Below are 72,089 nucleotides of genomic sequence, written 5' to 3' on the forward strand. Positions count from 1 at the left end.
CAGCAAGGGCTCCAGCCACACTGCCCAAGACTCAGAAGGTAAAGGTAAAGGTGGGGAATGGGAGAATGAAGAACCGTCCACTGTAGGAGATCAGGTTCGAGATCATCTAAGGAACCTGAAGGTGCACAAGTCCACATGGGACCTGATGAGATGCATCTGTGAGTCCTGAGGGCACTGGTAGATGAAGTGGCTAAGTCATTATCCATCATAGTTGAGAAGTTATGGCAGTGTGGTGAAGTTCCCACTGACTGGTAAAGGAGAAACATAACCCCCATTTTTAAAAAAGAAAAAAAGAAGATCCAGGGAACTGCAAGCCAGACAGTCTCACTTCTGTCCCAGGCAAGATCATGGAGCAGATCATCCTGGAAACTATGCTGGGGCACATGGAAAATAAGGAGGTGATTGGTGACAGCAAACATGGCTTCACTAAGGGCAAATACTGCCTGATGAATTTGGTGGCCTTCTATGACATGGTTACAGTGCTGGTGGACAAGGGAAGAGCCACTGACATCATCTACCTGGACTTGTGTAAAGCATTTGACACTGTCCTGCACGACATCCTTGTCTCTAAATTGGAAAGACATGGATTTGATGGATGGACTACTTGGTGGATAAGGAACTGTCTGGATGGTCTCACTGAAAGAGTTGCAGTCAATGGCTCAATGTCCAAGTGGAAACCAGTGATGAGTGGCATTCTTCAGGGGTCAGTGTTGTGACCAGTGCTGTTTGTTGGCAACATGGACAGTGGGATTGAGTTCACCCTCAGGTGACAATGACACCAAGCTGTGTGGTGCAGTTGACATGCTGGAGGGAAGGGACGTCATCCAGAGGGACCTGGACAGGCTTGAGAGGTGGGTCTCTGCAAACATCATGAAATTCAACAAGGCCAAGTGCAAGGTCCTACACATGGGTCGGGGCAATCCCAAGCAGAAATACAGGCTAGACAATGAGTGGATTGAGAGCAGCCCTGTGGAGGATGACTTGGGGGTATTCGTGGATGGAAAACTGACTATGAGCCAGCAATGTGCACTTGCAGCCCAGAAAGACAACTTCCATCCTGGGCTGCATCAAGAGAAGTGTGGCCAGCAGGTTGAGGGAAGTGATTCTGCCCCTCTACTCTGTTCTCGTGGAGTACTGCATTCAGCTGTGGGGTCCCCAATATAAGGAGGACATGGACCTGTTGAAGCAGGTCCAGAGGAGGGCCATGAAGATGGTCAGGGGGCTGGAGCACCTCCCCTATGAGGACAAGCTGAGGGAGTTGGGGTTGTTGAGCCTGGAGAAGAGAAGGTTCTAGGGAGGTCTTATAGCAGCCTTCCAGTACTTAAAGGGGGCTACAGGAAAGATGGGGAAGGACTCTTTATCAGGTAGTGTAGTGATACGACAAGTGGTAATGGTTTTAAACTGAAAGAGGGAAGATTTAGATAAGATATAAGGAAGTTGTTCACTGTGAGGGTGGTGAGGCACTGGATCAGGTTGCCCAGAGAAGCTGTGGATGCCCCCTCCCTGGAAGTGTTCAAGGCCAGGTTGGACGGGGCTTTGAGCAACCTGGTCTAGTGGAAGGTGTCCCTGCCCATGACAGGGGGGTTGGATCTAGATGATCTTTAAGGTCCCTTCCATCACAAACCATTCTATGATTCTATATAAGTATATATTCAAACCTTAGTAAGTCAAACTTTCACCACTAACAAATACAGACAGAATTACCTGTGCCTTAGACAGCAGCTGCATTTTACTGGAAGCAATTACTACCAGAGGGATCATGCCAAAGTTGTCATCTTATACAGAAGGGATCCTCTCTGGTCATTTCTGTGAAAGTTAAACATCCCAAGGGACAAGATTCAGACCCACTAAAACAAGAGCTTTATTGCAGTACTTAAAACATAGGCACCAGTCTGTACAAAAGCATACAGGATCCCTGTGATGCCTGAACGATATTCCCCAATGCTTTGACATGGAGACTGCTACCTAAGGACATCCAGAAGAAAAATGGCAGCATCTGAACTCCCTGGAGCCCAAGTCAGGTCCATACGAATTTTCATCTACCTGGGACTTGGGTTATCCCATGCATCAGAACTGATTCAGAACCATGACCGGTGATATAGAAAGGGCAACTGCTGCCTTTTTTGCATCATGATCACAGCATTCACCCAGGCATGAAATGGAAGCGCTGGCTTCAAATTCTGCTAACCTGAGGAGATTCAAAGCCATACCACTTATCTCCCAACACACCTTCCTAGTGACTATGCTATTATTGGCTGATGCATTTTCTGTTTCTTTTTTTAAATGATCAGCCAGATCTTGGCCATGAAGCTGAGGTTCGCTCCACCAGAAGGCTAAAAAAGCAATACAAACTGTAACTTCTGCTGCATAGAGGCTATGATGCCCACAAGAAAAGGACAAACTGCTTCCTTAAATTTTGGGGTTTGTTTTGGTTTTGCCTTTTTTTTTTTTTTTTTTTTAACCTAGCAACTTGTCTTCTAGAAAACGCATGCATAATCCTGGAATCCAAATCTTTCAAAAACTTTCCCTTCTGGCTGAGCTGCCTAACCAAGAGTTTTCTAGGGGCTTCTAGAGAAGCAAAATGCCCAAGACACCCGTGTGAATGTAGGACTGTGAAGTACAGTCACCAGAGTTAGTGAGGATCAATCAAGTAGAATTGCAGCACTCCTGAGTGGTCCTCCACACCCCAGTGCTACATATCCTCCATCCACCTGCCTCTAGGACCTCAAGCAGGCCTGAAGCTTCTCCAAAGACCTGTGCTGAGCACAGCCACTGTGGATTTTGCTTTGAGGTTTTTCTGTTTAGCCTATACTGCTAAAGTTACAGGTGTTGTAACTGCTGAAAAGAAATTACTTTTCTCCACTGCTAGATCAAACTAGATACAAGGAAGGAAGTTTTGCAGTTTGAAAAAAGAACAGATGTCACCCTAGATGCAAGCTTTGACTAGAGAAAATGCACTGAACTTCAGCCCCTGCTAGCATATACCAAAAAGGAGGTTATAGATGTGCAGCCAGCATGAATGACAGTTCAAAAGAATATCATCAAATGGTAGCATTTATTATTACATCACATCCTTAATGGGGTGATATATAACCCTATGGAGACACATAAATACTTTTGTGTACAGTCTAAAGCCACTAGAAGCCACAGGACAATTAAGCTCTGAAAAATTAAACCCAATGCTAGGTATCAAAATCTGAAAATATTGGTTCCACCTGATCAGGTATTTGGCATCACTGGAAACTGGCAGAGAGCAAGCATATATTCTTGTCATTGTTTCAAGAGCAGTTCTCTAGGACTGATACATTCTTAATTTTCTCACTCCTAGCAGCACAGATAAAAGTTCTTGGAACTGGCAAAATTCAAAAATTTGCTCCAGTGCCTGTTTCACTCTTTATTAATATTGACATATTCTGGATAAATGCCTTTCCAAGGATTTAAGACTTCAAATTTGGTGAGTTTATAAATGAGATCAAGAAATCCACAGATAAAAACAAATCCCCTAAAATCTTGCTAAATATACTATGGGATTCCCTAAAGGTTTACTTGAGAAGAAGAGATTATTTTTCTTCACCAAGAGCCAAAACAACAGAAAGAATAACACTGGGAACTCTGAAAAACAGATTAAAAAGAAGTAAAAAAAGATCTTTGGGGGGTTAGCATTACAAATGATAATTCTAGCATGTTAAACAAATTGATATTTAAATTGCATAATGTAAGTCATCTCAGAGCAGGTTTCTTGACAAAAAAATTACTCTGTAGAATGATGGGGTAAGTCAAGGAAATAACAAGTAACTGCATATTCAGATTCTAAGAAAAAGTTAGGATTAGTAATAGAAATGAAATAATAGATGAGTCCACGTCATGAAAAAAATAGTCTTCAGATGCAATATCAGAATCCATTTTTGGCATGTGTTCATTATGATCAGGAATACTTTTTTTAAAAATTAAAAAAAATTGGCTCTAATTTTTTGTCTCTAATTTATGATTAGGGCATGCATTCTGAGATCTCTACTGGAAAAGTTATTCTAAACTAAAATTTATTGTCTTTGTAAAAAATTCTGTTGATTATTACCACATTTTTTATGTATAATGTTTACAAGTTTAAATATACTTCAATAATAATAAGAAAACTGATAATAGAGATCCCCATCTATCAGACCCTATAGGACTTAAAACTAACTTCAGTAGAATTTGCCTAAGGCTTTAATGAGGTTTGAAGTCCTGTAATGGGAAAGGTTGACTGTCCCGTTGTGTGTCTTCCTTTTGCTTAAAAATAAAAACCAGTTTTACTGACTTACTATTAGTAAGCTCTTAATTGTATTTTGATGAAAGGCCAGTTACAAGAGCATAAGAAATTGTATTACTACCTGTCTGCCCCAACTCAAACACTCTCTTTATACAAAGAGATGCAAGCAGAACTCAGATTGACAGTGCATTTCAAGATACCAGTGTAAACATTTCATAAGAAAACACTCTCTAAATGTTATTTAGATTCATGTGTGCAAAAATGCAATGAGACTGAAATAAACTCTAGGCAGGAATATTAAAAAAAGAAAAAGATGACTGAGTACAAAGTACTTTCACGGATTTCAAGGTTGAATTCCTTAGCAGTAGTCCCAGCATAGTCCAAATCAAACAAACATTGCCCTTTTACCATTATAAGCTTCAGATCAATCATTTCCATGAGAAGCTCCAGCCTTAGATCACACAAATAGCAGACACTGACATCTACTCACACCTGACACTGGCAGAGGTAGATTTTTTACCTCTGGTACTAAAGTTTGGCTCTTGCGTAACACTCCAGAGAAGGGTAGGCAGGATGGGATTTGGAAGAGGAGAATTCCTAATCTCAGCATACAACAAGTTAAATTGGGAAGGGTCCCAGTTTCTTTCTAAATCATAATTAATTTTTCACTCTCCCTCTCTGCCTGTCTCTGACCCAGCATTAATACGAGACCTTTCACATCATAATAGCACATGTTTTACAACTGTTGATCTGAAAGAAACACACATGAGGCTCATCAACGCTTTTAGTCTTCTCTCTCCTCTCCCACCATCCCACCTGTAATCAATCCTGTAACTGATCCTGAAAGTAACTGATCCAGAAGGATTTTTGGGAGCTCTCTACCCTTTACTAAAACCTGCCCTTGATCACATCAGTGGGATATGGCCACAACCATCACCATCTCCCCTGTCATTGTATATGAACATGAGCACTGCAGTCACACTGACAATGCTTGAACAGGCCACAATGTCACAGCACTAGGAGCCATACAGATGTATAGCTGTATCCTACCCCCAAATCAGTCTGACCCCAAAGCTAGCCCATCTTTCTGTTGTGGATTAACCCCAGTCAGCAGCTAAACGCCACACAGCCACTTGCTCACTCCTCCCCTCTCCTTGGCGGGACAGGGAGGAGAATCAGAAAAAAAAAGTAAAACTCATGGGTTGAGATAGGAACAATTTAATAATGGAAATAAAATAAAATATTATAATAATAAAAATAATTGTAATGAAAAGGAAGATAACAAAAAGGAAAAATAAAACTCATGGAAGACAAGTGATGCACAGTGCAATTGCTCACCACCTGCTGACTGATGCCCAGCCAGTCCCCAAGCAGTGACCAACCCCACCCGACCAACTCCCCCCAGTTTATATACTAAGCATGACATTCTATGGTATGGAATACCCTTTTGTCTAGTATGGGTCAGCTGTCCCAGCCATGCTCCCTCACAGCTTCTTGTGCACCTCCTCATTGGCAGAACATGGGAAACTGAAAAGTCCTTGACATAGGATAAGACTACTTAGCAACAACTGAGACATGATTGTGTTATCAACATTATTCTCAAACTAAATCCAAAACACAGCACTGTACCAGCTACTACAAAGAAAATTAACTCTATCCCAGCCAAAACCAGGACACTTTCACTTGCTATATTGCTTCGAGGAATAAGCATGACATTATCTTTAAAATTTTGGTTGGCCGAAACCTAGAACATGTCAGCGAAAAGAAATCAGCTTTCCTTTAGGCCGTCAATTCATGACAGCAAAGCATGACAACCAGCAATCCATGTAGGAACGCAACTGTGGGTTCATAAGGCGCATTCAGCTTGCCTGCCATAGCATCAAAGTCCAAGACAGCAGTGAGGAGCTCAGATCTCCTATTGAACACATGCCAATACTTGACTTTCTCAACAGTCACAAAGATGTCGGGGTCTCACTTAATCATCAGAAGATCTAATTTAGGTACCTATTACATGTCATCTGAATATGGTCCCAGTCATCAAAACAACAAAGCATTACAAAACACACTGAAGTATTCTTTCAGGTTTTCCCTGCAGCTTCCCTGGAAAAAAGATGTTAAGTAAATGAACAAAAGCAATGTGAAGCAATCTGCCTCTGAGGAAAAACACTCCACTCCAGTGAGCAGCAGACATGGCCCACAGCAAGAGGTGCTGCTACAGTATGACCTACTGACCCACAGCGAATGCTGTGAACAGAAAGAGCTTGTCAGGGCCAGCCTGCTCATTGAAAATACTTTCTTCCAAAACAGTTGCTTGTCTTTTTACAACAGATAAAATAAAAAAGTCATAACACTTATTATTAAAAAAAAAAAAAAAAAAAGAAAAAAGAGGCTGATTTATATATTTGCAGAAACATATAATTCTTAATGTTATTCAACACGTGTATGAGACTTACACAAGTCCAAATATTCCTCCTATCTTTATGCTGTGGTGAGCTTTTGATTTCTCTTATGTTTAACAGACAGTTTAGGTTACTTTTGCAAAGACAGTCTATCTGTGGAGGAAGGCAGCAGATGATATGAATCCTATGCAAACCTTGCCTTCCATGAAAGATGTGGACAGACAATGAACTGGTCTCTGTGATTGTTAGATGTGAGACAGGGAAATGGTGCAGGTAATACTCAAGGGAGATAACAATATATTTTGTTCTTTATTCCAGCATCTGCTACAGGGTCCTCTTTCTGTGGTTTGAACACAGTCTTTCCTCTCATTTTTCACCAAACTCTCTCAGTGACATTATTCAGCTGAAACTTCTCATGTGCTTTACATATCAGATTTTAAGACATCAAAGCTCCCATCAAGACAGGGAATAAAATCAGCCTAGGAATCAATGGATTATTACTCATGGCGATTCATTTAAGACAACACAGTTATGTTAAATAACTATTTTAAAATGCTATAATTCAATTTTATTTCAATTGCTTCTTGTTGAACTTGTAACCTTTCACTCCACTGTCTCCCTCTTAGGACTTCTCTTACTGAAGTGACTTGGATCCCTGCCATAACATACAGACATTGCAAGCAAGGTGTAGAAAAAGCAGGACAGAAAAGTTGTGTGACAGAAGAATTTGGCAACATTTTCAAGGAGAAATGGAATAATTACCAACTTAGCATTTGAGTTTCTAGAAGCTTTTTTTACCCCCCTCCTTCTCAGATCTTGGATCATATGCAAAAAACCAAAAGTAATCTTGATTTAAATAGTACTGTTTATATGGAATAATAGACTTGTCAAACTCAGGAATTAAGTTCACTGGCATACGTGAAAACTAATATAACCTCTATCCACACTTGATTTGCTGCTTTCTAGCTGGTGCTGTGTTAGTCATAATTGTTACTTAAACATTACAGAAATCAAGGGCAGGCGTACCAGAGGACCTCAGAATTGTATTATGTGGGTCTAACTTCTATATCTAATGATAATTAGTTTTAAGGCAGACCTTTCCTCCCTTAGCTTCCTAGTAATATCTTCCATTAGGATTCAATAAGGAAGACAGGGAAAGGAAAGCCCGTTGCATCGAGCTAAATTCTTACTCATATCTCTAGATGTTTGTTCTTTTTTCCCTGCCTTTGATTTCCAATAGCATCAACTTAAGAAATATCAAGGAATTAAAATGCACAGAGATATGAGAAAGGTTCTTCACAGAGGTATAAGTATCCAGAGGGGGAAAAATATTATACATAAATCAGTATCTCCATGCACAAAGAAAATGAGAATTTCCCAGCCTTTTCATCAGTTCACACATAACAATCTGGTGAGAGATGGGAACGTACTCCATGCGCAGAACTATTGAACCATTATAGACCTAACATGGAGTAGGAAAGGAATGAAAGGAAAAGTAGCACTCTGTAGTTGCTTCAGTGAGAATGTTTTGATGTAAAATGGAAAAGAAAATTTTTCTTTCAGCACCTAGTGTCTCTGAGCACAGAGACAGAGGTCTGATTTGAAAGAATCCACTTTACATAACAATATTTTTATGTTATTTTTAAGTGGGTAAGACTGACTCAGCCTTCCCTGTCTCACTAAGTCCTCACCACACCTCACTTGCCTGGCAAATATAAATAAATAATGTTATTTTTGAAAGATTGAAGGAAGCCAGAGAAAGAAATTATGCAACTTGATAACTTTAAACCACAGAGCAAAATTTAAACAGCTAAACAACGTTAGATCATAGAGTGCAGAGTAGTGAAGGTCTTTGACTTTAGCACAACCAGCAACACGATTAATTTAGAGAAACCCAGTGAGCTGAAAGACACCCACATGAGTGAAAATTACAGATTGAGAACACATACAAAGGAGAAGGGGTGTCAAAGAAGAAAATATTACGGAATAGTGTTCACTATTGAGTATTTATAATCTCACTTTACCTAGAATAATCCCAGCTGCACATGATGCCAGCTACATAAAAGGCTCAAAGTGACAGCCAGTTGGATCATTGCACAGCTTCCAGATATCTTAGATACATCCCTGGCTCAAAATATGCATGAAGCAGCGATTTAATAGCTGATTGTTACTTTAGACTCAGAAGTCCCAACAGGCTCATTTCCTTTCAGCTCTTCAGCCATTCCATTTAGCTACATATTGACGTATCCCTCAGCCGAGAGGAACGATTCTGATCATCTGTTCTGATCTCCTGGATAAGACAAGCCCATCATACCAGCTCAGCTGGGAGCTGAACTGCATGTGCTGAATTCTTCATGGAGACAAATCTTCCAAAAGCCTAGTATTCTCCCATTAACTAAAGCATCTCTGGACTGTGTGGTGTTGTTCTGCAATCTGAATTCCACCGAATTCATCTAAATACTGTTACTAAACTCTCTTAAGGAGACTACACAGAAAGTTTACAAACATGCTGATCTTTATCCCTCTAGCACCCCTGAATTATAAAAACTGCTCAAAGACGCACCTTCTGTCATTCCAGAGGTGAAAACCCTGTGTCCCAAAGTAGCAGTCTGATTCAACAGAAGAAAGACTATGCAAAAGGAAAAAAAAAAAAAAAAAAACCAACCAAAACCCCAACCAAGCAAAAAAAACCCCAACCAAAGCCATTGATCGGATATACTGTGGGCTCTAACTGGGCTCAGTGAGTGCTCTTCAGCCCAATAGACTGTGAAGATAAGAGAACAAGGTTTTCATTTAGACATTTTTCATCTTACTGTTGACACATATGATAAAGCCACTCTTGACTGCAACTGTCATGCTAGGAAAGGTAGATCCATAAGACCTGAGAATTCATTTTTCAGTGCAGTATCTAAGAATCTGAATTGCAGAAGTTTGCACAGAGAATTAGGAAAAAATTTGAGCTCTACCACTGGAAACTGGGAAAAATAATACATCCTTACCACAGATGTTATTATTACTTAGCAATTAATGGATAGAAAACAAAAATTTTGGGCACAGGTTACTTAATGCAATCCATTTTTTCTTCTGAATACTTCAGTCCAGCTCCTTCATATTCTTAGGCACAAAACATCCTTGCAGATCGCATGAACAGCCAGAATAATATTTTCCAGACGTAAAATTAATGGCATTGGTCATGTTTTGGTGTAATGGGTAGGGCTGAGACAGACAAAATGCCAGTACCTCTTAGAGCAGCTTCTTTTCTAAATTAATTCCCAGGACTTCCTAGGATGCTTGATGCACCGAGAGGGCTATAAAGGTAATTCATCCTTTCCAACTGCTGCTAACTCCAAGGCCTGCTGCTCAGCAGGATGGCATTTATTTTTCATCAAACAGGAAACAACATTTTCAGTTATTGTTTTGCCTACCACAGGACCACTTAGGGCCTGATCCTGTGAAGTGGTGATTAATGTCTGCAACATGAGAGACTAACCCCAAAACAACCAAGAAGTAGCTCCATTTGTCATATTAGAACTTGAATTTTCAATTGTGATCTTGCAGGTCTTTTACCAGGCAGATAGTCCATTTTGATGACTAAAATGCATAAAACTTCCTTGCATCACTGAGCAGGGATACTAATTCAGCCCCAGACTCTGCTGCCAAAGTCTCATCAGGCATTTATTCTAACAACCAAAAGCTATCTGTACTACTTCATAGACAATTTGGACCAGCAAATATATACTTCTCATTAAAGAAATTTAAGAAGAGTGACTGGATAATAAGACAGATTTTTTTTCTCATTCCTTAGTTTCTTGCCCATCAGAGGTGGTTTTTTCACCATATTCGTAGTTTTCCAATCACTGATCTGTCCAATACATTTGGAAAATTTTTTTGTTATCTTTTTTCTTCTTGAAAAGGTCACTTCAGCTGAATTTCACTATAAGAATTTTAATTGCTTACAAAATTGTTTTCTTCATGCAATTATTTCTTACCTTTCACTGCCCTTCTCAAATTGTTCAACTCCAGTAACAGGTTATATTTTCCCATAGCCTGGAAGAACATACACCACAAAACTTACTGACTCTGTTTGCCTTCTGCATTCACCTTGAACTGGTGTCCCACACCAACTGAAAGAAAACTGGACCTTCCCTCTATGCCTACACAAATCTTTATTAACAACTGCACTTCAAATAACTCACATCTTCACATTTCATAGACTATTTATACTTCTTTGCCTACAGGTGAATGACATGGTCAGTTTATAGAGCTCAGTAGTTAATCTGCCTTGCAGCACCACAGGCTGAGGAAAGGCTATTAATGCCCATGCTTTTGCATGAGTAGTTATATAGACATTAAGCTCCCTAAATGGACACAGCATTGCAGACAAAAGCATATATTATAAGATGCTATTGCAGAAAGACTTACAAGAACAGACTTCCTCCCCAGAGACCCAGGAAGCAGATGGAGAAGACAGTAAGCGCAAGAAGGGCAACCAGCTCTAAGAGGTAAAGGGAGAAAACTATAAATAGCTGTTTTGAGGGTGCTTCCAGGTGCTACCACTGAATTTATAGGGCTAGCACTAGAAATGCCATGCCAAAGGAATGCTTCTGTGAAAGAGTAATTTTATATTTATAAGTTAGTATGAACTAAAAATAAGGAAGAAATGGTTGTCAGAGGAGAGAAGATTGCAGAAATATCTGAATGTCATTACACATCTTAAAAAAGTGATAGGTAGTACTGATTCTCAGAGTTTACAAAGGTGAACATGAGGTACAGCAGTAAATTCTGTAGGTTGCTTTGGTTATGATTACCTCCACTATGTTCTTATTTTTTTCTATTATTTTTATTATGGCTATGTTTAGACACTTGAATATGACTTACACTTCTGGGAAGGTCCTGTGGCAAAATCAATGTCACTACTTCTGCCTCCTGCTTTTTATGGGAAACCTTTTTCTGTAGGCATGTTCTGAGAATATCTATCAGGAGGGGGAACTGATCATCTGTAGTTGGGCAGGGACTCTCGTGTCTATTAGTATAGTTCCTTAGACTACATATCCCCAACAAATTCCAACATGTAGAGAACATGCTGAAACCACAGACCTTTGAAATGTCTGTGTCCCTACAGCGAGGTCATAACCGAGTTCTAGTTTTGAATACCTGTAATTTGGACTCATGGTGGCATTCCTGTTGGGGATCTGTCTCAAAAACCTTTCTGGGAGAGAGGGTTTTTTCAAAGCAGGCATAGGCCTCTTATTCTCACAACCCTCTTGCTTTTGCTTAGGAATGCAAAGACAGTGATCTGCAATCACAAGAGCAGAGAAGAAAAAGGCACTTCTGGCCCAGACCCATTCCCACTCAAGTTCTGTCATGGGACATCCTCTGGGTATCTGGCTGAAGCAGTCTAATGCAATGAAAAAGGTTATTGGCTTTATGTTTTAATTTAGCCTTCTCATATATCTTCTATGCAGCAACAAAAGAGCCTTTTCAATTTTTAAATCAGGTAGAAAATCACCATCTTGACTCCAGTGTAAAGGATGAAATATCAAAAATATCAGTATCCTCCTAAGTAATTTTTAATGAATTGAGTTCTTTGTCCAACAACTAATGAACTTGTCCGTTTGGCAGAGTAATACAAACTAATCTGTTCTTATTTTTGGATTAATTTCAAAAACTGTCTTTCTGCATTTGAGAGCTTTCTCTTATCCCTCTATGTGCAATTTTTCTTTCTTAAAATAAACTTTAAACCCTATTTTTACCTTCCTTTCTAATTTCCGCTTGGGGGAAGATTTCTTACTCTAAAAGGCCTAGAGCTAAACTGAGAAATCCTTGCCAATGTGTAGTTTCATTTGAATTTACCTTGCAGAAATATAAATGCTGTATTACTTGTCCTAGCTTGAAGTACACAGGCTCTGAGGTACTCAGTCAATGGGTTCTACTCTGATACATGTACTTTTTATCAGCTGGACCATGCCACCCTTTTAACCTTCAGTAGAAGAAAGACATTGATGTTGTAACATTCTTCCAAAAATTATCTAGTGTGTACCCTTGGTTCATACAGGTCTTTAATCTGGAAAGCTTGGGCTCCCTTTTTGCATTATATATAACAGCTCAGATAATAAACACAAATAAATATATATTTTATGTGTTAAATTATATGAGTCATAGAAGTCTCAAAAAAAGACAAAATATATTTCAAGTCTGTCTACTCTCACGAACCTTCTTATTTTTCCTGTCACATCACAGTTCATGACAAATTCCTTTGTCTCCTTTTCATGATATGCAGCTATTTCTGTTTCTGTTCACCCAGTGCCAGACTCTGATCTCAGTAACATTGGTGTAATTCCAGTGTAACTCCAGAGTGGCCTCCAGTGTCTGGATGAAAGTCTTATACTCTTGGTTCGATCCAGATAAAACAGTAGTAATGCTTGCTGGCAGAAGGCAGCATTTCTGGGGATTTGACAAGGACTGTGACCAGACTTCAGACTGAGGGCAAACACGTATATCCATCTGTTGTCAAGAAATCTGCAGTCCCAGGGTCTGTTGGGTTTGGCTGCAGAGGGTCTGCTGTCGGTCCCCTGGGCAGGGTTCACGGGGTACGTTCTCAGGATCCTGCGCTCCAGCTTTCATTCCCACTGCTATCTATTGCTGTGGGACCAGCCCCAATCCCAGTGCACCATGTGAGAGCTCTCTGGGTCAGCAGCTTCTTCCTCTTTGGCATAGGCCCTGTCCTACCCTTAGGCAATCATCTCTTCCAGACAGTGCTTTGCTGTGGATTGAAGAGGTGGACTGTGCCCTGCAGAAGACGTGGACTTTTTCAGGATGTTGCAAGACATCATAGCATAGATGTACAAACTCCCATTCAAGCTATTTAATATCTTAGTCACACCCATGAAGACTACAGAAAGTGTGAGAACCTTTTTTAAAAAAGTGTAACAAATTATAGTATTACATACATTAAACAACACGTACATTAACTCCAAACTATATCTTCATGAGCTTTCTTACTCACTGACGGCACCATCCCATCAGTGTCTATGGAGGCCAAGAGAAACAAAAACAGTTGTGCTCTGACTAAGCATCCCACTCTTCAAGGAAGGAGCTACTGCTGGAGAAGACCATCTCTATTTTTTTTCTATGAAAAACTGGAACCTTTAACAAAAGCTAGTGGACCATGCCTGAATCTGAGTCGATGTTGGCAGGCTGGGACAAATAATAAAAATCCATTCTGTTCTGTCCTGTCTTTTCAATCTCATACAACACTTCCACTGTAGCAAAAAGCTATTTTCTATACCTAAAAGACCAGTGATGTTTTTCCTAGTTGACACATCCACAAACATGCAGATATGTTTCATTTATTGTGGCCTTTCTTCTTCTGGTATTTCCCCTACTATACTGTTTGTGTTCCACAAAAGTCTTTTAAAACATCTTCCTTTACCAACTTATTTGCTAAGACTCACTTCTACTCAAGTTCTGGATCATAGCCTATCAAACTAAGAATTATATTATCTTGACTCTTAAACTCTAGTACTTGCTTTTTGCTGTACTGTTACTGCTCTTCTAATGGTTTTCATAATGAATACAAAAGAATTATTTCCATAATATTCTGTTTTATTTCTTTAGTTAGCATGTTAAGCGGTACTCAGTAAAACACAATATGGTGCTCTAGTTTCCAGTCTGAAGGATAAAACTGTTTCCATTTGAGTTCGGCTGTATACACCAGTCCTGCCTCCAGGGTCCTCACACAATTTTCATTTCCACCTAGATCCTTAACATCTCCCTGAGTTTTAACTGAAGTCTGTATCAAACTGAAATTTTTCCATTATGTTTGTTGACCAGACGCTGAATGAACTCCTAACTAGTGAAGAAATCTGAGCTACTTATGTTACTAGTATGTCTATGCCAAATAAAATCAATATTAGAATAATTATATTACCATAACCCAAGAATTTCCTGAATCTGTGGACTAGTGGAATTCCCAGGCCACTCCATGCAAGTTATCCACATGACTGTCATTTCTACTTTTTGCATGCCACCATAGTGAACAGCAATAGCTGACAAAAACTGGCTGCTCTGGCAAACCTCAGAGGATGGAATTTCTTACCATGCTCAGTGGTCCCATTACTCACTTGGGAATTGTACCCCTTGCATGTTTCAGTTCTGCTCCAAAACACCACTTCGTGAATCAAAGGTCTGACACAAGCCTATTCTGACAAGTCTGAAAGGGAATGGAAAACTTCACAGGAATGCCCCAAGCTCCTGGCCAGGGTCTGAATTCAATATATGGGCCAGGGATTGGCCTGTAACCTTCATGCTAGGAACCATCTGCTCACATGCCAAACAAAAGTTGCAGGACTATGACAGCAGCAAATTCAAAATATTGTCAAGCTTGAAGATAGTCAAACTATATGTGCCCTCCTGCTTGCACTGATTACTGCTTGAATATCTATCACATTACAGAAGGTGATCAAAAGATATCCAGTGCAACAGTTGCTATGCCCACCGCCCTTAAAAAGTGTGATGGACTCTTAAAACCAGAATGACACACATGGCTTGTTACTGGATCCCTTGCTGTTTCTCTGCAAACAGACATCAGTCTGGGAAAATGTCTCCCACTTCTGATGGCTTTGAAGCTCTTAAACTCTTTGTATGGATACAGGTCTGTCTGCTTCAGCTGGCTGCATTAGGCTCTTGCAATGTGCTCTGTACCTTAAATCACACCACAAGCCTGACTGTGGTCAGTGGATGACAGTCCAGTTCAGCTTGCAGTGGAAGTCACTGGTGATACTAGTGTTTAGCATCTGCTTTTATTGTCCAGAGGCAACATAAACGGCAATTTTGTTGTCTAAATGCTGGATGGCTTGGACTCTGGTTACATCTTCCTCTGAGGTGCCACCACTGCACTGGTTAATGTGGCCACAGGAGCTGAAGTCCCCACAGTTTAAAATAAAAGTGGCTTGTTGTCAAGATGTAATGGCCCTTTGGTTTTGCAATTTATTCCACTTGTTTGAACTATAGTATCTTGTATCTGTTCACTTTCAAGACAAATTTAATTTACAGGAATAGCAAATGCAAGGCACAGGTTGCTATTTATTCCTCACAAATGAGGTACTGTTTAGCTGGTTTTATTTCTATAGGAGGCATACGTGAAGACTTCTGGTTTACTTGTCCTGTACCATGTTTTCACAGTAGTGTACTTGCAAAAACCAAAAAAGATAAGCACTTTTAAAATGCTTGTAGAAGTTAAACATCAATATAATAAATTGCAGCATGGTGTCTGCACACACATACTGCAGACGGGAGCACAGAGCACAGCTCCTAGTGCTGTTCATCTGCACCCTGCAGTACGGCCACACACCCACCCTCGCCCTGCCCGTCTCCCCTGTGCCTCTTCTCCCAGAGCCTGAACAGGCGGAGACAGCTTCTCTCCTCTGGCATAAACACACCTTCAGACTCCTGGAGAAGTCTGACAAGGGCTGATTCAAGTAGTGTAGGGCAAAGAAGGATAACATACCCACGCAGTTGCTGCAATCTGGTAGCCTGACTCCTGATCTGCACCGTTCTTCCAATTATTACCCAACAGGATCAAATGCTTAGTGCATCCATTACACCCTCGCCTTTTTCTCTGTCCCAGTTCAGGAAATCATCTCTATTTAGCACAACATTAGTATGCAAACTCAAGTGCCACTAGAGCTGTCTAAGTAAGGCTGGAGGTGGATAGGTAGGTACCAAACTAGCTGAGGGGAGGTGTCATGATGATACACTAGAGCTGGGTACTTAAATTCAATATGAAATGGGGGGCCAAAGTATCCTGAGAATTGAAAATGGACCTTGGAGACAGCAAATAAAAAAGTCCAACTTTACTCTAAATTAACAAAATGCTTGATGGCAGGTTAGCAAAAGAGGAACCAGCTGTGAAGCAGAAATTATGATACTGATTAGCATGAATCGTTTCCTCATGTAAACAAGTACAATTTATTTAGGGGCCATGCAGTCCCAAGATAAACCTATGAAAAATGTCAGAGGACTAAATTAATCTCATCTCCTTTTAGCTACCTAAAAGTTATATTTCTAGTCTCAGCTGTACAGTGAAGCTTTCTGTAGCCAAGGGGGAGACACACAGAAACCTTCAGCTCTATGTCCTCCCCCCTGCTCTCACCTGCCCACCTAGAAAGGATTGGATTGCCTCTGTAGACACCTATTTCTTTTCATCAGTTAGAGAAGGCACAGGGGCCCCTGGATGCCAAACTTTCAGGCTGACCCGGTTTGGCCTGGTGAACCATGGTGTAAGGGGTAAATTATGTAGGGGTGCAAAGCGCTGTGTTGCTAGGAGCAGGCAGTCCTGGCTGTGCCTGCAGCCCACTAGCCCTGGCCTGGGGGATCAGCCCAGCTCCTCCCAGACAGCCCAGACAGCCAAAAGCAAGGGGACACCCCCCGAACCCCTGGGCTAGCAGATTTTTACAAAGCAGGGAACAACTTCAAGCACTGCTGAGCAGCCGCAACCAAAGTGACTCCAAAAGTACAACTGAATTGGAAAGATCATTTTTACCCGCAGCCACCAGCATTGTAGCAGGAGCACATTTCCAGTTATAACACGCTCTCTTGATGCCTGCACACATTCGGAATATTTTTCCCCACAGTGCAGTTTGATCATCACTTTACCCCCATAAAAGTTAAGCAGCCACAATCCCTTCCCAGTCAGTGTAACACCCAAGGTAACTTCAGCCTACCTCAGCATTCACAGGCAATGAGACACAAATTCTCTTCTGCTTCACTTTCCACCCTAAACCAGATAAACTATAGTAAGAGAGATGGCAGATTATCATTAAATAGTCCACTGTTTTGCCACTGAAGTGAGTAATAAGGGTAGCCTTGCCTGAAGGCTCTCTGACTTTGCACATTTTAATCAAGAATAGAGGTCAATGATGAAAAATTAAAGTTCTCATTTTTCCAGAGCATGTAATTTATCTTATAATTTAATCAAGACTAACATGTTACTTTTTATTACATAGCATGTCATTTGTCATAAAGGGCCAAATTTCTATTAGGGTTTGAGTGACTGAAGACTGTCAGGCCCTCAGTAGATTTTCAAAACTATTTAATGATTTTGAAAACGCCATCAAATATGTTAAAGCCTGTACACATCTTTCAAAATCAGGCCCAAACCTCCTAAAACAAAATTCAAGGGTAAAGTTAGTTCCACAGTATCAAATCATCAAAGAAGCAAATGTGATATGCATGAATTAAAGGAAAGGACAGAAAACCAGGGCTGCAGCCAAAACAGAAACCAACAAGTGTGTATAAAGAAAGGAAAGCAAATGCATCCCTTTGTCAGACAAAATCACACAGTTGCTTTCATTCCCTGTAATTACCTTTGTCGATCCAGCCCTTCCTGGCTGCTCCCACACAGACAACCAGAGGTCCTGCACTCTCTTCTTACACCACTTTCAGACGAAAAGGGACTGGAAAACTGCTGTGTCTGGGTTTCTAAGACTCTTAGGTAGGTGTCTTCAATGAAGTTGTGCCACTGGCACATCACATCCTACACATCATTACTCAGTGCACAGTTTTGGACTCACACCAGTCAGGAAACCCAGGGTCAGAATTACACCTTAATTCTCAAAGTAGTTATATTGCAGCTAATTGAAAGATAATTCACAGACTTCAAGGAGAAAACTGAAAATCCTGGGAGGTAGCACACTGCAGTGCCTGTTAATGTTTGAGGGGCTTGAGTTTTTTTCCCCAAGACTAATTTTACTGTAGTAGCAATGAGTAGTACCATGAGGCGCTGCACGTAATGGCAAGGCTTTGGCAGCATTCCCATCATGTTTCTTGCTCTCAAATACATGCTGCTGTCATGGCCTCACTGGTCCTTGTGCTTCCCAATGAAGTTGGCAAGGGAACCCACATTGCAGGCTCACAGCTGGCAAGAAGAGTCCTTCAGCAAAACAAGTAACATGCCATCTGCATCCCTGCTCATACTCGAATTCCCTGTGGACACATAAGACTACAAATGAAGCACAAAAGTACACAGGCACCCAGTGGGAAGGCAGCATAATTGGAAGGGAGACTGCATTTCTACATTTATGTTCTTGCTTCCAAACAAGCAGTAAACTGACTCTGGGATCCCTTGCAAAGACTGTATGAAGCAGAAGGAATCAGGAAAGTCTGCAAGAGCAGCTAGGCTGTACTAACATTCATGAGATAAGAAGCAACACTGGGAAAGAGGCTACCAGAAAGCAGTTTAAGCATCAACAAGCCTTTTGTCAGAGATTTGTCTAGTAGACTCACATCTCCCAAGATACATGGTGACAACTCTTCAACTCCAGAGCCTGTCTGTGCAAAAATAAAAAGGTTTATGCTTTGGCTGCTGTGCTGGAAGTTTACATAAACAACTGTTTCCATCAGATGACTGCTTATTTTGATTCTCACAGAATCACAGAATCATCTAGGTTGGAAAAGATCTTGAAGATCATCTAGTCCAATGATTAACCTAACACTGACAGTTCCCAACTACACCATATCCCTAAGCTCTATGTCGACCCTACTCTTAAACACCTCCAGGGATGGGGACTCCACCACCTCCTTGGGCAGCCCATTCCAACGCTTAACAACTCGTTCTGTAAAGAAATACTTCCTAATATCCAGTCTAAATCTTCCCTGGTGCAACTTGAGGCCATTACCTCTTGTCCTATCACTTGTTACTTCATTAAAGAGACTCATCCCCAGCTCTCTGCAACCTCCTTTCAGGTAGTTGTAGAGTGCGATGAGGTCTCCCCTCAGCCTCCTCTTCTCCAGACTAAACAACCCCAGTTCCTTCAGCCGCTCCTCGTACAACATGTGCTCCAGACCCTTCACTAGCTTCGTTGCCCTTCTCTAGACACGCTCAAGGAATTCAATGTCCTTTTTGTAGTGAGGGGCCCAAAACTAGACACAGTAATCGAGGTGCGGCCTCACCAGTGCTGAGTACAGGGGTAAGATCACTTCCCTGTCCCTGCTGGCCATGCTATTTCTGATGCAAGCCAGGATGCCATTGGCCTTCTTGGCCACCTGGGCACACTGCTGGCTCATGTTCAGCTGGCTGTCAATCAACACCCCCAGGTCCCTCTCTGACTGGCAGCTCTCCAGCCACTCCTCCCCAAGCCTGTAGCCGAAGTGCAGCACCCGGCATTTGGCCTTATTGAAACTGATACTGTTGGCCTTAGCCCATCACTCCAGCCTGTCCAGATCTCTCTGCAGAGCCTCCCTACCCTCGAGCAGATCAACACTCCCACCCAACTTGGTGTCATCTGCAAACTTACTGAGGGTGCACTCGATCCCCTCATCTAGATCATCAATAAAAATGTTAAACAGGAGTGGCCCCAAAACCGAGCCCTGGGGGACACCACTTGTGACCGGCCACCAACCGGATTTAACTCCGTTCACCACAACTCTTTGGGCCCAGCCATCCAGCCAGTTTTTTACCCAGCGAAGCGTGTGCGCATCCAAGCCATGAGCAGCCAGTTTTGCCAGGAGAATGTTGTGGGAAACAGTGTCAAAGGCCTTACTGAAGTCAAGGTAGACAACATCCACAGCCTTTCCCTCATACAATAAGCAGGTTGCCCTGTTGTAGAAGGAGATCAGATTTGTCAAGCAGGACCTGCCTTTCATAAACCCATGCTGAGTGGTCCTGATCATCTGGTTGTCCCGCATGTGTTGTATGATGGTACTCAGGATGAGCTGCTCCATCAGCTTTCTGGGCACCGAAGTCAAGCTGACAGGCCTGTAATTTCCCAGATCATCCTTCCGACCCTTCTTATATATGGGTGTCACATTGGCCAGTTTCCAATCTGTCGGGACCTCCCCAGTCAGCCAGGACTGCTGGTAAATGATGGAAAGCGGCTTGGTGAGCACCCCAGCCAGCTTCTTCAGGACCCTCGGGTGTATCCCATCTGGTCCCATAGACTTGTGTATGTCTATATGATGCAGTAGGTCACTGACTATCTCCTCCTGGATTGTGGGGGGGTCGTTCTCCCAGTCTCTGTCTTCTGGCTGAGGAGGCTGGATTCCCTCAGTACAACTGGTCTTGTTATTAAAGACTGAGGCAAAGAAGGCATTAAGCACCTCAGCCTTTTCCTCATCACTCGTTGTCATGTTTCCTCCTGCATCTAGCAGGGGATGGAGGCTCTCCCTGGTCTTTCTTTTGCTGTTGACATACTTATAGAAACATTTCTTGTTGTCCTTGATTGCTGAAGCCAGATTATTTTCTAGCTGGACTTTAGACATCCTGATTTCCTCCCTGCATAGCCTCACAGTATCTTTGTAATCATTGTGAGTGGCTAGCCCCTTCTTCCAAAAGCTGTAATCTCTCCTTTTCTCCCTGAGTTGCAGCCAAAGCTCCCTGTTTAGCCAGGGTGGTCTTCTCTGGTGCTGACTTCTCTTACAGCACCTGGGGACAGCCTGCTTCTGTGCCATTAAGGCTTCCTTCCTAAGGAGTGTCCAGCCTTCCTGGACCCCTATACCCTTCAGGACCGTCTCCCAAGGGATCCTATTAAGCAGTTGCCTAAACAAGTCAAAGTCAGCCCTTTGGAAGTCCAGGATGTCAGTTCTGTTGCCCCCTCTCCTGGCCTCCCTAACAATAGAGAACTCTATTATTTCATGATCGCTGTGCCCTAGTCGGTCTCCAACCGCCACATCATCCACCAGTCCTTCTCTGTTCACAAAGAGGAGGTCCAGCAGGGCACCTTCTCTGGTCAGTTCACTCACCAGCTGCATTAGGAATTTATCTCCCACATAGTCCAGGAATCTCCGGGACTGGTCCCACTCTGCTGTGTTGTATTTCCAGCAGATGTCTGGGAAGTTAAGTTCTCCCACAAGAACAAGGACAATTGATTGTGAGATTTCTCCTAAGTACCTATAGAATATTTCACCCACCTCTCTGTCCTGGTTGGGTGGCCTATAGCAGACTCCTACTACAACATCTGCCCTGTTGGCCTTCCCCCCAATTCTAACGCAGAGACGCTCCACCCTGTTGTCTCTATACTTGTGTTTGAAGCAATCATAACAGTCCCTAACATACAGCGTCACCCCACCACCTGTCCTTCCTTGTCTATCCCTCCTAAAGGGCTTAGTAGTCCATTTCCCCGCCATCAACAATTATTTTGCTGATGGCCACAGGTCTTCTGAGCCCTTCCTTCCTCCCCCTTCTGAAGGGGTGCCGTCTCCTCTGCTCTGAGCCCCAAGAAAAGGGAATGAGACAACATGAATTCCACTGGCCTGTTGCACTGGGAGAAGTCCCTCAGAGGGTCACCAAGGCCCCTGGGGCCTGGAAGTGGGGTTTCTTCAACCTGAGGTAGAGCAGCAGCAGATCAAGAAGAGATGCCAGAGAGACAGTTGTTCCTCTGGAGAAGCAAAAGATTGCAGATCTGCCCGGAAGAAGTGTTAGCCTTAAAAAATGAAAAAAATATTAAATACTGCATGTTAATGAAGACAGACTTTATTACTTTTTTCTATTACTCTTTTTTGGTCTACTTAACTCAACCTAACACATCCTTTTCAAGTAATCATCACTTAAATAAACGAGCTTATATTAATTTGATATTTGCTTAATAATTAATCAGAACCATATCTACAAAAATCTTGATATTTCTATAAAAGTTCATTTTACCAACTCAGTTGAATTGCATGTTTGGATGTTATGTATGGCTACCTTAACCAACACCTATCTAAACTACCTTAGTTATCTAAATTGACACATATTCCTTTCATTAATAGATGAAAAAACCTCTGTAAGCGAACACAAGCTATCAAAGACATCCAAGTGCCTTTCTGCTTCTGTCACTCTAAGAAGTTTAAACCCAGCCAGGGACCTTGTAAATCATGCGAATAACCAAATTCGTGTTTCAAAAAAATTAGTATTCAGGTTTTAGTAAAGCAACTTCTATTTATTTGTGAAAATACAAAAGCCTTGTGAGTTGGTCTTTAAAAGTTTCGACCCAAGAAACACTAATACACATGAAAGCCATTTTTTTTGTTAACTAGCAATCTCTCTCCTTCAGTGTGAGGACTTGTGTGAAGTCTGGGTGACTACTAGTGTGGTTACACTGTGACGGATAGTATAACCACATGTACCAGCGTGCATAGTTGAGAGATGCTCTCAGCTCTGCAGGGGGAAAGGCAGGACCCACGTGGGGTTTTTTTTTGAGATTTGGGACTGGAGATCACCCTGTCATTATTTTTTCCTAAAATATAATCCAATTTGCATGACCTGGAGAAAAGATCTTTACTGTTTTTACGAGGCCAAGCAGAAAAAGAAGTCAGAAGTGGAGAGTAAGCAGCATTTTAATCTGGAGAATGGGAGAGCTGTGGGCACAGAGCAGGAAGACCACACAAGGCAGTGTAGAATGAATGTACAAATGTTTGCATCCATCCACTGCCTCCATCAGGCAGTGCCAATGCGGCTGAGGCGTGGTACGCCCAGGGTATGGCAACTTCCCAATGCTCTCAGCATTGTGCATTTTTCCTCAGCTGCGAGGAGCCAGGACTGTTCGACACCAAGGAACATCTGCCACTTCCCAGTCTGCTTCTCCACATCCTCTTTACCAAAAGGGCCAAGATATTCTTTGTGGGCCGGGTGTGACACCCAAGCTGTGACTAAGTGCCTTGGTCTTAAGTCTGACAGGATCTGCTACCTCCAACTCATACAATTTCACCTCAGAAGACTGGAGGAGAAAACAAGTCAAGAAATGTTGGGGTTTTTTTTCCCCAGGAACGCTGTGAAGTTTATTAAGTGCATGATGGGCTTTTTTTACATCTCACTGCAGCTACTTCACAGGCCTTACAGCAAAGCAAGCCAGACGTTAGCAGATAAGGCATCAGGAGAATCACTAGACATGATGGTGCCAGAAATTTCAGGTTCATGTTTCGAATCAAGGGTCCTGTTGGTACAAAGGTTTCTGAAAAAAAAAAAAAAACCAAAACCAAAACCAAAACAACCACCACCAAAACTTGTGTATTTACAGAGATAAGGGTGCAACAAAACACTGCTTAAATAAAATACTCTTCCCACCCCAAGTCTCTCACCCAACAGACTTCCTAAGAGCTCACCTAACAAAGCAGTTTCTGAAATGTCTCTAGAAGGGCATGTGCCATCTTTCTACTTCTTTTTTAGTTAGACTGTTCAACACATCCACTGTTCCCTGAGCTGGCTAGTGTGGGGATGTACTTCCCTGACCTTCTAGGGACAAGTTAGATAGGACTCCCACTATTTGGACTTCCAGGCTGACAGCCACAGCCTTTAGTGAAGGTTTCACTACACAAAGCTGGACTGCTGACTTGGATCCATGGCAGGCTGCATAATGAAACAGCAAATCACCTGCACTGTGTCTCCAGAAATTTTGCATAAACAGAAACAGTCTTCTCTCTTCGTCTTCTTCCAATACATTGATGACTTTTCTGTGAGCGTGTAACCAGATCTGCGTGAAATGATTGGTAATAGCATCCTGAAGTAATGGGGGGAAAAACAACTTTTATTCTCTTGCATAAAATGTCAAAACATGGATCAGACTGGCTGAACATCCAGAAATTCTTTCCATCCTATCACTGGATTTGCCAGCCATTCTAGGATGTCTTTTTCAAAAAATGAAGACAACTTACAAAATTGTCTAGCTTGAGTAAAGACAGATACTGTTTCCAATAGGAGGGGTGAGTTTATTTTGGAGTTTTAGATTATCTGTTTTTAAAGTCTTATATTTAGGGATTGCTTTTAATTCCAAAATAGTCAAAGATGCTTTATATCACAGCAAAAGGTCCCTAAAAAGTGTCTTCTTTGTTTGTTTAAATGAGAGATTATCTTTTTCTTAGCCTTTAATATAATCCTTTTGGAGTCCATTAGATCGTCCAATTTGCTGATCATGTAAAATTCCAAAATATTTAAAAAGAGGCCAGCAACAACACAAGGATTAATAAACAAAATATGACTGGCCAGCTTTATGGGTAAAGCAAAGTGCCCATTTGGGTATTTCTTTTTCTTATGTAGGTAAAAGGAGGGGGGGGGGGAAATTGATTATCCTTGCAGAGGGCAACTGGTGAAATTGTAACTTTCATGGTAAATGGCTCCTTAGCCATGAAACTGAGAGGGAGAAAAATAAGTGATGTAAAATTTTCAAAGATTTACCAAAACCTCTCTGTTCCACATTTATTTTAATGTGTGTGTGTGTGTGTGTGTGTGTGAATCTGAATGAACACTGATAGGTATGGTTACTCACCAAATTTGATGTTGTATACAGCAGCTACAGATGGTGGTGACAAAATTCTGTCAGGAGCTTTCTCCACTCTGTATCCACACTCAGCAAAACCTCAAGAAAAAACAAAAGAACATTTGGAGAGTCTGCTGTGTGTGCTTAGCAAACTTGAAGCTTGAACAATTGGAGATGTGGCCAATGAGAATAAAAGCTGCTGTATATATATACATGCTGCATATACATGTTGCACTGAATGAGCAAAAAATATTTGCCATCTGGAGAAGTAATAAATGGAAACTGTTTGTGTGCTGAAACAGCCATAAAATAGGAAATCTGACATTATTTTTCCTACCTTTGGCAGTGGATTTTGTCAATGTGTCCTTTGTTGGGAATGTGTTTTAGTGTCAGGAAGACACCCAACCTTTGAAGCCCTCAACTTCTTAAAGTTATTGCTTCTCAGATGAAGGCAGATCACATCTGAGAGCATCTTTTCTGCTGAATGCAACCAAATAGCCCAGCTTGAACCCAGAGGAAAACTGCACTGCTCCTAAGGAGTCACCAAGCCCTCAGACTATTTCCGCCACTTAAAACAAGCCTGCCCTTCCAGTTAACTGTTCCCATCACCTTTTAAAACTTACCAAGATCATGTCAATGCTTAAACCCATCAGTCATCACCACACAGTGTGTCTTATTCAGCAGCACCTCTGGACAGGGTCCTTCACTGCTTAGCTTAGGAGGTGACACGTGGTTTGACTCAGCCTGAGCTGCCGCCAGTTTAGTGGAGGTGCAGTTCCTGTGGTGGCAGTGCACACACTCCTGTTTTGCCCTTGTGAGAGACTGAATCTCTGCATCTAGCAGCTTAGGAACTGAACTGCTTTTGGCCTGAGACTCCTGCTTCTGGGGGCAACACCCCACTTCATGCTGGGCTGCACCAACCAACCTCTGAAACCTGCCAAACTTCAAAGCTGTGGGGAGCCAAGGCTGGACCAGCCAAGCAGCCTGGCAAGTTGGAGGAAACATCACTTCCTTGTCAGCCTAGCTAGAGGCTTCAGGCAAGGACAGATGGCAAGTTACTGCCGTGGGACAAGAGGAGCTGGAGAAGGAGAAAATCCCATGACAGGAGCACAGAAGAGGCCAAATATCAAGAATATCATGCTTTTATATTTACTGGAGAAGGAAGATGTCTAATACAAAATAAGGGTATTTACTTTTGCTAGGTTACTCTTTGTGGGTTTTTAACAAAATTTTTCTATAACAAGAAGGTTAATGCATATAGTGTACATAGTATATAGTATATCATATAGGCCATGATTTTCCCTTGTGCTTTCTTCCCCAGATGAAGTTTTGGGCCTGAGGATAAAAAGTCAACCCTGCAAATATAGCAGTAGATTCTTTTATTCAGTCCTTCTCAAGGAAACCAAGTGGCCACTTCAACCAGACTATTTTTTGTCAGAAGACAGATTTGCAAAGGAAAAGTTTACCTCAAATGACCTTAGACTAAAGATGTAACCCACTCCTCTCTGTCCCTCAGCTTTGTGGTAGCAGATCTCTATATGAGTAAACAAGTCAAGATCCAGGTGTTGAAACCTATAGAGAATGATTTCAGAGTATTACAGGACACTGCTTTATGCATAGAGACTATCTAACCTGAGTACTTGAAATAAATTTATGTTTCTAAGATTTAGTATTAGCAACTTTTCCATAGGAAAGGTGATATTTCAATTGGCAATTTCCAATTGCAAATAAAATGCTACAGCTGGAAAAATATACATACTGGAATTCACAAAATTCCCATGAAAACAAGAGAGGAAGTCTTCTCCTAGTTTGAAACTGTATGTGGAAAAGACATTAGATACTGTCATAATCTGAATTGAAGCCCGATATCTTTACCCTATGATTAATGTGGAAAAACAGTGACTTAATGGGTAAAAATAATGTCTATACGAGCAGTCTTCGGCTTTTTATTTCAGCTTCTCAGAATGTGGAACTTTAGGTACTGCAGTGGAGCTCATCACTGGAAAATTCAGCGTAGAAATGCTACTGTTTAAAGAGACTATCCTAGGGAAACTTATAAAATCTACTTGCATTTTTTTTTTCTTCCTTTCTTCATAGCAGGATTTTAAGGTCATTGAGATCACAAGGAAAGAGAGATAACACAGAATCTTTTGGGAATGGTTAAGATTCAGATATTTAGATAAACCTTAGGTAAAGATCCAGATTTTGAGATGGCAAGCCAAATCCAAACCTTCTCACAACCATCCATGAGGCAGGTGATGGTCAGTATCTCACCCAATAAATCGCCAGAAGTCCACAGATTCACATACCGCTTTGATTTTATTTCCCAACAAGCTTAGAAGAAATGCCAGGTGTTCTGATCTCACGTAAGGGACCAAGCTCTCTATACTACACAAAGACTGCGAGTAAGAGCTGGAGTCCAACCAGCAATCCTATTTAGTAACCAACAGTCAAAACCAATTGACTTCAGCAGGTTTTTGGGTCACATATTTGGATCCTGTGGATTCTGTCAACTCCTGGTTAGCAAGAGTGGTGAAATTAAATGCATACTACTCTGGGGGCTAAAAGAACACAAAACTATTGTGGCAACAGAAACAATTGTGCACCAAACACACTGAGATCTGGAATGCAGGGCTCTTGCAGACTTTTTTTTTTCTCACAATAGAAACTGTGGGCATCTTGGAGGGGCTCAAATTACCGGGAGTCTGCAAGCAATCGTACCCTGGAATGCTGGACGCCCAGCACTGGCAGAGAGGAAGCTGAGGGAGCTGCGCTGTTGCCACAACTAGTTTTAATTGCTTAATTACAAAACAAGAAACAAGTCCAGGTCCCATTGAAGCCAATGGTGAATCACTGGGTTTGGCCCTACAGATCTACTTTTCTCACTATTAGTTCTCCTCGTTTTTCAGAAAATAGAGATTAAATGTGCTATTGTTGTTTTTTATTTCCAGGCAATTCTACAACCATGTATGATTCAAGTTACAGAATGAAATACTGGCCTTGGTGCAACTTTCACTTTTGTGCTTATCATCTTTCAGATTTCTCACTGCATATAATTACAGCTCTTAGTGATGTTCAGTTACTTTTTCACGTGTTCCTACCAGCCACCTGCTGCCATTATCAGTTTACCAGTAAGACCTCAGGATTATATCATACTCTCCAGTATACTCAGCTGACTAAAGGAAATTTTCAGCTCAGTTTTTACTGTGAAGAAAAGAATTCGATGGATAGCACATGAAATTCCAGATGTGAAAAAGTCTGGCGCTCAGACTCCCTGACACAAAGTACACCAAAGTGTTAATGGATTTTGACGTAATCAGCTTGAAAAAGAATAGGGTATTTAAACCATCCTTTATTGGTAGGAATACCAGACAAGTGGGCAACTCCCAAAGGTATTTTGTGAGGGTTTTTGGTGTCTCATGACCTATTGAATTTTGCATTTGTATTGCCCTGAGCGAACTTCTGTGGTTCTTGTTACAATTTATGTATAACCCACACTGTTTGCGGCCAAAGCTTAAAGATGAGAACAAATCTCTGAGGCATTAAAAGTGGTGAAAGGGTAATCTGACCCCAGAGGCTAACAGGAGAAGAGTGACTGCAAACAGGGCTGGTTCAGGTAAAATCTGAACTGCCACCCATTAACCAGGCCAAAGGAAAGGGAACACTGGAAGATAGTCTCCATCAAGCCTGTTAGAAAAAGGACAAGACTATAGATGCCGCATGATCAGGACAGGGTCTCAAAATTAGAGCTGTATCAATAAAAACCTGGCTATTCCTTCATCCTGTTTTCTACTCCTTCTACTAAAGTCAGCATCATCTGCAAAGAGTGCCCAGATCTTGAAAAGAGCTTTTATGGGAGTGAGATGTCCTCCCAAAGGTTTCCATCCTTTAGTCCTTCTCAGAACTCTGCAGACCTATTTTTTTTTTTAAATAGGTAGTTGGTTATTAGTTCTTAGAGTCAAAGGCTGTGAGGAGAATGACAGATCAAATATGTACTGTGCATATCAGAAGTGAACTAATTCTGCTCCAATAAATACCAAGTTTCAAACTCTGATCAAGCATCTAAGAAGGAGGCAAACAAAATCCATTGAGTGACCAGGGCTCCCAGCATAGCTGGGAGTTAAAATGCAATGTGAAATGATGAGTCTCCACAGCAGTCTCAGATGAGTTTCCACAGCACCCCATAAACTGCACCCCCTCCTCAGCATAGCAGCCTGCATTTGTTGTTCATTGGCTCCTGATAATTTTTCTTTCTTCACAGTCTTTTTCAGCAACAGAGACCCTGAAACACAGAACAGTGCAAAAGTGAAAAACAAAACAAAACAAAACACCACCACCTCAAATTCTGTTTGGGACTACTGCAGCCCACAAATAAATGGGAGAGGAACGCTTAGCTGCCAGGCACATCAAAACCATCAGGAGACACTATGTAATAGAGCTGGAGGAGAAGGATTTGTTATTGAATTGTGCCAGACAGCATGTGAATGATGAGAAGAGGCTAAAAATTATTTCAAGGCAGAAAAACAACAAAAAGGATTGCAAGGAGTCAGAGAGAAAGGAAGAGATGGGAATTTATTGCACTAGTTTTGGTGAAGCTAATGGTCAGGACTAGACTTGGGATGTATCTATGGAGCTACTGTTTTAAGAAAGGGTACACAGTTCAATATACGGGAAGCCATTTAGGGGACATAGTAAAGCAGCTTCAAAAGTAGGATACAGTGCAGGAAGCAAATCCTCCATATTCATCTCCAGTAACTCTACACATGAAGCAAGTCTGCAGGATTGAGCTCTGATATGCCAATTCTCACACTAACATAGTTCAAAAGAAAGAACAAAAACCCAGACAAGGAATGAGCCACCTTGATGTTACCAGTCCAAGCCTCATCTCTGCAGCCTTCCCCCAACCCAACCTCCCTTGCTCAATCCTCTGTTTCTGGATTTTACATCACCTCTTCCTCTTCTCCAGGACGAGAATCAGCTCTAGGCAGTAGGTGCTGCAACACCGCATGCATGCACAGCCTCCCTCCTCACAGACAGATGCTAACTGCTGCAGCCATGTTGAGCAGATAGATAGCTACACACCGAGAGTGACAAGACAGAGGCATCAGGAAACAAAAACATGGCAATAATGTTTGATGTAATTTCTCCCATTAATTTTTTTTCAGTGCCTTAACCAAAATGCCTGTACCTTAAACTAGCCTCATGCAGTCAGTGTCAAGCCATTTCAAAGGCTCAGAAGCACTGAAATTTCATGAGGCAAACAGACCTGCTGTGGCTTGAAGAAGTCTTCACTATGCAGATCCTTTCTCTCTGCGTCTGCTGCACAAAGATTTAAACAGAAATCTTTTCACTCTCCACCTCCTGGCCAGATCCTGACTGATCCCTTGCCTGTACCCATCCTCAGCACAAATTGTTTCCTGTTAATTCGAGATATGAATCATTAATCATCTGTCAGCTTTGTAATATGATGGATCTCCTTCTGCCTGGTCCTGACGAGGAGGTGTGGGACATTTGCTTGCACCTGCCCAACCAGCCAAGGAGGGCAGAGGACACTAGGGGCAGAGGAGCTAACATGAATCAACTTTCTTCCACCCCACTTGAAAGGTTTGCTACAAGAAAATATGTTAGATATTTGTTTGTTCTGGCTGTGAGTGCACAATGAGGAAGAGTTTAAGGACAGCTGATCCTGCCTTTGGGCAAGGGGACAACGCAGAATGCTCTTGCTGGCTCTTCCCACCCCATTTTCTCTGATAAGGGGATGACACTGACAGTTTTAGAGTTGCACACTAATAGCACCGAGCACTCCCCCCAGCCCTAGAAACAGCCTATATAAAGGCCCTTTTCTGCTTCACCTCCTCCCCACCCTGCTGTGCTCTAGCAGATTCAGATATTCCCAACAATGGGCTGGGACACCCAGGAGGAGCTGAGCAATCCAGCACCCGTGCCAGGTACTCGCAGGGTTTGATGTGGTTTCTGCACATTCCCCAGACCATGCAGCTCATCAGCGGGGAAAATATGCTGGTCCTCAGCAGGTTAGCAGCATCATGTGGGAGGAGGCCAAAGCCTTCAGTGCTTCCCTGGAAACGCTTCCACAGACACAATGGTTTCTTGCTAGGAAGCTAAAAATCTCGCCATGGTCTTTGTGACAGCGGGGCTCTGACAGCAGACATCCTTTTAAGGATTATTGCCAAAAATCAGATGCCTGTAAAGCATGCCGGAAAGTGTCCGCCGGGGAAAGAAATCCCCCAGCCTTTCATGAGAAGTTAATAAATGTCAGAGAAAAAAATCTGAAGACATAATAATGGCTGTGAGGATTAACTTTCTCTTATGGCACTAGTGCCAGATTATTTATTGGAGATAGGTTTTTCCTATTTGTGGTTTGTGGGTGTTTTTTTTCCTTAAAAATAGATAATCAGGGTTTATGAGTGAAAGCACACTGGGAAAAAAAAATCAATTCGACACACAAAATTAAATTTCAAAAAGCTTGGATTTAGCACAGAAGGAAACAGGCTATTTCATGCAGGCATCCTGCTGCAAAAAGGAAGGCCACTGGAGATTAATGAGGAAATATATAGGATTAATATATGAGGAGTAAATAGGGAGGAAATTTGGGCCATAAGAGATTAATAAGGAACATACACTTGCTCTTGCTTTGCCTCCAGACATATGAGCCAAATTGTATTTTATGGCTTTCAAGGTGAATAGAAAGTGACAGAACAGTGAAGAAACTTCCTGAAGAGTTTTCACTTGTAGCTCTCCTGGGACTCTTTCCTTCAGAGATGGGAAAGGCCATATATGCTAACTCTGCACTCAATACGCTAACTCAGCAGTTTTTGGTGTTGAGCAGAGGAAGTCCCTACAGACAGCTTCATTGGCACATGCTTCCTTCCTTCAAGCACAAGACAACCAGTGAAGAGGACTTGGTTTTGCACAGAAGCCACTGAACTGTGACTGAATAGGCCTTAGCTAAGTTGCCTTTTATATCACATAATTAAAATCAGCAAAGAAAAACTTAAAAGGCATTATCCAGTCTTTATATGCACACAACCACAGGTGTGTACACATACACACACACACACACACACGCTGCCAGAAAATTTTGCTATTTCAAAACAAATTTGCCACACAGTTCCAGATAAATATTTAGACTATGAAATGTCAAAAGACATAATATTATTATGCAAATCACATTTTTTTATTTCTATGTTGACCTCATTTTTTAAAAACGCTGAAGCACATTTAAAATCATTTGTTCTGTTTCAGATGGAATAAAAAGCCTCAAATGAAGCTAAGACAAAATGAATTGTGTAATTATAATTAAATCCCCTGTTTCAGTATCAATTTTTCCCCATCCCTGATCCCCTCTTCATTTTCAAGTGTGCTAACCAATGCTGCTTCCTGTCCCCATCCACCTTCTAAGGTTTTGTCCCAGAACCAAAAAATGCTTTCCTGACTGTGATCTTGACTCACTCACCATCCCCACTCCTGATAGGGACTGGCTATAACCAGGGGTGCCCCCCAAGAGTGTCCAAAACCCTCAGCTCTGCAGCATGACAGCTCACCTCCATTTCCCTTGGTCACTCTCTTTCCCTGCATACAAGGGGATGTTCTGGTTTCTTTGAAGTCCCTATCTGGGTTCCAAGGTGGGAGGAGATGTATTTGAATTGTTCTGGTCACTATATCCAAAATCAGGGCATCATGAGAGCATCCTGGTCAACAGAGGCAGCTGCTGGAGTGCAGTGTGGGCCAGGCATGAAGAAAGAGTGGAGTTTCTGATATGTTCAGTATAAGAAAAGAGCCTAGGCAGGCCTACCTGAAAACCCTGGCCACCTTTGGTCCCATCATAAGCAGTGTATGAAATCCCATATCCCATATTCCACCAAGTAACACCTGGTTTCTTCCTATAGCTCCACCAAAATCCAGCTTGCCTCCATAAGCAGAAAGTTGGCATAATCCAGCTCTATTGCAAAAAAAGATTTCATAAGTCACTTTTCTGCTGGTGCAGACCCAGCAAATTAGGTGTGCACCAAGGCTACTGCACAGGTCAAGGCCAACTGTGTGATGACCCTTTGCCTGGCCACATTCATTCCAGGCTCTTCTTGCCAGTGTCCTGCAGGGACTGTTGTCACTGAGGATGGATTCTACCCATAAAGCTTTGGGATGACCAGAAATAAATAACAAAAAAAGCAAGCTGCACTCTCTATTGCAAGCCTCCTTCAGACCCAAAGGGACAGGGCAGAAGGCTTCCCCTAATTAACGTGCTTTTTACTCTGAACTATCCAAAGAAAAAAGTAGAAATTACTTCAACCCCATTCTAGGTAGGAAGGAGTCTGAGCCATGAGCTATCACTAGTCTTCAGGAAAGTCAGCTTAGACCAGTATTAGAAGGACATTCTCTATGGTGCAGTTGCCAGACCTCCAATTAGTGAAGCAGTTGTTTCCCAAGAAATCAGTGGGATTTTTTTTTTTTTTTTACATTTGCCAATTTTTGCTTTTAATATGTCTATAAAAACTAGATCTAAAATTACTGGTGCAAAGTAAATACATCTGAGCCCAACCTTTCCAAATAAGAATGTTTCTGTCTATTGCACAACCAAAATGAGCGATATTTGAAATACTTTTCAAAAAAGTTTTCATTCTGGTCTTTCTTGACATGTTATTTAAACTATATCTAACAAATGGATTCATTTAGAAATCCATATGCCTTTCAGAGGGTAAATAAAGTTCTTATTTCAGTAAGTTCCTATATTTGTTGCCAAGCTCTTAGGGAAAATGTCCACTAATGTTTACCACAACATCAACGACATGAGTCAAACATGCACATTATGCCTTGGGTGGGGGGATAGAGTTATATATTTAAAAAATAGCTCAGACTATCCAGCAATTGTACTGTGAAGAGCTGCATGGAGGAGATCACTCACAGGCTATCATCCCTCCTGAAAGGCAGCATGGCACAGTGTGATAGCCTAGAGAGGGGGCAGAACGGGGACTTCCAGCCCTAATTCTGAATTTCTTGCCTTTTGTGGGTTTAAGCCATATGTGGACTCACCAAGTTTCTGATGGGTATTTTACAGCTGAACTATAAACCCTGAACAAGGAATGATGATGGAAACACAGACTACTCCATAACCACAGTACACGGTTCTCGTGGGCGCTGCCATAGTCACAGGCTTACAGCTGAGTTTCAAATTATTCTGTGGAATTACAGAAAGAGCTGTTATTAGGCTCCCCTCCCCTCAACCTCATTATATACAGTGGTTTTCGATCATTAAACCCTCTTTCTAACAACTTTTGTCTATAAACTGCTTAGCATATCATTTTTCTCAACACTGCAATTTGATATATTCAGGAGATAATACACATTCTGTGAGACTGTGTGTCCCAGGATAAACATTTCCTGCTGTCAGTTTAGGGCTGGGACATTGTGGATTTATGACAGTGAGTATTTTGGGGAGGTGGATTCACTGGCCAACTGGTGAAGGTAGCCCTGCAGGGTGGAATTAATCTTTGCTTGTTAAGAACATTCCTGAGTGTGATGCATTTGTCTGGTAGCCAGACAAACAACTTAAAAAAAAGAATAAATAAAAAAAAAAAAAAAAAAAGAAGTATGGTATCACCATCACCTTCATAGAAGTAAAAAGCAATAAACTCAGTCAGGACACCCACTGATTTTGGGGAAGCTCAGTTTCAAGAGATGCAAAGTATGGGCTCAACTTCTGCAGCATATTTGCAACTTCTGGCTCTGCAGTCATTTAATGTTGTTGCACATTACTCCACAGTTGCTTCATTTCACCTCCTAAAGTGATTGCAATTCAAGATGGAGGGGAGAGAAATCCACCTGTTTCTGCATTGACTATAGAGAAAGAGGACTGATTTCAGTTCTCAGTGACAAAAACGTATTGCATCAAGCACACAGTCTTTTTAAGAGCGCAAGTGAGTTCAGTTACTCATGAAGGCAAGCTGAGATTTTGACATGACAGTCTTAGCAAGTGAACAAATTTACAGAATTCAGTAATATTTCATGGAAATTGCCTCTTTGGGAACACTTTTTGCAGTGTATATCCCATTTCTTAAAAAAGCAAGAGTTTGCCTTAAGCAAATGAGTTGACTCACTGTGAGACAGCTAAATGAAAAAAATAAGCTCATTGAAATTCCCACATGGAGAAGCTCTAAGGGAAGGGACTCGCACAGGGGTGTTTGCACAGTGCCTGGTACAATGGGTCCTAACCTGGTCATGCCCTTTGGTTGCTATTACAGAATAAACATTCAACAACAAAGAACTAGCAAGTAATGCTAGGGTCAAGCTCAGCTACCAAATCTGCATTGTGTGTTCCCTGCATGCCTCCTCGAGCACTGAGGTAGCTGTTATGACTGCATCCAAAGGCTGGCTAAAACCAAGTGAAAAATCTTCTGTTGGCCCCGCTGACTTGCTCAGGTGTCTGATGCATCGGCCATGCTTTCCATCATTCATGGACATTCCCACTGCTGTGGGAGGGCATTTCTAGGATGATGGAAGGTCATCATCCCATAGGAAAGACTTCCATGCAAATGTCTTTGGAGTCCTAAGAGCAAGCACTCGGCAGTGGAGAATATCTGCTAGGCACCTTTGTGCTGCTTATAGAGAATACCCTCTGAGCAGTCAAAGAGCACAATTTAAAGAGTACTTCCATGTGCATTGGTCACTGATGTGCACCCATGACAACAAAAATGCGAGTAATGTACCAGGTGATTTGTGGCAAATACGAGGGCTGCCCACAAAACTCCAGAAAACAAATATATCATGTTCTGTGTTGAGCCAATACTGCATGTGCATTTCACAGAAAGGTTGCCAGTAGTTTCTCACAAGCACCTGAAGCTTCTTCTCTCTTCTTAGTAGATTTTGGCACGGCCACCAGTCCAGCCCTGCAGAGGCTCTGGTGCCTAATGGGTTGTCTTCATACAAGCAACAGCAATAGCTTGATCCAAGGCAGATGCTGCATTCCTCATTTGAGTATAAAATACAGCTATTCTTCCTGGGGTCAGAGAATGGCAGGTGACAAGCAGCGTCTGTAAGAGCCTGGAGACAAACCTGGGGCTATGTTTGGGTGAAATGTGGTTAGTTTCAAGTTCTTGGGACTTCTGTGATTTTTGAATAACTTTATGAAATGTGGCATATGTAAAGACCCATGGCGGGTGCAAGAAAGCAGATGCCGCTCCCCAGGCATCTAGCACACAGCACGAATGCCTCTGCATGGCCCCACAGGGGTCCATGACTTCAGCAAAAACAGGCAAGAATGAGTCTGGCAGACTAGAAAATCCCACCTTAAATATTTGACATTATTGGTGACAGAGGTTTGGGAAGAAATGGAAAGCATGTCAGAAAGCTCAATCTAAAAAAAATGTGCGATTCAACTTTACAGTTCCATAAAAAATGCAAAAGAGCTGTTCACAGCTGGCGAGAAGGAAGGCCCAAGCTCTTGGTTTCACTTCCGCCACTGGCTGACATTTATAGGGTTACTTATAAACAGCACTTAAATAAATCAATCAAGTCCCAGTTCACACCACTATCACAAAGCAGACAACTACCATGTATTTGTTGTTTCCTAAATGACAAAGCCTGAAGTAAGGAACAAGAGATGTATATGCTTCTCCAGTGGATAATTTAGCACAAAGCCAAGTGTCTGGTTTGCAGAGTATGAACAGCCTGCTACAACCACAATAAAAGCCTTCAAGCTGAGGAAGAGCTTCTCTACTAGTCTGGATGCTGACATTTTTAATAATCACCTTGCAGTGCATTTTTTTCCCTTATATAATCATAATTGTTATGCTGCTAAATTTTTAATTCATTTAACTGTTACTCTGTACTTCTTGCGATGTCCAAGTAACCATTCGTACAAGCCTGAATGCACAATTCTCCCTGTCATGAAGAGCTGCTAGTGGAGAACTGGAAATATTTCTGAAGAGCATTTCACAGGACACCCAGGACCCTGTTTACACAGAGACATTCTACAACTCTTGCTGAACCTCACCTAATGACCCATCTAGCTCAGACCTTACGTCTCAAACACTAGGGACCAGCAGAATTGCTGATAACCTGAGGAGCATGTGGTGCTGATCCCTCCACTTCTGCTGCAAGAATCAGGATGAGAAGACAGCAGAGAAGCAAGCACGGAAGAGCAATGCAGAAGTGAGAGTGAGAGAAATTACTCAAGAACAAAAGATTTTAAAAAAACAAAGACTGTGGCTTTACTTTTTCCTCAAAGCATGAGTTAAATTAAGAACAGTTGCAATTGCAGAAAGATTTCCTTGCAATTACTTTTCTACATCAGAATATGCTGCAGGAATTTCATGGATGTCTTGGATTAAGGGCATGACCCAAGCAAGGAAGTCACAGTTAAAATGAAGGCCATGCAGCTACTGCAGACACGAGAGTGTTCTTCAAGCATACCTTCTCTAAGGAACATGTTCCCTGAAAGAAAAGCATCACAAAGTTGTGTACACCTCCCTCAGGATTGCCTGCCTTCCCGCTCCAAGCATCTCTCATCACCTTTGTTCAAATGGCAGAGGGGTAACCAGACATGCACGCTGACAAAGATGAGCTAGATGTCTCCAAAACATGTTGTCTACTGTCTTTATCTGTGATTTTAGAAGTAACTTTGTTCTACACCCTCCAAGAGAGGAGCTGAAGAGAGGAAAACCTGTGTAGGTTAGATACAAAGGCTTTCACGTTTTCAAAGTGCTGGCTCTTCTGGATTTCTCTATTTTCAGGAAGACAAGCTTAATTGTAGAGTTGCTCATGCAGAAGAGTTATTCACCCTCAAGTACAACAGAAGGTCAAGTATGTTTAAGCATACTATCCTCTCAAAAATCAGGAATTTATGACTTCCAAGCCACTATGGGAACCCAAAGGATGTTTTTACCATGGAGAATATCCATGTTTTTCACACAATATTTAGGTGTGTATTTAGGACATAGTTTTTTCCCAGCCAATGCAAAAGGAAAATTTTTCAGGCGTGTACTGGCACTGCACATCCTGATGAAATAGCAGCCACATGAAATGGTGGAACTGTGCATCCACAAAACAATCATTCTGAACAGCCCAAGGCGATGTAAGTGTGTAGGAGATGAGTCTGTTCCTCATATTTTATCAGGCCTTTGGAGGCTTAGTATTTCTTCTCTAAAGTGCAAATTTTGATTTTATGCTCTTGCTTCTTACATGTGGTCTAGAGCCCCACATGCAGAACTGCTTCAGACACATTTCTATAGATATTTAGAGGATCGCTGCAAAACTACACCAGCTCCAATGCAACAGTGCATAGCTATACACTGTGCTTTACCTAAGTGCATATGGCCACGTGCACTGAATTTTACTAAAAACAGATAAATAGAAGGGAGGAGGGTGCTTGGTGGCAGTTTCAGGAAGGCGTGACCAGATCTACACAAACACTTGGGAACAAGGTGCACATGACAGTGCTGCAAAAATCTCTGCGGAGGTTTCATGGGGGTTTCCCAAGAGCAGGTTTATAAAACTGAAGTCAGCATTATTAATTTATTGCCTTCCAGGGACTACAGATACATTTACTAGATGATGTAGGGTTGATTTAGGATACACTCAGCTTCATTCCCAGGCAAAGGTGTTCCTGGGGATTATTTGTTTTTAATGCAATAAAATAAAAATGTGCTGCTGCAGCCAAGAGGAACTGCAGACTGTTACTTATCTGTATATGCGACAGTTTCCTTGATCAGACTCATTTTAGCAGGGCTAACATAAGTTAAAGACTTGAGCCATTTCTCCTCTCCTGCATTAATCTATCAGCATGTCCTCCAGATTTCCATGGTGTTATTGCTCAGGTAATCCTCATTCTCGAACCTTGCTTTTGCCCACCCCCTTCCTCAGTCCTGAACGCTCCTCCCTCTTTAAAAACACCACCTACTAAAGTGCAGCATTCAGCTGGCTGTGTCCTCATCATACTCCTCCTTGGTTTGGGAAGGAGGACTCATAATGCTCCAGATACTCAACTGGCGTTCATCTCTCAAAAAAATCCCCCAAAATTTAAACAGAGAAACTGGAATTAACTCACTCCAAAGCAAAAGAGCATCCATTTGGGTTTGGATTTTTAGAGACAAGCAAAGGCATTTGGATGTAGATGATTTCCAATCCCCTGACTTCCATCTGCATCTTTGGGTGTTGCAGCTGCCTTTGTCAGACTGCCTAAAATATTTTATAACTGACCAAGTTAACAGGAGGAACCGTTAGGCCACGTTCCCCTCCCTCTCCTGGCAGAAACATGGGAGGAAAGGTGAAGCCACACGGGCAGGGATGTCGAGCACTTCCCCCTCTCCCGGCCAGGCTGGCCAACAGTCCCATCCCGTGCCCTGCAGGTTTCAAAAGAAGCACTGTGCAGAAGGCACCCCACGTTCATCAATGGGGCTGCTCCTGCGCCTGGAAAAACGAGCAGTCCCAGCAGCTTGTTTGTTTTTACAGGGGAATACAGGTTCACTCATCATTACAATAAGCACATTCACGCTCACGCTTAAGCTGGTGAGAGTCTTCCAAGCCCAGTGCTGTGTATGAATGAGCCTAGTAAGAGCTGCAGAGTCTTAGTCAATGTTTTTCAAATTTGGTTCAGTCTGAGGCACCCTGGTTGGAAAAGTATTGCCACGAGCATTGTAAATTAATATTTTATATTCCCTTGAAGTGCCTTTTGAGGAAATTAGCCTTCATTACAGAAGCATCTCCCCTGTAAACACAGCAAACAGTAAATACCTCTGCTGACAAGGACAGCATTGTAGGGCAGGGAAGGAGAGTAAACACTGAATCTATGAGAAGAACTGGACTGATTCAGCAGCTGAATCAAACGGGCATGTGCATCACCGCTCCTCAGCAGCTCCTGGAGCTGCACTGCCTGCAGCACCCATCCACTACAAATGGCCATACCTTTACACCCAGGGAGCAGTACCCCATTGCTCCCCAGACCTACTGAAACCATCAGGTGAAGGCATTGGCCCCTATCAAATACATCTCAGGGGCATCAGGACCCTCACATTACTGCCAGCAAGGCAGCTAACAATGCGCAAGTCGCAGACATCACAAAAAGATCCCAGTCCACATACTGGGATCTAAACTGGAAAGGCAGCAAGAGCACAGGGCTGCTGCAGCGCTGTTTCAGTTTTCGGATTTTGGACCATTTACACGGCCCGACCAGTGCTAGAGTGAGTATTTTTGGCACTGGCTGGGGAGGTTCCTCTGTAGCTGAGCACAGCCAGTCAAACTTGGCTGGCACAAGGCAGGGCTTTTCAAAATGTCTTGTGCTCCAATCGGAAAGCGGCCGAACGCTGCTCTTCTCAGAAAAGTGCTGCCCTTGTCCTTTTTTAATGAAAGCGAACTTGGTATTCAGCAGGAGCAGGCCAGAGCTATTTCAGACACGGAAGACAGCAGACACAAATCAATAGAAAAAAATAACTTCTTTTTATTTACAAAAAAAATCCAAATATTGGATGCTGTAAACAAAATTCACAATCTGTTCCCTCTAGAGTCTGTTTTCCATCAGCTCTTTTTCTGTCTGTGACAAAGCCTATAGTCAAAATGTTCCAAAAGAGCAATCCAAGGAGCAGTTTGCTGCAACAGGATGCCTTGCAGAAGGCAACAGTTTTAAGGAAATCTGAGGGAAAGCAAATCTGCACAGACTCCTACAGACTGCAGGAGCCTGCAGTGCTCTAGCCAAGCTGTCTTGAAATTTGCAGGCTTTTTTTTTTTTTTACTATTTATTTTGTTAGCAAACCATTATTACAACAGCAAAACAGTACACTGATTTTCTTTCTTGCAAGGGAAACTCTGCATAAAGAAAACCATACAAAATAATATATTCAAATAGGAGCTGAATATGCAATTATAGTTTTTCCTTTTCTGTGCAGTTTTATCTAACACACTTCATTTTCTCAATAAAAAGAAAAAAGCTTTTTTTTTTTTGAACTGGTAGGAGCTTCTGACATAATGCAAACCAAGCATTTAACAAGAGGTGTTTAGAAGATTTGTGTGAAGGCCTTTGTGCAAGATAAAAAATATTTTAAGTGCAATAAGAGAAACTAGAAAAATATCTTTTTGGTCTTCTAATTGCCCTTCTATTGTTAGAAGAAATGTTCTTGCATTTGGGAGGACAGCTATATTTAATGAAAAATCCCATTTCAAAGCTCTCGGTTGTTTCATGATCGCTACATTTAACCATGTTTAGCGCCCGGTTGGTTAGCAGTAAATTCAGCTGCAGTACAAACAGTTTTACTGTAATCAGGTCAATGTTTTTAATCAGTTCAGCTCTTTAAAAGGGGCACTGTCTCTTGTAGCACAAGTTCTAACCTTACATCTGATTGGATGGGAAAAATGATGTCTACAAAGCAAGAACACAGTCGTTAACTTTAAAAGTACCGGTGTGCTGAAGAGGAGGGGAAAAAACAGTTTAAAAAAAAGTCAGACTTCATGGAGAGGAAGGTGTGCAAACCGCAGAAATAAACCAGCTTTGAAAAGGGGTTCTTATTTTACTCTTGGCCTGAACTCATGCCTTCTTCCCACCTCTAACACCAGGCACCTTTTAAGCTACAAATAAAACAAAGCTCTACCAGTTCCACCACTTGATCATTAACATATGCAAAACAGATCCGGAATACCTATATAATATATATAAAAACATATTATATATGTATCAAAATGCAAATGCTGAAAGGTGCAGTTTAGCTCAGAGCCCTGCTGCATGCACTATAAAGTAACTAGCTGCTGTCAATCATTAAAAAAACCAACACAATAAAATTTGAGCTGAGAGGAAGTAAATCAAAACTTTCTTTCAACCAATGGAAAAAAAAGGGTCCTTCCAAGGAAAAATACATCGTGTCATGTACTATCAGCGTTCTGTGGTTGTGGCACAGCTATAGATTCTCAAACCCTTTTAAAGAGCAGATGACTCATTTATTTGCTGCAAATAGTTGTGGCGAGAGAAGACATACCACATTACCAGCTGATCCTATTTCCCCAGCCCTCCCCATAGCTTCCGCTGGCGAACCCTCCCAGGGGCTGGAGGCAAGAGGACATAGCGGGCCAGGAGCACCCTGCCCGGGCCCTCCGGGGGCTGGAGGGGACCTCGCAGGGTCTGGGGGATGCGAAGCCCGGCGGAGGCTGCAGCCAGGGCCGGAGGAAGGGAAGGTGGGGACAAGGTCTGCGAGTCAATGCCGGGAATGGCAATGAACCAGCTTTTACGCTTCCTGAAGGACTCACAGGGAAGGTGCTTCAGTAAACAAATCATGTTCCTACTAAATTGCCTTCAGAGTGAAAAGTACAAAGCGTGACAAAAATAGATGTACCTTACTCGCTCCATGGGGAAAACAGTGCCAGGACACGAGCCCTCTCCCCTGCCCCTGACTCCTCCAATGCCAGACCCTGCCTGCAACCAGGCAGGACGCAGCGAGTTTTCATTCAAAAGCCTGAATTCCCCCTTTTTTTTTTTTTTCCTCCTCACTAAGAAAAAGCAAAATATTAGAGTCAAGTGTCACTTAGTCATTAGGTTTTCAAAGCACAACAAAGAATTTAACACCTTCAGAGATGGCACTGAAGTGAAAACAACAGCGGAGGTTGATTTTTTCCCCCTGCTGGTCTTTCGGGAGAGGAAATGAAAGTGAATAGTTATTGTTCCAATGTAAAGTGATTCCATTTAAATAAAGTACAGTACTGAAATTGTAAATGCAGTGTGACAACCAGATCAAAGATGTTTAATATTTGCATAAAAATATATATATATAATATATATATAAAATATAATTTTAAGCAATCGTGCAACACTCTTAAAAAGGGTTCATTTCACATTTGCTAAATTCTAGTGGTCCTGGAATGCATAATGCACTCTATTAAAAATACTCCTTTAAATATTAACAATTAGTGTTCAAATCACCAACTAATACAATATTCTTTAGCTGTCAGGGGGTTTAAATAAACCTATCTTTGATCCACGTTCCACTGAATTATACATCATGGAGGTATGCAGTCACAACATTAGTGGGTTAAATGTCAAAATGGCATTACAGTACAAAATAATTTAAAAAAAAAAAATCAGCTAGTCATATGTTTCTCCATCTGTGGAATTATTATGGCTCACAAGCAACCCACTGAATTACTGTAATCCTTGCTCTTGCAACCAAAGACATTATCTGAATCCCACCTTAATCCTGACTGGTTCATTTACTCCAAATTTCTAGGTGTGGGTTAAAAATTCACTGCAAGGTGCCCACTGTCCTATGACATCCTGTTGCAAACTGGAAAACACATAGTACTTTATTTAAACATTCCTTAATTGCTACATTTTCCTAGACCACATTAATATATATTGTGTGTGTATATATATAGATATACACCTATAACATGTACATATATACACACACAAACATATATACACACATACACACACGTACCTAGGATAATAGCACACTGACATAACATTAACTCTATACAGGTATTTGCCAAGAAAAAAAATAGGGCATTTCCTCCACCACTTATTCACAAGCTTATGGTTTTGTTTTTAATCCTTGTGTCCCTGATAAAACAAAATGCATGGTTAAACCACAAAACTATATTTTTTTCTCACTTCAAATTCTATGAAGGCATCAGGCACTTTTGATTACTGTTGGTGTGTACAAATATAGCAACATCTTTCTTTTCTTTTATATATATATATATATGTATATACTTTACTGTATCTTCTTTGCTCGGATAACTTATTTGTGAAATCTTTGGTCCTTGAGTATATTCTGTTTGCCACAGCTGGTTTTCCTGCATTCTCACATTTTTAAAATGTGAGGCACACACACAGCTGGAAATAATGGACTTTGTCATCGTACATGTTTCGCTTTTTATAACTGTACCAATCCACTACTGTTCATTTGGAGCAAGCTGTTTCTGGTAAAGCGTTCTAGTCAAGCAAGCTATACATTCTACACGGTCAATCCATAGACAGCACTTGATGCAAACCCCAAACGCAGTAATTCCAATATACATTTTTATTCAGCTTATCTCTGCTTTATGCCTCTAACTTTTAATTCCTGAATATATATAGAATTGTTTTTTGTGAATTTTTTCTTTTTGTTGGTTTTTTTTTTGTTTTGTTTCTTTCATATTCTCCCTTTTGCAGATTCCATTCTAGAGTAAGAATAAAAATAAAAGAAAATAAGGCTTTCCCACCTTCTCTATGCCAAAGCTATGGGAGCAGATATTGCCAACCCATATTGTCATCAAGCATTCGTCCCTCACTTATTTCAGGGGAAGCTGGTTGCTTTTAATGACAGGCCTCTTGTGCTCTGGGGTAGGATCCAATTATTTGGGGGTTCTTTCTCGATCATGCTCCCGTTATTTATTAGAAGAACCACAAGCTTTTCCCAAGCTTGAAAACTAGAGCAGATCATCATTGCACAAAACACCCCATTTCAAAGGGACGCGTCGCCCCTTCCTACCTCTTAGAAAACGTTCTGCCCACCAGGTCTACTAATTTCTGTCCTTAATTACAGGGCAGCCAAGTAGAGTATGTGTGCTGCTGGCAAGGGAACACCGTCTGAACCTGGGCAATATAGTAATTGCTGAAGTTGGCATCTGCTACATATGGGGCTGGCTGGTAATAGCAGGTCACATTGGCCACATTGGGGATGATATTTTGCTCGGCTAGGACCCGGATGGCCAGCATGGTGATCAGATTCAGAGTCTGTCTCCTCTCATGTCCCATCAGGCACACTGTGCTCTCATTCACCACACCGTGAAGGGTCATGAGATAGTCATACTTGCGGTCCTCTAATCCCACAAAGTGGTTCTGCAAGTAGGACTCCAGCTTTCTCTGCTGTTCTCCAATGTCTGAGAAGTCAATGAAAAACCTCGAACACATGTATCTCTGCAGGGACTTAATCTCGGATTCGGAGGCAGCCCTAAAGCCCCTTACCAAAAGGTTGCAGTACTTCAGAAGACCACCTCCTCTGATTTCTTCTGGGTTTCTGGTGGCAATTATCTTGTTGCAGAGGTGATCAAAGGCTTCCTGGAAATCTCCATAGACGCTCTCACCAATGATAGTCGGGTGAAAAGTTTCAGTCATCGGATTCTCTGAGCACTCATAAAAAAGCAGCAGGGAGTCCAGCTTGATTTGAAAGGAATCGACACTGAATTCAAACTGCCGCCTCAGAGAGTCCACAAATTTCAGCTCCACATTTTTGCCACTGTTGTTGGACAGGGAGATGAGACTCCATCGGTCTGAATCATTGCATACTTTTACCATTTTCTGCACATAAGCCTCCTATAATTGGAAAGACAAAATGAGCAAATGAAGACACAGATAAACTTCCTCTTTGCTGCATTTGTTTGCACCCCCCTGTCCCCCATCCCTGCGTTTCATAAAAGATTTCATGGAGCCTGCAGATACAAATCAGAGAAGAAATGCTTAATGTGAGAGCTTGGAGTGGTGTCATTGCAAGGGGGTGATAAGGGAAGGTGTTCTGCTGGGACTGTGTCATGTGAGGGAAGAATATGGCAACACTACTTCTTTCAATCACTTCTAAACACATCTACACATGAAGCCCATTGCACACATGCCCAATATGCATGCATCCCCACACAGAAGCTCACCACTACAATCAGGTAAGAAATCATTTTTATCGGTTTCCACTTCTCTCTCCCCTCCCCACAGAAAAATTTATCAAGTGTTCACACCCCCCATCATGCTCTTTCAGTGCAGGTTCCCCAAATCTGCTCCATCTTCCAAAAAATCCTTCTAAAAATTCCTAAGGGCATTTGGCATTCTGCCTAATCAACTCGAGCGAACTGTCTCCGAGACGAGGGCACATGCCTCTATGCCGGGGCACTGAGCACACAAGAAAGCGTCCCTTGCAGGCGGTGGTTCCTTCTTGCGGGTATTTAAAACCATCTAAGCTCCCCCCCCCAGTTACCCTGGGAGCCGGGTCCGGCAAACCAAACTGCCGCAGAGCCGAGCGGGGAGCTCTGCAGCTCCTGGCGCGCGCACACACACACACACACACACACACACACACACACACACACACGCACTCCCCAGGTAAGCCAACGCTCCCAGCAAACGAGACGAGAGGGAGAGAGGAAAGACTAGTTAATCCTGAGGAGCCCCGGCCAGGACGCTTTCCTGCAAACTCCTCCTCGGTGTTAAGCGCGGGGCGAAAAGCTCACTCGCGGTCTCCGCGGGTCTCGGGGCGGGGGGGGCGGGTGTGTGTGCCGTCCCTCAGCGCACCCCCGGAGGGGAAGGTGCCCCGTTCCTCGCAGGCAGGCGCTTACACCCGCCCGCTCCGGGCGCCCGGGCACAGGGCAGGTTTACCTTGAGGGTGAGCGGCGTGATCTTCTCCTTGTTCACCCCCTCGGGTAAGAAATCCAAGAGACAGTCCAAGACCACGTCCTTCACAGTCTGAAACTCGGCTTCCCCTTTGAGGTCGGCGCAGAAGATGAGGTCCAAGTCCTTGTAGCCCAGGCCGCTGTCCTGGTGGAGGACGTGGCTGGCGGCCGAGCCGTTGAGCCGCACGTCCCGCAGGCCGATGCCCTTCTCCTCCAGCCGGCTCCGCACCACCTTGACGATCTGGCGGGGCTGCATGGCCAGCGTGGGGAAGTTGCCGCGGCCGTGAATGGGGATGGTCTCGCTGAGGATGCGGTCCAACCGCTGCACTTGCTCCCAGCTCAGCACGTTGCAGTGCGCGCTCTCGCAGCCGCCCGCGTAACTCCCGCCGGGGCTGCCGCCGGCCTTCTCATCGTCTGCCATGGTGCGCGGCCGCCGCCTCCCCGGGCTGGATGGCACCGCTCCGGCTCCTCACTGCCCCCCCGGGGCCCCTCTCCCTCCGCGCCTGGCAAAAGAGGAGGAAAAGCGAGCGGTCAGCCCCGGCGCGCACCCGGCGCCGCAGCTCGGCTCCCCCCCGCAGCCGCCCCGCACCGCCGGACGGCGCCCGCCGCCCCCTCCAGCGGCGAAGAGGGGAGGGGGGAAACACCTAGTGAGTAAAACAAAAAAAAACGAACGGGGGGGGGAGTAAAAGCCCCCCGGAGCCAGGCGGTGCTGCAGAGCAGGGGAAGGCGCCCGACCTGCAGAGCCGCCGCCTGCGCCGCTCTCTGCGCCCCCGCCGGGGCAGAGGCCGCCCTGCCCCGCTCCGCTCCGCTCCGCGCCGCCCCGCTCGCCGCCGCCGCGGGCTGCCGCCGTCTCCGGAGCTTTCGTAGTTCTGCCCGGGAAAGGTCCCCAGTAGTTTTTATACGGGGTTTCTCCGCTCTTCCGGGGCTCCGAGTCACGGCGCCCGCGTCCCGCCCCCTCCATCTGCATGGCCGGCCTCGGCGGTGCCCCCGGCACGCCCACGCCCTGCGCACCCACGGGCCGCCCCGCCGGCTCCCCGCCGCCGCGCCGCGCCACGCCACGGCACCCCACGGCACGGCACCGCACGGCACCCCACGGCACGGCGCGGCGCGGCGCGGCACGGAACGGCGCGGCCCGCCCCTCCGCGCCGGCGGAGCGCCCAGCGCGGCCCAGCGCGGCCGCCCCGCCCCACGCGCGGCCCCGCTGGAAAACCCGCGCAGCGCAGCCTCCCCCCGCACGGTTTTGGCCGCTCGCCGAGGGGGGAGGCAACAAGTGTAATCCCCCGCCCCGCACCCACGGGGGGCGCGGGCCCCGCGGCTCCTGCCGTGCCAAGATGCGCGTCCGGAGGCACCCACCTCCACGCTGCCATTCATTCCTTTTTTTTTTTTTTTTAACCGTCTCTTTTACCACCGCCCCCCCCCCCCCGCCCCCCTCCCGCCGACATTCCCGGTCATCCCAGGCACAGCCAAACTTCATACCAGAGCGCTGGAATTTGGCAAGGATCCCGCTCCGGGCAGATGCCGAGGATCCCGGGCCGTGCGGTTTGCGCTGCTCAGTTCCTGACCGAGATTTTCAAAGCCGCCTGCGGCAGCGCAGGGGCATCGGCACCGGCATCCGCGACGGGCCTGCCCGTCCCGCCCGCCCTCCCCTCCCTCCCCGCCGGCGCGGGGGGAAAAAAAAAAAAAGAGATCCCGAAAAGCCCGACGGAGTCAGTGCCTTCCAGGGGAGCATCCTGCCTGTAAAGTACAACTTCGGTAACTGCGGAGCGGGAAAAATAACATGTATAATATATACATACTTTGTAAAGATGTGTCTTATTTTAAATTACATTGTAATTATTTTAATATTTTACTTAATAACAATGAAGGTATCTGCTTGTTTTTCACCTGTTAAAAGTGCCAAGTACACATATAACTACTACTTAAAACGGACCAAGCGCGGCCCCCGTTTGCCGCAGCACCCGCGGACTCCAGGACGGGAGGGCGCAGCGGGGAAGGCCCCCGCCGCCCCTGTGCGCATCCCTCGCAGCGCCGCGGTGCCGACGCGCAGGTTGCGCGGAAAAAAGCGGAGGGGAGACGGCCGGCCTTGCGTCACCGCTCGCAGCGGTGTGACGCTCGGCAGGAGGGGCCAATGGGGGCGCGGGGAGGCGTGACGCCTGCCCCCCCCCCCAAGCGCTTCGCCAAGGCGGGGGGTGGGCGGTGTAGGAAGGAGCCCGGCGGGGCCGACTTCCCCCTCCCCCCATTGTTAGCACACACACACCCCCCCCCGTTACTTCCCTCCGTGGGATGGGGCTGTGGGGGGGCGGGGAGCTCTGCCCCGCCCGGCACAGGGAAACCCCTGACCCAGGCGAGCTGGCACGGTTTGCACCCCTCACCCCAAAAAACCCCGGGGTCCCACTGTGCGCTTAGTGCCCCCCCCGCCGGCGCGCGGGGTGGTACAGGCGGGGACGCCCCCTCCCCACCCCCCCGCCGCTGCCTCTGGTCGCAGTCGCGTGGCAAGGGCGCCCCCTGCCGGGCGCCGGGCGCGCTCCCGAGGTGGGGGGGCGGGGGGAGTCGCTCAGAAGTAGCTCGTTTGACCGGGGAGGGGGGGATATTAAGCTTTGATTCACCGCCCAAATTCCCTGTTACTTCATTACCCCAGTATAACGCTGGGGCAGGAGCACGGGCTGTCCCAGCCGCCGTGCAGCCCTGCGGGACAAGGAGTGGGGGGGACCAGGGGGGTGCCCGCGGGTGCGATGGCTGGGTGAGCCTGAGTGCACCTGCTAGAAAGGTGACCCAGCTAGCCAGGGAAAAGGTTTGTAGTGTTCTGTGCCAAGGCATCTATTAAAAGAAAAAAAAAGGGGGGGGGGGGGGGAAGCAAGCAGGAAGCTTTTAAAATCCAAGTGTGTACAAGTGAACGCTGCTTGACAGCGGAGGCGGAGTATCATGGATCCGCCGGCACACTGATTGGAGTTTGCCAGCTTATTCCTTTATTTAAAATAAATATTCAGACTACGAGGGGCGGCAGCTGGCCTGCTGAAGAGAGCCTGCAACCTGCTGCTGTGGGGCTGGAGAAACCGGCTGCCTCTGCTCGGCATGGGGCGCCCTGACTCTCCGCCTGGATGCAGGAGTAGCATCTCCTCAAACCGACCACGCGTCCCATCCCAAGAGGACAGTGCCAAGTAGTGCCCATCTCTTGTGGGACAGTGCCGGTGCCCGAGGCTCCCCGGGCCCAGTCGGGTCGAGGCCGAGGGCAGGGGTCTCACAGAGGTCTCACCGGGGGGCTGCCTGCCTGCAACACTGAGGCATTTGCTGCCCTCAGTGCATATTTGGGAAACTTGGAGAGGTTAAAATACAACCAAGCTGAGCAACATCCGATTCCCAGTCTGGCTTCATTCAGGTGAACCACAGCTGACTGGCACACATGATTTAATCTTTCAAAGGGGGTAGCTACCTCCTTATTTATAAGATAATTATCAATATGACTGCAGCCGGGTAATTGATTTCTAGAACAAGGGTGAAGATCAGACCTGCTGGCTCATCCCATATTAAGCTAGGCCATTCCCAAGAAACTGAGAAAACCCTGGCTAGGAGTAGTCAACATTTCATTTAAGTTGCGTTTCTCAGCATGTTGCAATGCAATTTTAGCAGGATTTCAAATACTGCAGGATGTACTGGTGCATTTACACGGGTCAGTAGGATTTAATGCTATTTTATATGCATCTTTTTTCATTTCCCCATGAAGTGTGATATTTAACCTCTCTTAAATTGTTATTACTTTCGCAGTGAAGAAAAATAGGCAGAAGTTCAATCTGGAGAACACTGATCTGCTAAAGACAAGGTGAATGAAGTTCAGAAGAAAGCTGTTTGCACTGTGGGGCTTTGCTAAAGGAGCAAAGCCAGCCAAGCCCTGCCCTCACCTCACCCTCCCTTTCTCAGTGTAAGCACTTGCAAATCTCCTCCCACTCGCTTGAAAGAAGAGAGGAAACTTTTCCAGTCAGAATCATTGCATGCACACTTTCTCAGTTCAGAAAGATACACAGGATATTAATCATCACACTCTTTGTATAAATTAAGAATTATTTGCACTGATGTTCAAATCTTTTCACTTCTCTTCACCTAACTAATGGGCACTAGATAGAGTGTGAATTTTTTATATAAACTGTCTACATATGGGGGAAATAGAACTTTATCAGTGCAGTACTTTATCTGAGGTACATGTGTACTCTAGATTTGTTGTTCTGTTGCCTTACTTGAATATGAAAGCCCACATTGCTTTAAACCAGTAGAAATCATTAAAAGTTGTAGTAAGAAATTGAATTAGGGTGAATTACATTGCGAGAAATTTAGAAATATTCGCATGAGTAACAGAGATCATTCTAATTATGACTGATACTGGCAATGCCGCTTCTAATTCAGCTTATTAAGATGAATTATTAAGCATTAATTCAGCTCATGAACATGCTCTATCCCTTTAATGACAAACATATTTTTGGAAGGAAAAGTTGGAGTTTTTTTTAACATGTCAGTGTGAGCAGTAATTCTTTGACAGAATTTGGATCGTATTACTGACACAGGTTGTTTGTACTGCCCAAGCAATTAATAGGAACACAAGATGTGTGATGTGAATCATGTCTTTCTGTATGTTCGCACAATATTGTTCAGTTACCCCTTCACCTCACCCATACTCTTCAGTCCTGCTCTATCAAAAATGAAGATTAATAGCAGTAAATGTGTTTCTGTATGCATTTGTGTCTATTTGTCTAATAAAGTCCTCGGTGTGAGCTGTTCGTTCAGCTCAGCTGCATAGCAGAGAGTGCACTTTCTAGGTGAATTCTGCTGAATTTAAGAATTGTCAGTATTTTCTTGACTGAGCTACATGTAGCTTGACTGTAACATCATTCTGCCTTCCTTTTGCTCATTACATGGTGCCTAAAACAGGAATATGCTCTCTTTGGCAGAAAAAAAAAAAAAAAGCAAAAACCTGTGACTCTTTGGCTGTGTCTGTGCTAAGAATTGGTGCCTATTTGGTGCCCACCTGGAGCAAAACTTTCAGTTTAGGTTTTTTTCCAAGAGGAATCGAGTTTGTGTGCCACAACTGCTCTGCCAACACAGCCAACATGTGGTACCTACAGACAATCGGGGGATTCATTTCTGAGCAGCGATGCTACTTCAGTCCAAAAGCTAGTGTTGACTCAGCCAGAGGTGTTTGTTTTTGTTAAAAACATAATAAACATCAATACTGCTATCATCACTAGGTATTAAAAGCAACAGCCTTCTGTCTCGGATTGACTTGGCAGAAAAAAAGAGGTCTAGGAAGAGCCTAGGAAGTCTGAAAAAACTCCCTCAGAAGAAGTTTGGAAAAAAGATACAGCACAATTTTATCACAATTGTGTTGTGAATTCTTTCTCTCTTTCATTTCTTTCTAATCCTTCTATTAAGGGCAGTTATTCACAGTGGAGAGAGAAATGGCAGGTACCATCACGATGTTTTTTCCTATCTCCTTTTGGCAATGTTAAAAATGAAAATAGATACTCAATGTACTCAAAAAGCAATAGGCTGTAGCAAGATGGACATCAAGAGGCACCATTTCCAGGTGGCTGGATGCACAGTGTATTGAGCGTGGATGAACAAGCTGGGCGAGGACAGCTCCGGGGCCCCCTTGGCAGCCCCGGCTGCAATGGGAGCGCTGGCGGCCACACAGGGGTACGGCAGCCCCACATCCTCCCACCTCTGGCACAGCAGCTCTCTCTGTCTCTGCTTAATAATGCCTTAGCATGACTGGCCTGGCCAATCTTGCACAGAGTCCAAGGGCAACTAAAACATTACAAATGAGATCTTGACCTAATTTTTTGTTCTGTCCCTGCTAGAGATGGAAAGACATTGCTGGGCAGCAGTCACCGGAAAACTTCTTGATATTATTCACTGTGTTGCTACACAGTTATCTTGCTGGAAACAGCAGCTATATGACTGAATAATATTCATAGCTGTTCTCCACCCAGATAGCATGTGAATGCATCAGCTTATCTCCAGATAGAAATTTTTGGAGAATTCAGGCCATTGTGCCCTTTTCCTTACCTCCCCATTGCCTCACGTGCAGCCCTGGGCAGCTGACGGCTCCGTCCCTCTCCCCCCACAGGTTGTCTGGGTGACCCACCAGTGTGACACAGCTCTTCTCTGTGGGGTGCTATCCCAGACCAGAGAGTGGGGACATGCCGAGGAAGCATCAGCCAACGGGATGGAAGTTCAGAGACCTCTGGACTTGGATGGGAAATGCTGTGAATTAACACAAAGTCGTCAGATCCAAACACAGCCCAGCCTCACCTTTGCATGCACAGGTGTACACACACATACACAGCCTAAAAATTAGTTTCATGAAAACAGCCCACAGTAAATGGAGACTCACTGGAAGTAACTTTGAGTACCAAAATAACTAGTACTGCTATTGACAATAGCACAATACAAAGTACCTTCAAAATGAACTCTAAGACCTTGTCTATACCAGACATACTGGCAATCCTTTCCAAATCTTGATTCATATCTTTCCTCGTAACTAATCTGCGTAAAGTTTGAGCAGGGGTGTGGAAGCTGAGCTCAAAGGCTAATTTTGTTGGGGTTTGGTCTTACTTTTTTTCACAAGAGTACTCAAGCCTGATTTTAAAACTCTTTTCAAAGACCTTGTTTTTCTCTTGCATGCATGTACAAAGTAGAATTCTGATACCTTGATATTGTATAGTTCACACTGATTTATTTCCAAAATTTATTTCTGTGCTTGACACAAAAATTATTACATTTTGTGATGGAATAGTCTATACTAGGAATTAGTACTGGAATTAGCATTGACTGCCGGAGTAGTCAGTACTAAGGTTCTTTGAATAAAATGAAAATCAGAGATATCTAGAAAATGATCTTTCAAAGATAAATAAAAGAAATCTTTGTGCTTTCAAAGTACTACTGTTCTATTAGTTTTATTTTCTTTCTGCCAGTTTTTACTGGAAAGATGTTTTACTCATCCAGGGAAAAATGTCAATGTTTGGACTAAATGCTGTGTTGTTTTGAAAAGGTACAGTTTAAAGTAAGCCAAATTATCAGAATTTTCTGACAAGCCTGCCAGTAGCTTTTTGCAATTCTGCTGAGAAAGTGTGTATTAAATGAAATAGTAACATTCAACATGTGCATTGCTGCAACAACCACACGCCAAATCAGGGCACCAGACAGTTCATTTATCAAAAGACATATCCCTACCTCATCTAGGGAGTTCATAGCCTAAATATACTAGTAAATACAAGTATTGTTGATTAGATAAACCCATCAACACTTGCTCCCAGAGGAAGGAGCATTAGGGTCACCTCCTGAGCAGGATTTTTCAGAGCTGGGGCTGTGGTCGGATACAGGAGACAGCAGAGGCACCAGCAAACTTCTCCTCTCCTCTGTGCCAGGCAGGAGGCCGTCCCACCCTGCAAGGCATGGGAGAGTGCAGTCCTGGCAAACCCCTCTTCTCTAGTTCACCTGTATAAAAAGTAACCATTCTCTCAGATTCAGTTGTGTTTTACACTCAGATACTCTTGTGTTTTAGCCTGTATTGGCCCATGGAAACTAAGTGCAATTAAAATGAACTATACAAGATCCAAGTATTCCTATTCAAATGGAAGACAAGAATAAGACTTTTTTTTTTTTTCTTGAAGCTACATTTTTCATTGGTATGTAGGAGAGTTTAAAGCTTAAGTCTTTCTACCCACATAGGAAAGACAAACCTCCAATGTTTCATGACTCATGCGTTCTTGCAATCCCAATTGCTTATGACCGGTATGATCTTACGACAATTTTACTTTTCTGTGTTTTGTTTATCCTACAATGCATTAAGCTCATGTGGGAATACTTCAGTGGATTTCAGCATTCTGCCTTTTATTCAGGAGAGTGGGAGAAATTCATCATTCCACATTTAAACAAGCTGTCCTGCTTTTGGAACAGCAAACCACAGTGTCAAAATACACAATGTGAACTAACAGAAATTGAGTTACTGTTCATTCAAACAGAATTTGTTTCATGGATTCAAAGCCATAATTTAGTTTCACCTATGACAAAGCAAAAGCCATTTTACTGAGTACTTTCACTATCAAGACTATGACTCCTGATAGAGTCAGGGCACCTTTCATTCTTGATTAAAGTCTATAAATGATAGAAATTAACTGTATTACTACGGAAAATTTCTTCCATTACATAATTACCCTCACTTTTAAAAATGTGCATAATGTTCCTAGTCGGAGGGCATGTTTGCACAGAATGGGAGTCTTTGCACTAAATTTAGTTGCTGTATACTGAAAAGCCATGTATATTCCCAGGATGCAATTCTTAGGAACTATCAAAAAGTGAGATATACACATTCAATGCTCCTCCTGTATAAAACAGGTTGTTGAAATACTACTTACAAATGTCTGGGCAGACGCACAATCTAAATTCCTCATCTGGCATCCCCCATTGCTTTACATCTCACCCAAGACTCCTGAAGATAGCAGGTTGCTGTGAAAGAAGGTTACCTCTCCCTATCTGCTCCCAGGGAGACAAAATGCGGTTGTTTACAGCTGCACATACTAGTGTAGGTTCTGGCCATCTAGAGTTGTATAGATGCTCTGGGCCTTTGGCCTAGAGGCAAAGAATCAAAGTGCCTTGAAGATGAAAGAATGAAACCCAACATTTTAGGACTCTGCAAGTGGGGACACAATTGAAACACTGCGCAGCAATGGACTGAAAGTATGTGAGAGCTCTCTTCCAAGGAAGCAAAAACCTGGAATGTATCACAGTCTATCTGTGCATATTACGAGAGACAAATAGGGTTTCTGATGGCCCAAGTATGCCACCGTTTGAAAATCATGGTTTGTGTCAGAAATCTGAGCAAGCAAACTTTTCTGGTGCCCACAGGATGCCACCACGCTAGGCCAATGTGCACTGCTATCCTACCTGAACCCTAGTGTTCCCTTTGGCATTTCCAAAATTTCAAGTCAACAGGGATCTGTTCTTAATCTTAATCTGTATGTTTCTCAGTCTCCAGCCAAACTGTCACCCAAGAAATAAAAGGTCACCCCTTTTTCTTTGGTTCCTTAATCCTTTCTTTTTTCCCCACCACAGATCACTTCCAAATGTCCATGTGCTAACAATGGCAGCTGGATCAAGGACCTGGTTCGGAACCACGTTGCTGTCACAAACAAGAATGCAGTGATGTACTTCGCCAAAACACCCACCCACAACATTCTTCTTTCTGTCATGGGTCTCCTTTTCCTGCATGGGAAACCCTGCTCCTCCACACCCTGCAGTTTTGGTATAGTAAATTCAAGGAGCAAAATACCATCAGAGCAGAGCATTTAGTCAGAGTATGGAGGAAAAAGAAACTAGGTAATTTATCAACTACATTTCAAAGTAAAAGTAGGGTATTTTGAAAAAAAAATAATTTCCAAGTTAGAAAGGGGGAGCATGTCGTGAGTGCAAAAAAAAAGTAAAATCTTTTCCCATGCAAGATTTTTCCTGCAGAAACTCAAAAATCATACAGATTGGTACCTGAAGCGGGTTATTATGTAGCAGTATGCCCTGCCTCCACCTTACTGGGAAGGACAGGGAGCCACTTCTGATGAGAAGACTCTCATTTGTGCTGTCACTGCTCTCACTGAGACCCTGCAGGATCCCAAATGGAGCCAGCTGCAGCAAGAGCCATCACTTCCCACAGCTGCAAGTTACCACTGGTCTTTGCACGAGGCAAGGCAGGGACCCTGGGGCTTCAGCTCTTCCTGAGCATTACTCAAGCATCACCAGAGCTATTTACTGCTGGGAGGGATGGGCAGCTGCACGGTAGCAGCTGCAACCCAGTTTTAGCTCAGAAAGGGCTACAAACTCTTGCTGCACAGGGAGGAGAGTTGTTGCTCCCTTGAGGAGCAGTTGCCGGAGCACAGCAATCTTCACTGGGCTCTGCCACTGAGGCATGGCTCTCACGGCTTTTGAAGACCTCAGAAATCAGCAAGACCTAGGAGCTGGGACCATTTTCCTGACTGGGAAAGTGCCAGGCCAGCTCTTGCTCCCAGCTCCTGCTCAATTTGGAGATCAGCTTCTGTGCCCCTTCTCAAGAGGCAGAAGCAGCCTCTTCAGAGCAGCAGCTTCAGCTCTTCAGTCCTGCTGAGCTCAGCAGTAGCCCAGCTGAGCTCTGAACCATAAGCTGGCTTTGTGCACAGATAAAAATAGTAAGGCACAAATAACATTAACACCGAAATAAGGGCAACTGTTGCATTTCTGTTCTTTTTTTACTGTGAAGCCCTCACAAGGCTAAAGGGGCAGAGACAAAATGTACAAAAATGCTCTCTTAGCCACAGCACTACATGGCCCTCGTTCCTCTCACTTGTTCCTGGACAGGCTCCTTGGGCATGCAAAGTTCCAGGTGGACTCTACTAAGGAATAAGGAGGAGGCATCCCAGAGTGTAACATCAGCCCACCGGATTGTAGGAAGGAGCTGAACAGGGAATGGAGCCTCCCTTTCCAGTGCTGATGCTTAAATGTTCCCCATCACAGTGGAAATCTTCTAAGAGAGCTCATCTGAGCCAAAATACGGACAAGAGTTTGTGAAATTTCATCCTTTTGAAACAGAGAACTGAGCTTGCCTCCTACTCATACCCAAAACTTATCTTATCCTGAGCAACAGTCTCAGCTCACTCCTGGTCCAGATTTCGACACCATTTCCTTGAGTTTTTTCCTGACGTTAGGGAATTTCATTGTGGTTGTATTACTGTGTATCTGAAAGTGCAAAGAAGTGTCACAGTCCTATCAGGTAACATGGTAAATGAAATCAGAGTGAATGGCACACTAATATTACTAGTCCATTTCTTGTTCCTCTGCTGAGGACCAGTCTTGGTTTTTGAAATTAACCCCCAGAGGTTCTTATTTATCAGCATAACATTTGTTTCATTTGTCTCTGAATGCCAAATAATGCTTTGCCCAGGAGACCTGTTGTTCTAATGACAAGCTTCAAATAAAGGCTTATATTCCACATGCCAAATTCTGCTATCATTCCTACTAGAATAACACAGGAAGGATTTTGGCTTTAGGTATACAGAATTTTATGAAGAAACAATCTGTGCTTTTATGCAGAAGGCCCCATAAACAAGGCTGGATTATTCCTTGAGGTGGTGCGCAGAAGTCCTCTGTTCAAGAGCATTGATTTCCCATCAGTATCTTCCCAACAATCCCAGGATATCCTTTCGGTAGGAGGCCTGTGTCTCTGACTAGTCCACTGATGAGGCAACTTCTTATGAAAAAGCTTCCCGTGCTAGGCATTGCTCCATTAGCCATCCAGCATGGTATTTCACAGCAAGGAAGGAGCAGTGCTTTATCCTTTTTTTGCTGATTACATCACACTGTGTGCCCACTTGAGGCAGGTAATACATTTCTATCTTTCTAGGATGGCAGTATCCACTGCATAATTTAGAGCACTTTATTGCTCTGAAAAATTACACCTTGATTGCTGTTAAATAGCACATGCCCAATAAATGTTTTTGTTCCATGCACCATTCCAGTATCTGGGTTGGATTATATCACCTGTGTAAGTAAACCAGTAACACTTTAAAAGCAGCTGATGCCCTGCAGGTAAAGTGGCTTTGTTTTCCAATTAATTGAAGCATGCAGCTTTTTATCGCTCGTTACCTTCCTCACCTAAATTTCAGTCTTGCAAATGTTAGCATTTTATTACAAACCACTCTCACCCAGATGTGCCAAGAGATCAAATGAGCCCTGAGTCCGGCCGTTACAGCCCTGTGAAGAGAGAGGGGCATAGGCATCCCCCATTGCATCCCTATTGACCTCATGGCAAGTCAAACAGAAAGCCCAAAGCAAGGCAGCAGAGCACATGAACAGGCAAATGGAGAAAAAAGCCCTGAGGCTCAGGAGAGTGGGCTGACCAAAGAGGTGGTTGCCAAGAACAGAGGAAACCCAGACCTAACTGAGGAAAATGCCAAGGCCGGTTCTTCTCTGAAGGCGGCTGCAACTGCTCTGCCAGCTTTAGTCTCCGGCTGCCTCCTCCTCCGTTATCTCTCCCATGGGTGACGTGCCGGGGACTGGGAGGGAAGTTCCAGGAGGCTTCTCACAGCGCTTCCAGCAGCTACTCTACTTAACAGCAGTTGCCTCTGATTGCCCATGTGCTCACGTACTAAAAGCACAGGATTATCACATGCCCTTCAAAACACGACACCTGGCGAATGCACAAAACTAAAGATGAGCAAAACTGCTCTCTGCTAATGACAGCATGGAAGTAGTGGGTCAAAAAATAGCCTGGAAATGATTTTGCCATTTTGCCTCTAATAAACTGTAATCCCGAGCTGATTTGTTTTTAAGGAGTTCTGGCGTTGCTCCAAAGGGCTGCATTTTCCAGAGATGAGCTATCCATTTCCTCTGGTCTTTTTAACATGGCTGCAGCTGAACTTTTAAGCCAGATCATCCCAATTTGACAGGCATGACATTATTGCTGGTGTGCAAAATGAAACAGAGAATTAAAAATAACCATGCTGATATATGTGAAGTCAGTTGGTTTAAGGTTTAGTTAGAGGTTTATGTGTCACTTGCAAGTACTTCAGTTCCAGAAGAGGCTGTTCAGTAAGTCTGTGCTGTAGTGAGCCACAGAGTACAGATCTGACTCCTTTGCTTTTCACAAGTTATCTTAAAATATAGAAACATGGAAAAGCACCCAGGTACTCACTTTAGAATTGAATAGGTCAGTGCTTTAACTGCACATGATGAAACCCAGTAGCGTACTTGGACGTACTTACTTCAGTTTAGCTCAAAGTAATTGTATTTTGCACATATTAGGCTATATCATACAGTGCAGCACAGCAAACGTGTGGTCCACAAAGGCAGAAGTGATTTAATCCAGGCACGTAAAAAAGATGTAGGTGAAATTTCAAAAATTTAATTTCCTATTGGTTTACTTATTTTTTCAAAATGCATTTTTTAAATGTGAGCATTTTTGGCTGAGGAATTAGTTAACAAAGGAAAGAAAGATCTTTAATCAGCCATCCAAGAGGAAGAAAGCAAAGTTCCAGGGTAAAAAGAGAGAATGTTCTTTCTTCCCAAACTTACCATTTTTAATGTGAAAACAATTTTTTTCTCAAGCTATTTCTTACTTTTTCCAGAATATATGCGATTCTCCCCTTTTATCACCAGGAAAATGCCATACATTTAAGGGCAGTTCATAATCCTTCTGCACCTACTAATGAGGAAGACATTTGCAGCCATCAGACACAGGCCAGACAAACTACAGTCACATTGCAGCAGAAGATGTTCATGTATCCTAAACCCTTCTTATTCTTCATCTCTTTTTCTTGTGTGTGTGGTTTTATTCCTACATAAAGAAATGGGACTTTCTATGGTCTTTCAAGGCAAATTGAAATGCAGAAGGAGATTTACTTCACATATCTCTTGTGCTATCAAAAAGAGGCTTTTTAAACTAGTTTTGGACACTTTAGCATACATTAGCAATTCATCACAAGGCATGTGTAATTTAATGTATTATTTTGCATTTGTATATCAGTAGCGTTTCTTCACATTAAAAAAATTGCTACATTATGGTCAGGTAGAGTTCTTCATTACCTTTTGGTTTTAATTATAACTACCTGAGGCCTGGACCTAGCATGTGCTTGGAGCCCATGGTCACTCTCTAGCAGGCAGTGTTACTTTAGAGAGGAAATGAGAGATGTTTAGCTCTGTTTAGCTCTGTTTAGAAACAGTTTTTAGTGGAGCTGATGTCCTAACTTAGTCCTTCTTACTTAACAATTGCCCCTTTTGTTCCTCTTGCTAGCTAAGGTACGTCTTCTTTTGGTGGCTGAGATGCCCAGAGTGTTAAAACTCAACTTCCTATTCACCCCAAATAGTACAAATGCAGCAGCTACCATTAAATAACTGGCAGTTTTTCCACCACTACATCTGAAATATCCGTCAAGGATTTGCTATTCTGATACTAAGGAGAGGCCTTAAAGACCACAAGTGGTTGGGTTTGCTGATGGTATTCAACAGACAAAAATGTCTCAGTGCCCCTAGGAGAGGACCCAGGATTTCATAAACTTTCTGAGCAGATGATTTCACTTCTAAGTCTTTAGCTTTTAAGGGCTTCCCCCAACCCTGATCCTCCCCACCCTGAGCAGAGTGAACACCCATCTTTACAGACGTTACCTGTTCCTGCCAGCATCCTGGAAGCGGCATCTACCCAACCTTTGTTTGAAGCCAGGTACTGCAGCTGGGGTGGCCAGACACTGCCAGTGCCGGGGCACTAGCCGCTCCTGGCAGGAAAGCACGCTGGCTGGGGTGACGTAGGAGCCTCACGGGTGGGTTATTTCAAGCAGCTCAAGTGAAAATACATCCATTGTTCAACAGTCCCCGGAATGGATAATCTTGATCCCCCATGCCAATGGCAGTCCTGTTAAAGGTGTACTTTTCATAGACATAGCTCCACAAATTTAATGTGATACGTAAATATCAGTAAAAATAAGGCCATTTATAATCACCTCTTTTTCTTCTCTCTCCCTGCTCTTCTCCCAAGATATTCCTGTTGGTAGGGTGAACCCTGTCTGTCATAGACTTTGTCCACTTCACTCCAGATCAAACAACAAAGTAGTGAAAGGCATAATGATGGTGAGCAGTTAAAGGCAAAAAGAAAAAGGGAAAAAAAAAATAGAGAGAATCAACTACAAACCTATTGGTGCATGTATAGCTCACCCAACATGGACTAGAACCACCAAATATATTTCTGCTATCTGATTTACAGCTATTGAGTGACCTACACTTTATGTACTCATGGGTATTTTCCACAAAGGCTCACCTTCCATTATATCTAACATAACTCATTGATTTCAAAACTTGACATAGAAAAGGCCCCTCTGGGGCCTCACAGTTATAGCAAGCTGTGCAATCTCAGTATCAGCTATTTTGATAGAGGCTTCCTGCCACACAGCAGGTTTCAGTTTTGTCAGGCCGGTGCTATTCTGGAGTAAAACAAGGCCCGTGTAGGCAAATACACCATTGGCTTCATCTGTCACTTCCACCTGTGGTCATACCAACTGGGAGCTCGGATTTCTGACAAGACACCTGGACTCTGGCATACCAAAACATAGAGCCTTGCCAGGCAGGAAGATTTGGGGACTGTGTAATTTCAAAGCCATCTGGGTGCTGGAATAACTCTGGTCATTCATGTCATGGGAAACACTGGAGAACAAGACAGCATTTGTGTGCCAGCCTCTCTTCCTGCTCTTCTACCTTTCTGCTCGTGTACTGTATGTCAAAGTTGGATGGAGGGTTGTCATTCATAACAGTAATCTGGTGCCAATCCTGTAAAAACTTCCTTTTAACAGAGATAAGATAAGGCAGTCTAACAGTTCTTTAACTAAATAGGATTAATTATCAGGAAGCTGTCTGCTTAATTCACCACTGACCTGTAAAACCTGGTAAGAAAGAGGTCACTGGACATAATAGAGCTATTTAGGAGTTTAGGTCAAACTCTAATAACAGAAAACGTCATTTAAAGATCTCTCTGATATATTAAAGTTCTGGGGTAAGAAAATATTGCTTATGAAGAAGAGCTCTAATCTTTAAAATAGTGTGCTCTGTATACTCAAAAGTGTGTTCCTTCCAAAACAAGCAATTGCAACATCTAAGCATTCAGTCAGTGGACACCAGACTTTGACATTCAAACCCATCAAGCTTTCATATCCTTTCCCCCAAAATTCATTATATAAAGCTCACTTTTTTGTAACCTTAAGATCTCACAGAAACTTCACATTATGAGAATCTTGTTTCATGTTTCAGTGCATAAGAACCAGCACTTCTCTGGGCATATCTTGAGTAATTGTCTGGATTAAATGAAGTTTTAAATGAATAATATTAGAATTAGTGCACATGTATTTCTACAGCTCCCCAATTTCCCTCCAGCTTCTATCTACTTTTTCACTTGTTTTTTTTCTGACAGCAGGTGTTTGCAAATGGCAGTTTCTGTTACTAACACACTTGTGCATCTGTATCATTTCTGTCAAAACAATGTTCCTGTTATCCCCCAGGAATCTCTGATTTCTTCACCCAAATTATGTCCTGTCTCTTGCCCACATTAAGTCAGGAATATCGGGCAGGTTTTCAATTGATTTACCTATCATAGTGTATACTATCTTCCAAAGAGCTCAGTCCAGAACCATTTACAGATCAGAAATACCTCCTGAAGCCACTCTTGGGAGTTAACTGGACCTATTTTAAAACCTTGTGGTCATGTAAAAACCAGACACAACATCTGAGGTACGGAACAGTCAAAAAAAATATATTGATTTTGATGTATTATGTCAATTTGTATTTCAGCTTCCAAAGCAGAGGGATGAATGGTTACCCCTTAGCTACCCATCTGGGAACAAAAAGATTTTCCTCTTTAATTTTTTTTCCCCTTTTTATTATTCCCTCCATCTTCAAAGCCTTCATGTAGTAACTGGCTATTGTCCCACCTTTGCTTGCCAAGGAAGCTTGAACATATTCTTTCAGATGGCCAAAAAGGTCGTTATGGTTTAAAAGAAAACATTTCTTCTACCCAGGAGCTCAGCACACCATGTCCCCATTTCTCCAGCCTGCTGCCAATACTGAGAGTGAGATCGCTTTTCAAGCCCACAGCTCAATAACGAACAGTTTTGTGTGTCTACTACAAAGGATCAGGAAGCCAGACCCACTTTTTCAGTTAATACATGGAGCCAGATTCTCAGCTGGTATAAACTGAAGCAGCTCTACTGGTGCGAAGAAAAATATACTGATTAACACCTGCCAAAGTTCTGCTCTACATATTATGTTTGAAGAGTAAATGGCATAAATCATGGAAACTGTACTTATTTTTTCCATTTTGAGACATTCTTCATCCAGTACACCCTGGGAAAACATTGTTGCCTTTACTAAAGTGCTAAAGATGCAAAAATAAAAGGACAAAAAACTTTTCTAGCAATGTGCATCACAATTACCTCCAAGGCCACATAGACAACGGGATGAATAGTTCCTCATCTAAAGGTTTTCTCTCCTGTCTAGTATTACTTTAATATGTCAAAACTGGATGTATGTGTGGAGGGATGCACGCACACACACATGATACACTCTCCCTCACATTATGCAGCTCTCTCTTTTTCTCTGCTATACAGGGCTCAGGCTACTGGAATTCCCATTAGTTCACTCTATCCAAATGACCAGATGATTCATCAGTAGAAAAGGAAAACATCTAAACTTTGTCTGTCTTTGAGGAAACATTATTTATAAGAAGTGTTGCACATAGAAAAAAACCCCACATGCTGCTAACTTTTACTGAATTACCCCATCTTCCAGAATAACAGCATAGAAACTACATATCTGCACCTTTAAATGGATAATGTCAAGGGTTATTAGACCTGAAAACTGACATTGCTTGTTAGTCTTATATTGAAGTTCATATCTTCAGCAATCTGCTGCTCATACAACATTTTGGGGTATGAAAACAACTTTAAAAAAATTAATGCTACTTTGTGGTAAATTATTAATGCTTTGATTCTTTTTTTTTTTTTTTTTTTTTTTATTAAGTAGACATGCAAATCACTGCAACATTCCCAGTGAGTAAACAAGTACTCCCACGCTGTGAGTGAAGATAGGGATATGTACAAGGTGATAACAAAGCTAGTTTACTTTGAACCTCAGATTCAATAAGCATTTTTACTGTTTAATAGATATCTGAGCTGGCAAAATGAGGGGAAAGAAGGGAAGGCAAGGCAAGACAAGGCAAAGGAAATTTTGAAAAAGACTGTGAGTAGTCTTTCCAGTCACTCCTGCCTGCCTAGGACAGGGGGAGAAGGAAGCAAAGACACAAAGGGATTATCCTCATGTTGTTACAGTCTGCCCACAAGCAGAGAATCCCCTTCCAACAAACAGTGTGTTGAGATGGATACACTCCCTAGGAGTTTCCAGTTCCTACACACATACCTCTCTCATCCTAATAAAAAAACCGCAAAACTAAACAAACTGGCAATGACAAGAAGTCTCACTACTCTAGATTAATCCTCCCCAGCATGCTCCAGTTGCTCAGACTATAGCTGGTTAAGCTTTAGTAGCATCAGAGAAAATCCAGGCTATGCCAGATGCGAAACCAATCCTAGATGAGGACCAGGAATTCCGAAGCAACTGAAGACTGCTGACGTGCCTAGTTCATGCAGCGCCTCATGTTATTGCTTGCCTAATTCTCACCGGCATCAGCAGGACTCAAACAGCTTGGTGATTTTGTCCATCCCAACAAGTTCATCCATGATGATCTGGGCCTTGAACACTGAATTTCTGTCATCCAGGTCAGGATTATGTCCCAAGCCACGGCCAAGACTGGTAAACTGGATCACCTAATGAGAGACCTCCTGCTGGTGTCACCCAGACTCCTTGGACACTTCTTTTTGTGCTCAGACAGCTGTACAGGCTCCACAAAAGCACAGGTTCCCATCCTTCCCCCCAGCATAGCCTGTGCCTCACAGGTGCCTCTCAGTGCCCTGAGAAGGGATATCCATCCCAGCTCCTCCTGGGCACTGTCAGGGCACATACATGACAATTAAATACTCAGTGTCCAAGAAGACCTTGTGGGAAGTTTGGACCTCCGTAGTGATTTAACTTCAGAGACACACACAGGCGTTTGAAGGTCACTGCCCCAGCTCTTTCACATCCAGCTCTATTTCTTTGTGATTCCCTGCTGCCCAGGAGATAATACATTTGTCAGCTCTGTCAGCACCAAGGCTTTATTTTGCCGTTTTGTTCTTCCCCCTTGTTACCGAGTTCATCTGTTTTCCTCCAGCCATTTCTTTGCCCTCATGAACTCAGGAGCCTGGAACTAACACTTATTTCAAAAGTGGTGATGCAGCCATCAGCTGAAAGCAAATTTTTTTTTCAAGCCTTGAACATCTGTCAGCAAACATTGCGGGGGAGTGCTTGTTACCGTAATACGTTGTGTGGAAAAACACAGCAGTGCTGCTCTCCCCTCCCCACAATCCTCCTCAGATTTGATAAACCAGCACTGTCCTTCACCTAAGGCCTACAAAATAGATAATCAGGGATCTATATCAAATCAAAATGAGGGGAAACATTTTAGGGAGTAGGCCGTACAGCTAAAGGGACTGCAGGCAAAAGAAAAACCCCACTCTGGCTAGTTTAAAGGACAGAAATTATTGCAGCGGGCTGCTACTATCAAATCTACAAGACATAACCTAATTTGTTAGTCATCATGTTGCCACTTATAAGAAAATGAATGAAAATAGTAAACAAAATCAAGTTTCAAAAGAGAAGTCCTGAAAGTAGGTGTGTGATGTGCCCTTCTGGGCACGCACTGACGACTTGTAGGATCAGTTCTTGCCCAACAGCTTGTACGTGAGAAACCCCAGTGATGAAAGAACCTCAGAACATACAAACCCTTAACATGTCTACTTACATGTGTCAGTCTTACTTTAGCCTTTTGTTTACTTGCCTTTTTTAATTAGCGATACAAGATACAAAGAAATAAGCTACACAAGTTATTATACCCAGGAGAATAACAAAGACCCGATCTCATGCACAGGAGCATGTCTGGATTTTAACTGTACGGTATTTGACTAAATATGGTTTATTTAACCTCAAGGACCTTTCATGAAGGTGCTCCGTGCTTCTGCTGCAGCAAAGGTAAAGTAAACATTGTTTGTTACTTTATTAAAACCATTTATTCTAGCAAGTGTCTTTCCGTAAGGTATAAATGACTCACACCCTCCAGGCATCACTTCTTACATATGCACACTGAGTTTGGACTTGCACAGTAAGCCTTTTGATTTAAAAGAGAGATTTCCCTAAAATCCAGGGTCGCTATGGCAGGTCCATACCATACTCTGTGCCTGTCCCTACCCACTTACAGATATGATCCAAAGCACACTGAAATCAGTGTGTGACTTTCCACCCACTCTGTTGGGCTTTAGACCAAGATAACTACACCTTTGTCTCTGAATCCCCAGTGAATTTGGCATTAGCCTTACCCAAAAGTGGAAACTGTGTGATAGAGGCTGACTGGAGCTTGCGTGATCATCTTTGTTACACCAATATTCAGCTTATTCTGTATGCTTAGTTTAATGGGGGAGCTTGCTACTGATGGTGTTTTTACTGATAAATGTTTGCTGTCATGAACAGTGTAATTCTCAGGAGATGGCTTCCTGAGCTATGAAACATCTGCAGGGTCAGAGGAGCTCTAATAGAGATTACTGCTCCTCAAGGGTGCAACCAGACTTGGGACTATTTGGAGACAGCGATGGGGAAGGAAGATGGCAGGGAAAGAAGAAGGGATGGGGGGTAGGGAAAGAATAATCCTGACCACGTTCATTCACCTTCTCACTTACTGCTTTTGGGACAGCTTTTCTGTAACTGCAGTTCTGTCATACCAGTGAGGTCCACCCACTCTCACTGTTCTCTGTGTCCCAGTGCCAGAGAAGTGCTAGCGTTAATAGATGATGTATTTGTTTTGCATTGTGTGCACCATAAATAATACAAAGACATGTTACCATGTTCTGGGACTGAGTCTGTCCATTTTCTGTTGCTCTTGTATGAGGAAGAAAACTGAAAAACAGCAGAAATGCAGAGGAAGCATGAGACTGTTTCACCCATGTGCTGTGCCTACACACCACTTGCTCCCTTTTCCTGAACCAGAGGCAGCAAGCTTCGACTGGATTTCTGGTTTAGGTGCCAGATTAGACCTGTAGCCCTGCTGTAGGCATCCAGGCTGTGCCCAGTGTTGGTAAGTCCCGCTCCACCCCAGGAGGAGGTTCAAGCACTTCAGCAGTTGACTTCTGGGGCAGCATTAGCACCTTGGTGCTCGCACCTCTGAGCAGCACAGAGCTGGTAACTCTTACGTCTTTTCCATCAAATTTTCTTAGCCTCCACATGTGATGGAACAGAATCAAATGCAGACCATATTTCAAGGCCAGGTCATTAATCCCTTCCTTTCTTGGCCCACTGAGGTGCGTATATAATGCCATTACAGTATCTGTGTTTCCAAAACTGCTTTGCCTTTGGTCTCTACAGTGAGTTTTCTAGCCAAGGTAGCACTCGGCTCCTTGTGAGCGATCCTTCAGCTGTCAGGCAGAGCTGTCCTCAACAGGACCAAGCAGACCCCTCTTTTACACCTGTGTTCTCAACCTCTCTTCAGCAGGCAGAACAGAAAATGCAGCTTTGATTTTTTTTTTTTTTTCCCCACAAAGTCTTAAATGCCAAAATAAATTCTAGAAAAAGTTAAATTTGAAAGTCCCTGAAGGGTTAAAAAAGCTGCTGTCTCCCATCTTTTCCTCGCCCCCAGAAGGGCGAGACCTGAATTTTTAAGTCATATGCCAGAATCAGTTTTATTCAGTAGAAATCCTTTGGCTGAGTGAAAAATGCAAAATCAGACAGTTTTCTGCATGAGAAAAAGCAAATCATTGCTGCCTTTAATGCTCATTCCATTTATTAAGACTGCTGGGCCAAGATTTATTTTTAATGAACTCTGATCAGTCACAGACAGTGATTTCACAATTCATGTTAGTACTGTAGGCATTTGTTGCACTGCAAACAGCTCATTTGCTTATTTTCTGGAAGATTTTTTTTCATCTGCCTTGAAATTGGTCACACAGAACTCTATGGGATTTTTCAGGCTAAGTATTTTTGTTCCCATGGATAGCGGCCATATGTCAAAACCCTTTATTGTCACCAAAGGAAAAAAAAAAAAAACCCTCTTGCTTTTATTCTGCTAAGTCCTTTCCTTTTCTTTTTTTTTAAATGTTTATTGTGCCTTGACATCCTGCCTCACTAAACCATACTTCATCCTTCTGTTTTCTCTAATATGAATGTGTGTGTAAGGGAAACAACATACTTTACAGATGGGAAAAGATAACACATAAATCAGACTGTATGCCAAAACAGAGACAATCATAATGAAGGTTGTAGAACCACGTGTCTGCATTATATCCTCTTTTTTTTAAAAAAAAAAAAAAAAAAAAGAAGGAGTTGTGAAGTAGAAATCAATGTGCTCAGTCTAACCAAAAAGGCTAAAATGCCTTAAAAGCTTTTCAATGGAACTGCAGCTTTTGGACTGGCTGTTAGAATGGCAAACTGTATATATTAAAGAGTGCCAGCACAAAAAATGAACCCTACTGTCCATTTTTTTTTTAATTTTGTTGTTGGTTTTTCCCTTATAAGTATTTTATATTTTAGAAACGTAATAGATGGTTCATCAGGAAATGCTCTTCAGAGCAATTATTGCATGCTTTAGGTGGTCTAAGCAAAACTATAATCAGACATAAATAGGTTGACTGTTGTGTATTTCGCCTAATGGTATGGTAATCCCTTAAAAAAAAATAGAGGCCTTATCATCTTGGAGAGAGATGTACCCTAGGGTTTGTAACTCTGTCAGATCTTAGGCAGACAAACAAATTCTTCATCCATCCCACGACTGTGGAGTCTGGCTGAGGATTTTTTCAGGCTTCTCAGTTGCAAAGCAATGCAGAAGGGCTTCACAGCAGGGCTGGGGCCTGACGTAAGGCCAGTGCCTGGCCAACGGCACCACAGACCCTGCGCTGCAGCCAACTCCTTCACTTTCTCCCTGTGTTCCCCAGGATCCAGGACAACGAAACCACTCACTCCAGACGGGTGTTTACTTTGTTTTTTCTGAAACAATTTTAAAGCAGCTGCTTGAAGACGGCTGAACAAAGTATTACAAAAATGGCTTCAGACCAGGCGAGGGTCACACCGTGCGGTGCTGGCACCAGCTGCACATTTGGGACCTGGCTGCAGGCACTGATGAAGCAGCAGTGACAGCCCCCAGCTCAAGATGGGTGGCCAGCTGCGGGGCTTTGCTCACAGCCCAGGTAGCCCAACCCTCTTCCTCTCCCGGGCAGCTTATCAAAGGGACATCACTCTTTAAAGAAATTAATTGTACTACAAATCTGCACAAAGCACTGCTTTAAGAGGATATTCTTGCCAAGCCTCCCCTACTTCTTTTCCCTTGCCTCCTCCTGGTATGATGCAACCTCCTCTTACTTGGGAAACCATGGCAATCGGATCATTCAGTACAACAACTGCTGTATTTTAGTCATTCTCCACACCTTTTTCCCTTGTTTACTGTCTCAGTGTCTGTGCCAAGGCTGTCTGCACAGCTGACAGCAATGGCATCTAATGCTATAACAAAAGGGGGACAGTACTAGCACTTAGGTTATTCTTCTCTTTGTCTACTCAGAAGCTGAATTGTAGCCAAGATACAGATTTGGAGGATGTTGGAAGTTTAACCTCCTCTGCCCTCACAGTTCAGTCAAATATCTGTTTGCATCCCCATAGACTTTGACATTAATAATGTTGACCAGTTCTGTGAGATAATGGGTATCCACTAGTAATCTGAGTAAACTCTCAGGGAATGTAACTGCAGTCCCAGCCTCCCTGCGAGGAGCCTGGCTTCAGCTAAACCTCAAGCAGTGATTTGTCTCCTCTGCATCTGGGAAGATGGGCTGGAGTGACATTCAGAGCAGACTGAAGTTTCCAACTTGCCTCCGAGATATGCTCGAGGTACAGCCACCTTCTTAGTGGGCTGGGTTTCACTCCACCTTCAACATCTGACCATCACCCTGAGATGCATAGAAACATGGACTGTCCAGGCCAAACCCAGGAATCTGGCAGCTTTTGCTATTGACACGGGCTTTGTACTGGTTCATTTTTATGTAATACTACCAGAACCATCAGTTTCTGTTGCATCACTTTAAAAAGAAAATAAAATTAAATAAAATTAAAATTAAAAATATCAAAAAATTAAAATACTTAAAATGCCATGTAACACAAATATTTCCACAGCAGAAACTTATTAAATAGATAGATCCATCTATCTAAAACACTAATATTTTCTTTTGCATAGTAGTAATCTAGCACTTCAGAGATTTGAAAAAAACAACATGTTGGCAGCAAAATGCATAGCCTGCTTCTACTACAGGGAATAACTACTCTGTGTTCAGACACCAAATCAGAGACACTCCTCTGTTTGCTTTTTAACATCAGTACATAAGGACATCACTTGATATGGGAATACTTATACCTGGCTAAAGTTCTGATTCATTCTTGCTTTGCTTTTACAAAACATAATTATCTGTCAGGTACAGAATTTTTCTGCCTTTCTTTTCTCAGAAATTTCATGCTGACTCTTGAGAAAAAAATCCACATTTTTCTCTTAATTTTTAGAGTCTTTCAAAGAGGAAAGTTTACTTTTTAAAATATTAAAATAAACACTATAAATGTCAGCCTGAGAAGTTGCTGTGGGTGCCAGATCTACAGCTGTAGCCACAGTGTGACCAGATGTCTGGGGACAAAAAAGAGGATAACTGCTTCTGCTTAGCAGGAGTCCAGGACTGACACTACACCAGCGCTCCAACAAAGCCAAGCAATATGTGACCAGAGTAAAAACCACTGCTGTTTTAGGCAATCCTTTTCTCCAAGAGTATCCTGTTTGAGTCTAACGGGGTAGAGTGGCTGAGAAGGAGTAATGCAAATTGAATCGTTTCCGACACACATGCACAACGTCATTGACGAGTTAAGGGATAGCCCTCCTAAACCTCTTCCTAGGTGGGTAAGCCCCTTGTCACTTCAATAATCCCATTAACTTTCCCAGAGACCCAAATTCCCAGGCAGCCAAAGAGCCCATAGTGTTTGTACCTATGGCCATTTTTCAAGTTGGGAAATGGAGAAAGAGTATATGAGTTTTTAGGGAATACAAGTCATCAGGTAGACAACAGCCTCTGTATTGGAAATTAGTACTTTGCCACTTCTCTCAAAGCTGATGGTGGCTGTGTTTCACCTGAACTAAGACCCGCTTGGCAAATACTGTGTCTGACTCAGTGAGAGAAAGGTCAGAAATGAGGAAGCACCTTGTGCTGTCAGAGTCTCATCAGTTTTGTATTCCAGGGTTCATAGTTCTCTATTGTCTGGATGATAGACAGATAAAGCTTTTGGATACAGACTCAGGCCAAGTCAGAAACCCCAGCTCTCAGTCCGATACTCAGCTTTATTTAGAGAACAGAAGAGCTCATAAACATTTCAGCAAAACCCGGCTACATTTTAAATGTGCAACAAACTGAGACTTGGATGGTTTGGAAAGTAAAAATCTCAAATCTAAAAGTATTTTATATGAAACATGTAGATCTGTTTTAAAACAAACATTGCAATAAATTCAACACTGAAGCTGTTGAACAACATAATAGATCTAACTTCTTCCTCTATCAAATGAACTGTTTACATGGGACAATTAACCCAAGACTCTGCAAACAAAACAAAAAAGGGCAAATTTTTTCTCCTTTCCCCACTTATTCAAAGCATTACTTGTATATCTTACAGAAATCCATAGGAACTGACACAACTCTTTTAATGCTCCCCATTGCCTTTTTGTCTTCAGTTTTGCAAATTGACTTGCTGCTCTATTAATTGCCTCTTAATATCATGAGTGACATTAATTAAGGCTTTAGGGTCTCCTGCTCGCCAAGTTTAACAAACAAGCATCCAGACTAGGAGCTCATTTGCTCAAAGGGGCACATTTTCCCATTTTGAGCCAAGTTTCAGACTGATCCACTGTGAAAACACTAGCTTAAAAAGAGCAGACTTGCAATGGAAATCTGAAGACTTGTTTTTTCTGTACACTACAATGATAATTTAGTGGCCTGTTCTTTCTCAGCTTCAGTCTTAACTCTTAGTTTTACAATGATCAGACAAGTCCCATATGACTACAAAGCAACAAACATCATTTATTTGTGGCTTGATCCTATAAACCTCATTCAGTCAAAACTCCTACTGTTCCCTGGGAGATTTTGCCAAGCAAGGATTTAGGACAGAGTG

The 72,089-nt window shown here is 43.0% G+C and overlaps 1 protein-coding gene across 2 annotated transcripts; it reads right to left on the reverse strand.

The window, feature by feature from the left end:
* Positions 1-40,302: 40,302 nt before the first annotated feature.
* Positions 40,303-47,756, reverse strand: TENT5A (terminal nucleotidyltransferase 5A). Of its 2 annotated transcripts, none has more exons than XM_074861928.1 (3): positions 47,703-47,756; positions 46,213-46,729; positions 40,303-45,165 (listed from the first exon to the last, which is right to left on the reverse strand). In XM_074861928.1, the coding sequence occupies exons 2-3, from the start codon at positions 46,645-46,647 to the stop codon at positions 44,386-44,388; spliced, it is 1,215 nt and encodes a 404-aa protein (XP_074718029.1). In that variant the 5' UTR covers positions 46,648-46,729; positions 47,703-47,756; the 3' UTR covers positions 40,303-44,385. The 2 variants fall into 2 exon arrangements, with proteins under 2 accessions (XP_074718029.1, XP_074718028.1); XM_074861927.1 differs by lacking the exon at positions 47,703-47,756 and adding an exon at positions 46,962-47,116.
* Positions 47,757-72,089: the final 24,333 nt, after the last annotated feature.

This window comes from Strix uralensis, chromosome 3 (genome assembly GCF_047716275.1).
Source record: "Strix uralensis isolate ZFMK-TIS-50842 chromosome 3, bStrUra1, whole genome shotgun sequence".
Lineage (NCBI taxonomy): Eukaryota > Metazoa > Chordata > Aves > Strigiformes > Strigidae > Strix > Strix uralensis.

Excerpts from the sequence above, each read along its gene's own strand:
- TENT5A (XM_074861928.1), bottom strand. The coding sequence starts at position 46,647 with ATGGCAGACGATGAGAAGGCCGGCGGCAGCCCCGGCGGGAGTTACGCG. Across the intron at positions 45,166-46,212 it reads TCACGCCGCTCACCCTCAAG|GAGGCTTATGTGCAGAAAAT; the intron begins GTAAACCTGCCC and ends TTCCAATTATAG.